The sequence below is a fragment of the Diadema setosum genome, chromosome 1, assembly GCF_964275005.1.
Source record: "Diadema setosum chromosome 1, eeDiaSeto1, whole genome shotgun sequence".
Lineage (NCBI taxonomy): Eukaryota > Metazoa > Echinodermata > Echinoidea > Diadematoida > Diadematidae > Diadema > Diadema setosum.
Genome location: NC_092685.1, coordinates 27,762,646 through 27,834,734, shown reverse-complemented (window position 1 = coordinate 27,834,734; position 72,089 = coordinate 27,762,646). Strand labels below are relative to the sequence as shown.

The 72,089-nt window shown below is 38.0% G+C and overlaps 1 protein-coding gene across 1 annotated transcript; it reads right to left on the bottom strand.

The window, feature by feature from the left end:
• Positions 1 to 35,670: 35,670 nt before the first annotated feature.
• On the bottom strand, positions 35,671 to 62,742 carry LOC140229247 (high affinity choline transporter 1-like). Its single transcript, XM_072309527.1, has 8 exons — positions 62,577 to 62,742; positions 49,987 to 50,100; positions 48,332 to 48,487; positions 47,126 to 47,274; positions 46,107 to 46,232; positions 44,907 to 45,060; positions 37,524 to 37,741; positions 35,671 to 36,356 (listed from the first exon to the last, which is right to left on the bottom strand). The coding sequence occupies exons 1-8, from the start codon at positions 62,740 to 62,742 to the stop codon at positions 35,820 to 35,822; spliced, it is 1,620 nt and encodes a 539-aa protein (XP_072165628.1). The 3' UTR covers positions 35,671 to 35,819.
• Positions 62,743 to 72,089: the final 9,347 nt, after the last annotated feature.

Genomic DNA, 72,089 nt, shown 5'->3' with positions numbered 1-72,089 from the left:
ACAGATAATAATGTCAAAGTGAACAATTAAAAGGGGATTTGGGTGTTTGGATACACATAATTGATATTGATTGATTAATTTATTTTATTTCATCTTTACCAGTGTTTGCTGTTTTCAGTTATGGTAGGATGACATGTGTATCATTTGTGTGTAATCTATCTTTGAATATATATTTTACTATATTTATCTATAATTATGGCGTGCAGAGGGTTAAAGTTCCTCCACGTGTATAGATCTTTCACACGTAAACTTCGTGTTGTTCTCTTTCCAACCACTATATCCTGCTCATCTTTGGTCATCGTTGCACGGGGGTGTTGTGAGAGAACATATATATATATATATATATATATGTATAATATATTTATATATATATATATATATATATATATATAATAATAAATTTATATATATATATATATATATATGTATAATATATATATATATATATGACTGTATGAGTAAACGTGGGTATAAGTTCTGCCGTTCATGTGCACAACCACTTTACATGGTGAAAAAAGGGAAAAATAGCAAGAAAATACAAGTGTTCCAGCATGAGGGATCCCCCTAGACTTAATGTATCCATATGATATAAATCACCTTTGCAAATTTCAGAATTGAAAGGTTCATTGTTAAAAAACAAAACAAAAACAAAAACAACAACGTTGATAAGCAAATTAAGAATAAAAACAGCGTATTTCTGTTCTTAACCATTATTAAGGGATCATTCTACAGGGGAAATGTTTACAGGTGTGAGACCACAATCAAATCTAAGATCTGATGTTCGGGAACGTTTAACCTGGGAGGTGGAAACCACCTCCATGGTTTAACCACTACTTTCCTAATGTCTGATATTATCATCAAGTCTGGCTTTATCAAAGACACGGACAAATAAAGCACCACGCACTTCCGGTAGAGCTTCTTGTTGTTCTAGCTGTCCCTCGCATTCCATTGCTTCTCCTAATATGAGTAGAAAGTTCTTGCTTTACTAAACTCTTTTTTCTCCTTTAAAGGGGAAGGCTAGTAACTGATCAGTGGGAATCAGTGGAAATGCTGGGAGATGATTGTTCCAATCCTTATGGGATTCATTCAAGAGTTCATTGTATATCTATTGTTGTGTGAAAATGATTTGCTTCAGAATGGTCTCATATTCAAGTAATGTGCAGTTTAATGCTTCCAGGTTAGCGTCCCTGGTCAGTGACGGAGCATTAATCTGCATATTACTTGAATATGAGACCGTTCTGAAGCAAATCATTTTCACACAACAATAGATATACAATGAACTCTTGAATGAATCCCATAAGGATTGGAACAATCATCTCCCAGCATTTCCACTGATTCCCACTGATCAGTTACTAGCCTTCCCCTTTAAGATCTCTCTTTCCTAAACTTCTCATTGTTCTTATCCCAAACTTGTTCTTGGACTCTATGAATTTCGATGAAGTGGCTCATTTTGGAATTTCATGTTTGGAATTTCAGTCAGCTTTAAAGGAGACCTCCGGATGATTTTCAGACTTTTACATTTGAACAACTATAGATTAGTTATACTGAAAACAGATTTTCAGAATTTATATTGTTGGGATGAGGAATACGAATGTTTTCAAATTTACAACAAATTGCACTGAACAATTAAAGGATGATGACATGGCAGCCTCACAATAAGAATGCATGAGTTGGGGCGCAAGGAAGCAGAACAAAAGAAAAAGGCATGACCAGATTCTATACAGGTGAACTTGTTAAGCAAGCGGTACTGTAATGGAATAACGCTGCTGCATTTCTGAAATATGTGAGGCTCCTATGTCATCAACACTGTTCAGTGTAATTTGTTTAAGTTTTTTTTTTATTTATTTTTTTTTAAAGAGTATTGGTTTCTCTGCTCGAAGACTACAATAAATTCCACAAATCCATACATGGAGCTGTTGATTTATGTTCTACATGATGTGAAATTATGAAAATCGTCTGAAATGTCCCTTTAACGAAACACGCACCCCATTTAACGAAACACGCAATTCGCGATTTTTTATTTCGTTTGATGTGTTCATTGATGTCTCTCAATGCTATCTCCAACAACTTTGCACTGGTTAGAAATGGTTCACATACATTCTTATTATCTCCATGATAAACGATAAGTATGCACGTGTCATGTCATAGAATGACAGTCCCCTTCCCATCTCTTCATCTCTACTTCCGTAGACCACTGCGGTATGAACTAGGAGTTCCATGACATTTGCTCCAGTGACAATTGCTCCCATGAAATATCTGCACGCTAAGCCTATATAACATAAATTCTATCCACAAACATAACCCAAATCCTAATCCTAATCATAAAATCACACTAAGCCTAAAACACTATCACCACCCTAACCCTAATCCTAAGTCCTTGGAGGAAATAAGACCGGAGCAATAATATTGTCGCAGGAGCAAATGTCGTGTCACCGAATTGGGAACACTCAGAGAGCGGAAACCTTTGTCAACGTCGTAAGGTCACTAAAATCCAGAGAACTTATCGCGGGCTAGACGAGTCGAAATTAGTACAACTATGCAACTATACAGCCATGGAAGGATGTCAGGTTTTAACCAATCAGAACGCAAGAAACCGTACAACTATGCAACTGTGCAGCCCTAGAATGCCTGTATGGTTGTCACTCGTACGGGCCGAAGTGCCATTAATCGAACAACTGTACATCCCTGCATGCATTACGGAGCGCCTGTCGGGGTTTTAGCCAATCGTGACGCGAAAAACTTGACAGGCATTCATAAATACATGAGACACGATTAACCAGACAATTATGTATTCATCCCGGCAGTATGTATGAATGGTTCATGGTGTGCTATACAAGACAACCATTCATCCGGGCAGCAAATGGACGAATGGTTATATGGTATTAACCACAGAGACCTAGAATTTTACGAAACGAAAGCATTTTGCAGAATTTGATTAACCAGACTATCATGCCTCTGCGAAGTTTCTGAACGAATGGTTAGGTTTTAACCAATCAGGATGCAATTTTATAGACATCCATTCATCCCTGCCGCATGAATAAAATAAGTAATTGTTGGATTGTAACCACGTTCCGTGTTTTTTTTTTTAACCCCATCATGATGTGATATACTAGACAACCAACTTGTCCCCATAGGATAGCAACCGCACATATTTGACTGGCATCTGTTGGACCAAGGAGGTTGTGCCTATACATTTTTTTTAAGTTTGTTATTCGGTAATTGTTTTTCCTAACATGGGGTAACTTATCATGCTCTGTTTCTCGCTTTGATTTCAAGGAAGAGTTTTGTTTGGATTCAATATACCGGATCAATTATGAAATAAGATTTTATTTGAGATATAATGAGGATATGTCACAAGTTACACAAACAGGTAACTTTTTGGGAGCCCTGATACCATATAACAGTTTGAATACTTTTTATGCAAAAAAAAAAATGTACATGCACACCACAAAAATACACACAAGAAATAAAAAGAGAAAAAAATCAGGCACATATTACTTTTATAGTGGATTTATAACAGGTATTTCTGAAATCTCATTTTCAAAACGTTTATAGACGAGGCAATATATTAATGTGACTGGGTACCGTAGTCAGTTCCATTTCCAGTTATAGTCGAAAACGAATGTTACACTGGAATTATATATTCTATGTCCTACGTCTTGCAAGGGTATAGACAAGCCTATGATCGCGTGCTGTATGTAAGTATGCCAACTCTTATGGGGGGGGGGGGGGGGAGCGCAAAAACAGCTTGTGGAGAAAGTAGTGTGTCATGGATCGTCATAAGCCTCATTTCATGATAATATTGTTTAGCATTACTTCTTCGAGATGCGCCAACTATTAATCGAACAATTTCATATTAATGGACAAAAATTGTTTGTTAATTCATTTGTTTGTTTATTTCTCTCCTTTTTTTTTTCTTTTTTTTTTTTGAGGTGCGACTGGCACGTGTTAGCCCATACCAAGTTGCAGTAAAAGAAATAGGGGAGGATGAGTGTGGAATCCGACATTCTCCAGGCATTTCAAGTTACACAAAATGTGCCGGAGTCTACAAATAACACAATTGCTGATACCTTTTGTAAACTTCCCTCATGTCAAACTTCAAACTTAACTTTTAGTCTACATAAACGCCAAGACTCTTGGTATATTAACCATATGTATTCTTAAACCATTCAAACTAATTTCAAGTGCATTTAAATCATTCATACTACTGCGATCATAAAATTACTTTAGCTTCTTGAAACCATACACTCACATTCTGCAAATGATCATTATTTTGTCTGTCTTTGGAAGATAATTCAAACATAAATGATATTAGAATCGTTTGCGCAGAGAAGAAAAGAGAGCATGGGGTGAATTCTCAATGTCGTTAATGTATACACTGAAGCGTAAAGATCCTTCAAAGGATTGCTGAGGAACACTACAAAGAGGAAGAAATTTGTTTAGACTTCAAACACATGATTTATACTAAGTACCATGAAAGTTATTTGAAGGATAACTATTCAACCAATTGTAAATTATTCCATGAAGCAGCCATATAGTTTCAATTTTCATAACATTATACTGGGATTATTCGTATCAAAAACATTTGATAAATCTACGAAAATGCCATTCATAATTAAATGAGTTCTATTTCATTGTATCCAAAATTGTATTACACATGTCCTTCAGTGCCATCGATGTTGAGTACTCACGAAATCCAAACTGATTCCTACTCAAAATATCATATCACTCGTTGATAAATAGGTCTTTAGTATCTTGGAAAAACATGAAAGAACAGAGTGGGGCAGAAATCATTGACTTCGCTTTTTTCATCCTTTACATTTATCTGGAAAAACACTTTTAATCATTGACAAATTATGAATATAATAAAGTGCTTCACTGATTACATAAATAACAAATTTAATGACATTGGGGCTAAAATCATGTTAATTTTTGATTTATTACTCATGAATAATTTATTTCTATCATTACATATTTCAGTTTCATTTGTTGGACATATTATGCGCCACTCTTGAAGTTGGACAAGTGCCCTTTAAATTGGGTTTTAGGATCCTGTATCATAGTAGCTAATTATAGTCAAATTTCAGTAAATAATTCTAAACATTTGCAACGTCTTGTGGATTTTCTGTCAATATTTCCATCACATTTAATCAAGGTTTCTATACTGTCAACTTTCTTTTTACCAGTTAGTGAATTAATCACTTTCCATAATTTTAGGGGTAATAATTCTGATCTTGATTATATTCTCGTTTACATTTCTTTATTTGAACATTTAATTTGTTTCTAAACAGCCTATGTTGCCTGTTAGTTGGGGGCCTAAGGGCTCAAAATGGGTTGTTTGGTTCAAATTCTTCCAAAAGCACCAAATTTGGCTCATAGGTCCCTTGTACCATACTCTTTCGATTTTTGATGGGCGCCAAGACTAAAAACCCTTGGGGCCGCCATATTGGTGGAATCCAATATGGCCGCCATCCGGGTTAAAGGTCAACTGCAGTTACAAATTGAAAAGGTTGATTAATGTTATGAATCCCATGTGGAAGATTTTACGGGGTTAGAGAATGTGATTCTAAATATCATTTCTGCAATTCAAGGTCACTATCACCTCTCAAGGTCACTTTCAAGGTCAAATAAGGGTCAAATCAGGCATTTTGTGCATTTTTCGAAATGGCGTCTGTGAGCATTCAACTGCAATTCACTGGTACCCCTATTTTGTCCCATTTGTCATCTCTTCCATACTCCTTCAGTGGTCAATTAGGGCCAAGAGCGGTTCCATTCTCCTACATATCAATAATGATTTTGACAAATAAATGAAAAAAATTATATTCAAGATATATATATATATATATATAGAGAGAGAGAGAGAGAGAGAGAGAGAGAGCACAGAAAATGGGCTTCCATCGGTTTCGTTTTCTTTTCTCATTTTCTTTGCTCAAAGTTTTCAATATTCATCGATTGTTTCTGGTCAGTTTTTCCTTTCTTTGTTTATATATATATATACATATATATATATATATATATATATATATATATATATATATATACATGCTTAAATACGGTCGCCATCCTATTCCAAGGTGCCGAATCAGGGTGCAATGGCAAAGAGGGTGATAAATACGCCTAATGCCGATTCGGGATCTTTTCATGTGTCTGGGTTTGTGATTCTTTCACAAAAGGGACTTCCACTTTTTATATCCAAGTGATGAGGTGCAAAGTGTTGTGCCTCTACTAGAGGGGACGGTATGACAACACACACCATTGCTCAGCTAGACTTGAGATAAGTGGGATTCGAACCCGCGCCGGAACATAAGTCTTTAGACCGTAAGCCATACGCTACCGACTGAGCCACCTCGTCACCTTTCATGGTCAATTATATAACTTTCCAGCTGGCAAGCGATATGATTCTCCTCCTGTTGAAATTGGTGTATGCCTGCTCTCCCTTGCTTCCGGGGAATCAAGCTCCTCAATCCAGGTCAGACCAGTATTCTAGGGGCAGTTAACTAAATTCGATCATTAAAGTCCTTTAATGGCAGTATCGTATCAGAGTAGGTGAAGACAATTCAGCTGAAGGTTTTTTCTTATCTTTTTTTATTCTCTTTTTATCAAACGAAACCGTTTCTTTACTGAAAGCGCAAATAGTGACTAGGGAAACTGAACACCTATTGATGTTGTATGGGATACTGATCCTGAAGAAAATAATCTTAACATTTTTGCGCAGCAACACTGTACAGTCCTCTGACAAGAGATGGTGATGGCACCACTCAAATCTCAAATTATGATTGGAAGAGCGTAGCGGCTTCCTGAAAATTAAGATTGAACAATGAAGAACTGCCCTCATTTATCAGCGCACAGATATCCAAGAATAAATGGGACGGACAACTCATTCTGAGCACCTGATTCGAGACGGAAATATCCAAAAGGAATTGTGATCTCACAACCTTTCAGCTTTCCAACAACTTAGATGCGATCTACGCAAAGATATCCTTGCAAAGGATGACATAATGTTTTCTGAAAGCATTTTCTAAAAACATTATACAATCGCACGGATGAGCATAACATCACATTTTCGTTAGTGTGCTTTTTTAATCCCTTTGATCTGGGGGAGTTACGGTTGGGTCGTGGTATTGAAAAGATAAAGGCCTTTTCAGCTCTTTCCTGTACATCATACCTCTCTTCCAGAGCCCAACATCAGGCACTGACAGGGTACGACATTACTTCAGACTTGCTTTGATGTGGCATGCAAAATTGGGTCAGCAAACCAGAGCTCACTGGCACATTAACTACTTTAATAATTGTGCTCATGTCCAGCAAGGACTGATGAGCAATAAAGTTTATGGGGCAGCCTGCATCAACGAGGGTAGGCATCATCTCGTCATAACGTGGGAGCAGATCATCAGAAACCACCCTATCTGATGTGATCCCTGATTTCAGGGAGTGGAGTTGGAGGAAGATGGCACAGGTACATGGCAATTACTTGTACTATCAGCCACTCTGCGCAATGCTTCAGTACCAAATTTCATTCTTCTGCACCACAGCTGTTTTAAGGCATGCATTGGGAGGTGGAAAACATGGACATGGAAAAAAAAATGATGAAATGAATGAATGAATGAATGAATGAATGAATGAATGAATGAAGGTGAAAATGCACAATGTAGAGCAGGTGTCAGACGAGCCATGGTCAGTAGTTTGATATTGCTGCAAACTTAAAGTGTGTGTGGGGGGGGGGATTGAGGGCCTATCTGACGGGAGGAGACTTTGTCGCAATGCCAGCGTCTCGAAGAAATTATTGTCGCTGCCACAACTAGCGCGATTTCCAGGGCGACGTCCAAGACGTCTTCAAACAAAGGGACAACTTATTTGCTTGAAAGTCACGGGGATGTTGGCACGGCTTTTGCAGTCGCAGGGACTTATCAGAGACGTCTTTTCTCAGCGACTTCTCCCTTTCATCGCCATTATGTCATTACGGTCTCCACAAGATGCGGGGACATCTCGAAGATGTTGCAGACAAATTTAGTCCCCACGACATGGCCACAGTGATGGAGACTTCGCAGAGAGACAAGCTGGAAGACGGAAATAGTCTCTCCAAAAATCGGAAATGTTCGATTCTCCTGCAAATCCTGCAGATTGGGCTCGTCTCCAGGAGACGTGCGTCGTAGAAATGTTGCGGAGAGTAGAGTTGCAACCTATAGTCTTCAGACCAACGAGATACCAACATAATTATAAAGTCTTGTGATATCATACCAATTTGTGTCCAAGCACTTTGGTAGAATCTTAATATACCCTAGAAGGTGTCATGAAAGTTGTACTATAGCATATCTAATCTGTACCCTGTTAATGGTGTCACTGTGGCACCTGTGAAATATGCTTGTTCCCTACATGGCGTTCTCTGAACGGCATATTTAGCTGTGGAGGCACATACATTTCCTGTAAAGACTTTAGAATCGAACTTTCTTACACAAGTTCAAAAATAGCAAATTGATGCCAACCTGATGTACTAAAAACTCTCTTAAACACAACAGATTTTTTTTTCTTTTTTGTATCCAGATTAGGAGTGATCTTTATAATTATCATTCCATTGAATTTAAATCTGAATTATGAATACATATCTATTGTGATTGATGATCCCTGAACTGCAACAGACAAGTAAAAACACTTCTCTTTTTAGTGGCAACGTCAAGGACGCTGGTAATATAGAGAGTAGCCCCCCCCCCCCCCCCCTTATTGCTAAATGATTGATATATCAGGTAGCGATAGGATTCTATTTCTCATAAATTATATGTATGTTTTTATTGCATTCGTTGCAGATGAAGATGAAAATGATAATCCAATAATCAAATCTTGAAAACTCTTTTAAAGGGCATTACCCATAATTCTAACTAGCTCTTTTGGCTGTCATTAAAGCAAATGCAAATATATTGAATTCCGCAAATATGACCACTCGGTGAGGACATTTCCTCTTAGTGCCTGTAGTGTAAAAATAATTAATGGAATGATTGTGACATGAACTATCATATTCCATAGCTTTGGACAGAACATCACTTAAAAGCTTGTGTAGCCATATTATAACAGGCCATAATTGAAATGACGCAGAAAAAAATGACCGTAAGTAATCATTAAAAATGAAATTGAAGGGTTACCAAGTCTTCAAATTTGATTGTGAAATAAGGATCTGAGTAAGATCCCTTAGACCTAATTACTCTCAGAAAGGGGTTCTAATTATAATTCATGCGTGTATACCTAGTGTTTGAAATCTCAACACGAAAGCAGATATATTGATGTTACTCATGAAAAAGCCCACCTCTCCCTCTCCCACAGCAGGGCTGGCATTCCTCCTATATTGACTATAGGCAAGCCATTTTCTAAATTACCTATTGTGAATATAATGGTTTCACCCCAAATGACCTCTAGGGAGACCTTATCAGGAAAAGTTGACATCAGACCATTAAAACAACTTCAGAATCGAATTCCTTGACCCATAAAACCTCTAAAGCTGACTTTTCAAATTATTGTTATGGATTGGCCTTTAAACGTAGGTGGCAGCCATATTGGATTTTGCAAATATGCCGCCCCGGAGGGCGCCCTTTACAAGAAATACGCCTTTTTTCAGCCGTCGACAACTGCAATTCTATTACTAAGGCTGGCATTCCTGGAATATTGACCATGGGCAAGCCATTTTTTCAATAAACTGTTATGAATACAATGGCTTAACCCCTAAATGACCTTAAGGTGACCTTATAAGGAAAAATTGACTTCAGACCATAAAAACAACTTCAGATTCGAATTCCTTGACCCAGAAAACCTCTTAACCTGACTTTTTAAATGATTGTAACCCTTTTATGTTTTCAAATGCAAGTGACCTTTAAACCTATATGGCGGCCATATTGGATTTTGCCAATATGGCCGCCCCAGAGGGCGCCCTTCTTGGCGCCCATCAAAAATCGAAATAGTATGGTTTGGGCTACATGTGCGCCAAATTTGGGTGCTTTTGGAAAAATTTGAACCAAAAATCCCTTGCGCCCCCCACTATGTCATTACGCCTGGTTTATGCAGTCATTTTTGCCCAACTTGTTCTCACGCCTTAATACTGAACTAAACTAGTCAGAATAGTCTCAGTCATCCAAGCTTTTATTAATTTTTCTTTTTGTGTTTGTTAATTTTAGTTGATTGCAAAGGAAAGAACCAGTTTCGTACAAATCTCGCAATATAATCCCGAACATAGGCAGAAATCACATCTTCACAGTGTAATACTCCAGCCATAATCTTTAGGTGTATTTCAGAAGGCATCAATGTTTTGCCTGGAAAATATTCTGTCCTCCGAGTAAGTTATTTGCTACATCAATGCACTTATAATACAAAGATGTTATTCGATGAAAAAAAAACCAAACAAACGGGCATATGATCTGAAATGTCAGTACGCAATAAACCGCTTGAAGTAGGCATCTCTAGTTGATCTGTGAAAACATTAGCTCTTTAATATTTCATGAGGGGCTTCTCCATTATCTGACAAAAAGTTGGAAGCCCTGAAACCCCATCTCAACCAAAACTACACCACCCCTTACCATCTCCATCCTTGGCCCGGCTCGAATAGTGGAGTATTGCCTGAACGCATAATTAGCCTTGGGACTCTTCTGACCCCAAATACCCCTAACAGATCTATTACATTCTTGGTGCAATGAGCTACATTCTTGTCCATGACTCTTAGTGGGATCACGGGTTCCTGACCTACCTAGAGCAGGTGTAGAAGTTATACCAGTTTCCCCTTAGTGAAATGACTATTTGGTGCAACAACTTTCCGAAGAGAAATACATGGTATTAAATCATTAAATGCTTTCCGCTGACTTTTTATCAGCATCCATTTCATTTCTGCCATTATCATAATCATATTCAAATCAAAGAGAGAGAGAGAGGAGAGAACATAATTATGATAAGTCACCCCATTTTAAGCAAAGCAATGACCAAATAACTTTAAAACATGCGATGAAAATACTTTTCCTCTTTGTTCCAACAGAGGACAGTCATAATATATGGACAGTTTTGACTAATTTCGACTAATTCAAAATTTGTACGGATGATGAGTGTCACGCATTTTGGTTAAGATGTTTGATGTAACATTATGTGTACAGCATTACATGTTATTCATTGCTTTCATGATTATTGTACAAATCTATGTAAAGGATGTCTCGCTGACTCTATTGCAAATTACGAGTTTAGCCATATAGTCCAATCTCAATTGCTTTGCACTCAGCGGAGTTCTCTCTTTGTTCATCTTCCTTTGTCCTTCTGACCTTCACAAGTCTATTCTATACTCTCACCACTTTGACCTTGTGCTCACTTGTTCTTCTGACCTTCACATGTCCATTCTGTGCCTCCCTCGCTTTGACCTTGATCTTACTTCAGTACTTTCGCTCTGTCCCTTCTTACTTTGACTTTGCTTTGTCTTTCAGAACTCTTGCCTTGCTTTCTTAAGTTCAACTTTGTCCTGACTTTCAGGATCCTTGCCCAATACCCTTCGCCCTTGCCTCTTACTGCCCTTCAGCCTTTTCAGCCTGCTCCCTACGTCCTTGCCTTTCACTGTCCTTCAGCCTTTTCAGCTTGCTCCCTTTGCCCTTAACTCTCACTGTCCTTCAGCCCCTTTGTGCTTGCTTCTTATCTTGACCTTCTTCTGTCCTTGTATCCTCTCTTTCCCTATGACTTTGAGCTCCTTATCTATGTGCTCAAAGACATCCTTCTCCTATATACTTCGCAGCGCGATAAACGTCTTTCTCGTGACCTTCATGACTGGTCCTCTCTATCTCTCGAGAACAAGATCCGATGAGCTTGTTTGAAAGGGGCATACAAGACAGACTTTATGTTTATTTAAAAACCCCACTTGCTTGGGAGATGGAGTGAAGAGTTTGTCAGCTAAGAGTGAAACCCGTGTTTGAACAGCGAGAGAGTCCTCAACGAATAAGAGATAAAGAGTCAACCAGTCCAGAAACGGTCTCCAGTCATGCTTATTGCATTAGTTAGTCATAAGTCCTTCACCGCATCGCACCTCTCATACCTGGCGAGACATCCTCAAAATCCATCCCTGTAAATGTGTTCGAGTGATTCTTCATAATAAACTTCTTTAACCGTGATTTCTGCATGATGACTGTAATTTCTCCCCGACCCTCGGCATCCTTCGGCAATACTCTTCAACTTATAGCGGGACTTTATTTTTGGGACTTTTACAAAATCGGAATTATATTCTGCCCATCTTCGACAAGTCGCCGTTACAATATAAGTTGATTCAGTTTCAATGCACGACAGTATCATTCTCATTCAACAGCTTGTTAGAAGAATTTGCATTCGATTGTACAAAAAAAAAAATAAAATAAACGAAAGGACTTTAATGTGGTTTGTCTCAGTGGCATTGTTCAATTTCCTGGCATGGAATATTCACGGCTGTACTGCTCTCTCCCTCTCTCTCTCTCTCGCTCTCTCTCTCTCGTATGGAATAGCTATATGTGACCGTGCATCACAAAACCAACAAAAAGTCGCACCTCTTGATTTAACGTGGGGCCTAAAAAAGGGTGAAACGGGTCAGCTATATTTTCTGAAAGAGCTATTCTCTTTCTACATTATTCTTGAGTTTTGGATCATGAAATGAGTGGGAAAGTATGTTTTCAGCAGGTTTTCTACGATTTTTTTTTTTTTTTTGTGTAGAGTAGCATAATCAGGTATGTCTTAAAGAGGCAAGCATTTATTTAAAAACCATTTGCACATTCTTCCCTTTCAACTCTGATAACCTTTGAAAGGGTAAAGCGATACTGCTTTGAAAGTTGGTATTAGTCACGGAAAACATGTGCTTATAGAGCGTGAGGAAGCTCAGCTTAATTTGATAATCCCTTCATTGTTGTTGCTGCGGAAATTCACAACACATTCTTTGTCCCTTTCATTGCACAGCCACGCTTGGAAAGCAAACCGGAAAAGTAACTGTAAATAACACTGTAAAATGTAGTTTTGACTATTAGATACGCAACCCACTTGAGTCTGGGGCGCTGCAATTTTATATCCATATATATATATATTGTTGTTGTTGTGTTTTAAAGAAAGAAGAGAGAAAAAATATATATTTAATGGATCATGCAATACAATGTCTTATGTTTACTACCTGTAGGCATACTCACGTTCGAGAATAGATGAAAACAACAAAACATCAAAACAACAACAACTACAACAACAAAGAAGACAAAGTAATTGAGTGAATTATCGCCATATTTCATCGATGTCAATGTCTTCTATGTTTTAAATGCAATAAGCACCCATTTTTTATCTCATTACAGTGATCTATATATATATATATATATATATATATATATATATATATATATATAATATATATATAATTTATTATATACATAACATAGGAACCTATATGAAAATATACGAAGCGTGTCCATAACTTCATCCATTTTACTTATATTCCCAAACAAAATAGGAAACAACATAACACACTATACCTTACAAGGCTAAAGACCACTATCCGCCGTATATAGGACATGGCAATTCCAATGTATTTATTCATCTATTCACTTATTTATTGAGGGGAGACTGGGGTGAACTTGGGTGCAGGAAGAGTGGGACAGCTCTCATATCTCAAGAAAATTTTAAAGGTCCTGTTTACCTTTGGGAACAGTGATTTAAAAATGTTCAAAATATCACTTTTGATGCATATGTGTAGGTCAGTTGTATCACAAAACATCCTACCATATATATATATATATATATATATATATATATATATATATACTTGCAATAAAGCCTGAAATATAAGGAGATATCACTATTTTTCTCAATAATCGCCCCGTCACTGTACAGGCTGCTAACCTGGAAACATTACTTGAATATGAGACCATGCTGAAGCAAATAATTTTCACACAACAATAGATACATAATGTACTATTAAATGAATCCCACAAGGATTGGAACAATCATCCCCCAGCATTCCTACTGATTCCCAATAAGCCATCCCCTTTAAAATTAACTCGAAGTTTTAAACTTGTGATGATTAGCTTGCTAGTTTTAAACTACTGCGCTTGTCCACACGACACTTTATCCCAAGGATTAAACTTATCATAATTTAATGATACAGTAGTGTACAACACGCACCTGGAGGTTGACCCGGAAGCTAGGGGAAACGATATGGCTCCTGTGGCTACGTCACAGGGACAATTTTTCTAGATCTGAAAAAAAAGCCTTCGATATTATATCTCATTCTTTTTTATTACAGAAATTGCCTTTTTATGGTATTCATGATATGGAGCTAGAATGGTTTACATCATACCTGACCGACAGAACTCAATGTGTATTTTATGATGGAGCACTGAGCAGTTTTCTCAAAGTTAAATCAGGCGTACCACAAGGGTCAATACGTGGACCGCTTCTGTTTTGTTTGAATATAAATGACTTGTTGCAACATTGATTATAATCGATCAAAAGTATCTTTATACGCAGATGATACGGCCATTTTTGTGAAAGGGAAAAATGTAAATGCTGTTCAAATTACATTACAGAATAATTTTGATTTGATGTGTAATTGGTTTAATATAAACAAAATACAAGTTAATGTTAATAAGACTAAATTGATGCTGTTCGGATCAAAGAAACGCATTAATAAATGTCAACTTAGTATTTGTTACCAAGGTCAATATTTAGAGCGCGTGTCTGGTCTAAAATACTTAGGTGTATATTTTGACGAAAGCCTTAACTGGTCACGACATATTTCCCAAATCATAAGCAAAATCTTTCGAGCTATATCATGTATAAGGAGGATTCGAAAATTCTTACCGAAATATATGTTGATACAGTTATATTATTCCCTGATCTTATCTCACATAGATTACTGTGCAGTGGTATGGGGGAATTGCACGAAAGGTAATATATTAAAGGACAAGTTCACCTTCATTAACATAAGGATCGAGAGAATGTAGCAATATTAGTAGAACACATCAGTGAAAGTTTGAGGAAAATCGGACAATCCGTTCAAAAGTTATAAATTTTTGAAGTTTCTGTGCAGTCATCGCTGGATGAGAAGACTACTGCAGTAGATGATGTCACATGCGTACAACAATATTCAATTCAATTCAATTCAAAGTTTATTTCATTTTTCAACAAAAACATATGTTTCATTTCATTTAGTAACAGAAAATAAGGTAAATAGAACATAGTGAAATAAAAAGACTACAACAATTGAGGACCTATAGTAATCATACATTGTATTGCAAGAAAGAAACAGAAGTGATCAAAGTGAAATATATGTATACCGTTGATTTAAATGCGAAAAATGGAGGGACCCACTAAAAAGACAGAGCTTGTATATAGTATGTGGGTCCCTCTGGAGAAGAACATCAACGAAAAGATAAATTGAACCGTCGTATATACAAAAAAAAAATAACAAAGTGAAGGAAGTCTGGAAGCCCACTAGAAATTAGATTAACAAATAAATACATTTACATAGACGCGAACTAACATAAAACAGGACTAGACAGCAAGACAACTACTAAAGGAAAGGTTGTACAGGACAAAACGGGATGGACAAGACTGACGAACTGAAGATAAAGTAGCAGACAAGAACGCAAAACAGAGACAGAAATAGTAACAGAACAACAGAAGCAACATAAACATAAACAGCGATCTTCGGGAGAAGCATGCCTAGAGAAACAGAAGATAGTTGCTGGGGAAAGTGAAATTTTGACGCCTTAAAGAAAGACAAGAAAATATAGAAAATGGAGGGATATATGAACCGAAGTAGCACACGGAAAGTCAACTACTAGACGCTAAAGCCCCTTTTACACTTTCACGGATTGCTTCACGGATGACCACGGATGGTCATCCGTCGTGTTCCGGCATGCAAAATATTGATTTTCCAATCAATGCCGGTGTGAATACGAGCCCAACTGGGTGTCTACACGGACAAGCACGGAGTATACACGGCCAAGTACGGTACCTACACGGACAGACAAGGAATGAACGCGGACCACAGCGGAAACAATACGGAGCTAACATGGATTGAGCACGGACGCAACTAGGTGTCTTCGCGGTCTTTACACGGATATCCTGAAAATGTTGACAGATTACATTTGCATTTGCTTTTGATACTTTATCATTCTTGGATGACATGATTCCAGAGCTAAGTACAGTATAAATGGCACACAAGAAAATCTATAGCAACCTATACGCCTCTCGTTGTCGACATCATAAAGGCAAAATAATCTCTTTGTCACGTTTGTTGCAAACTCTCATTTTACAGGAACATCATGACATAAACAAAATGAAACAAAACAAAACAAATCGAACACACACACACACACACACACAAACAAACACAAACACAGCGAGGAGATGTGTTTGGGTCACTGGCGCTTCTCAGGCGACCATTATACGAACAGTATATGAGGGGATGATGGCTGTACTGATTGGGAAAGATCTGAGCAAATTTCATGAACTTTATGAGCTTGTATGGCAAAATACACGAATTTTTCATCCCGGATGGAGCCGATGCTAATACGGACGTCCCGATGTCTTCACGGATTGTCCCGGAATGAGTACGGAGGCAACACGTAATACCCGATGCCTACAGGAAAGGAATACGGAAGCTACACGGAGTAGACTGTGCCAACAAGGAAGGATTTGTATTAATTTTCATCCGTGATGTCCGGGATGAAAAATTAAGCAAGCTTCATTTTTTCGGCGGACATGCCGGATGATCAAGGATAATGCCGGATGACTTCACGGAGTCAACACGACCATGCCGGAAACAATACGAATGATCCCGGATCGACGATCCGTGGTCATCCGTGATGCGATCCGTGAAAGTGTAAAAGGGGCTTTAGGGTAAAAATGGCAAAGATGACAACAGTGCAAACATCCAGGGGGGGGGGGGATACCATTAATTCTTCGAATAGGAGACAAAGTAAACAGGTTAAATATAAAAATGGCCAAAAGGTTAATTCAGTATTGTAGAGTCATACGATTGTAATAAAAAAAACTTCAGTCTCCCCTTGAGTATATGGATGGAGCATTTTTTTAAGTCATGATTCAAAGAATTCCAATAATTTGAACCTACATAAATGAGTGTGTTTCTAGCAAAAATCGTTCTTAAAAGAGGTAAATTGAAATTCACTAGATCGCCTAGTGGGATATTTATGAAATGATTGATTTTTGAGGAACATAGAATCAAAAATAGATGGAAGCAAGTTATTTCTCGCGAAAACCAAACTGATAATTCGTAAAAACCTCATGTGCCTTCAAAAAATTGATAATTCTCTTGTAAATGAGTTTTTCTAAGACCTTAGACAATGACGATAATAATGAAATTGGGCGATAATTGCTGATTTCAAACTTATCACCTGTCTTAGATATTGGGATTACTTTAGCTAATTTCATTTTATCGGGAAACACACCGTTAAAAATTGACAAATTAAATATATGAGCAAGTGGATCAGCAACCGAGGAAATAACACCCTTAAGTACAAAATTATCTATCTCATCATAACCAGAGCTCCGTTTATTTTCAAAAGAGGAAACTATATCAATAATTTCAAATCTGTTAGTTGGTGTGAAAAATATGGAATCAGAGTTACGCTGACCTAAAAATTCAGTAAAATGAGTCTCTGTTGCAGGAATGTTATGAGCATAATTTTCGCCTATTTTTGAAAAATAAGTATTAAAAATATTTGCAATATAAAGGGGATCATTAATCAATTCATCATTCAATTTCATTCTATCGATGTCAGAGTTTTTACTCGGAACATTCATAGCCTGTTTTAAAACTTTCCAGGTACTTTTCATATCAAACTTATATCTCGATAATTGCTTAGAGTAATATCTTTTCTTTTCAGAACGTAAAATCATTGTCAAAGTATTTTTGTATGATGTATATCTATATCGATTCTTCGATCGCTCAGTTTTTTCCATTTTGTACTTATAATACAAACGATTTTTCCTATTAATTGAACGAAGAATTGATCTTGAAATCCAAGGTAACCTGGGTGTTTTTTTATACTCTGTTCTATTTCTTTGTTTTGGAATTACATCATCTAAATGATGATTGAAAAATTCCATAAAATTATGAAAAGATATATTAACGTCATCGCTGCCGAATACTCCTGACCAGTCAACATTCTCGAGAGCCGCATCAAAACTAGCTAACTTTTCAGGTGAAACTCTGCGTCTGAACAAAAAAGATGAAACAGGTTTAGCATTAGCTGGTAAAACAAGTCATTACTGGAAAATGATCGGTCATATCTGAAAGAATTAGAAAAGAATAGGGGAGGGGTAAAATATTACAAAACAAGTTATTAATGAGGGTGGCAGAGCGATCTGTAACACGTGTGGGTTTAGAAATAAGCGGAAGAAAGGACGAGGACAGAAGTGTGTGGAGAAAATCACTAGAGATATTATCATGCTCAGACTTCAGCAAATCAATATTAAAATCGCCGAGTAAGAAGCAATCCTTATTTTGAAAAACGTGTGAATTAGTCAGATCTGAAAAATAGTTAAAAAAATCATTAGAGTTTGAATTATGGGGTCTGTATATAACGCCTACCATAAGATTTCTACATCCTGGGATAAGAATTTCTATAAACAGAGATATTGTCCATTCTAGAGATATCTTCATGAATAGTAGTATCATAGGAACGTGCTACATACAATGCAACTCCCCCTCCATTCTTATCAGACCTATTGTTAACAAATAAATTATAACCCTCGATTGCGAAATAATTTTCTGCATTGGAAGCTAACCATGTCTCACTTAATCCGATAACGGATAGCGACTGACTTGCATCAGATTCTAATAAAAATTTTAAATCATCAAAATGTTTATTCAAACTCCTTATATTTAAATGCAAAAAAAAAAGAAAATATATCCTCAGAAAAATTATGAATTATATTTTTGTATTGATTCACTGTAATATCATTGCACAACTTATTTTGAGTGATATTATCATTACTAAAATCAAAAGGCAATTCATTTTCAGCTGTGTTCAGGCTATCGGTAACAAAATTATCGTAAGGGGTGGTTCGTTTACTGGTTGACCCACTCACTGGGTCAGAGTCTGAGCCTGTGTCCCTAAACAATTCAAAAAAAAAAAAATCATCGTTCGATAAGGAATAAAATGGCGCATTCAGAAAATTGGCCATAATTACGAATACAAGACGAATTTTTTAAAGTCTGCGTCATCAACGAAACTAGGATGTAGTGAACGAGTGGACAATACAAGAAAATACCCAGTCGCCGTAATGTGGCAAGACGCTGGAGTAAGTTACGAACATGGGTGACGTCAAAATCATGATAAGCAGAAGATCGCTGAGGAGACGTAGAACGTGAAACGAGAAGGGGTAGAATAAGGTAAGTAAGAGCAGTGAGAAGAATCGACAGAAAAAGACATAGAGCACACACAACACAATAACAAGAATAAATCCAGTGTATCAGTGGGCTTCCGAGAAGACATACATGCATTGGAAAGGATAAAGAGGATTGCGAGAGGCAAGCCGATATGCTAGAGCGAAGAAAGTGGGATAACAAAACCATGTTGTAGCGTGTTTGGGGGAGGGCTCCCGCCAGATACGGAAAATACGATGGGGAAAAGAATTACATTAGATGAAATAAAATTGTAATGAATAATAATCCTTCAATGATAACACGACAATTTAACAGCATGAGAGAATGTGTAAGGAGGTTTAAATACATCTTTCTTAAGTTTCGGATAAAACATTTCGGAACGATTAATGAAAGAAAGAAAAAAAATAATAATAATTACATTCATACATAACATCCAAGAAACAAATGAGTTTAAGATTCAGGATTTAAATATTGTACATGGTAATCCAGAATTGTACAATATAACAATGTAATCAATGAGGCGAAAACGTTTTATAATAATGGCCATCAGACAGAAAGGTAACAGGGATATGTACTGGACGGTATGCTGAGGATGCAAAGAGTATGCAGTACTAGTATACCATGTGTATAGAAATCAGAGGGAACGCCAGTGCAAGCGAGAGAGGGCGGCATAGAGCCGCAAGCTAGCGTCCCTATCCTGTGACATCAACACTGTTGAGACTCGTAAGCCAACATATAAGTAAAAGGGGAGAAGAACTATACAGTGTACATAAAATGCATTTTGAAATAGACAGCATGTATACTATGAACATGGGAAGTAATATCCGCACAAAAACAAAATACAGGTATCAAAAAGGGTAGTGCAAAATTTTACCTCATGACTTCAGGTTATAGGAACAAAAAGATAACTAGACCCGGAATTTGTCAAGACTGACAAATTAGGTGATCCGATTTTTTTTTTAATCAATGATTCGAGTCCTGATCACAATAGGCATGACCATAAGGTTTCATCCTTGTTTAGAGACATTGGCCGTGTGATATTTGGATTCTCATTTAGAAAAGGGAGTGAGACCTGCCATCTTTGGTACCGAATTCCGTATACACTAACGGAAATACAGAATGAAGTATATTTGACCTTTGACCTCACTTTGCACACCCAAAATGGCGTCTAAGCAAAAAGTGATTATTTTTTGAAATGATTCTTGTAACATGGTCTTTGCGTGTGCAAAATATGGGAAAGATAGGACATGTATTCACCAAGATACTGGATGAAACATTTATGACCTTTGACCCTAATTTACATACCCAAGATGGTGTCCGATCAAGTAGTTGTTATTTTATGAAATAATGTACGTGACATGTATTAAACATGTGCAAAATATGGGATTGATAGCCATTGTTGTTGTTCATCTATTGCACAGAAAGTAGAAAGAAAGAAAAATAAAGAAAAATTGTTATTTTATAGAAATTTGAAGGAGAAGCATAAAAAAATCAGAAAAAGATAAAGTAAGGGAAGGGAGATTAAGATTAACTAAAGAAAAAGAAGAAAAAAGTGTTTAAAAAAATTTAAAAAAATATTGGCAGGGGTGAGCCTCGAACCAGGGACCTTAGGATTACGAGTCGGATGCGCTACGCAATGACCTATTTCATTCTCCATAGGCCCTGTGTATTAAGCAAAATGACGCTGCATCGAAGCCTCGTGCCATTTTCAACCAAGTTTTTCGACGTGATGCCGACATCGTATGAAAAAATGGAGGGCACACTTACGATAGCCCAAAGTCTCAGCTACAACATACTAAAATCTGGGAGAAATTCACCGAAGCATAAGTGAGCTAGTGCTCGAAAAAGAGAGTCATGTCAATTTTCACTGCCAGAAAAACTGCTCTCCCATAGAGATAACACGTAAACTGGTCAAATTTGACAATATTACTTTCAATCCATTTTTACGAGGTGATGCCGTCATCCAATCAAAATGTTGTAATTATATTAATGAAAGATCATATAATAAGCTACAACATACTGAAATCTGGGTGTAAATTGGCAAAGGATAAGTGAGATACGCTTGATTGAACTTGAAATTTGATGACGTCATTTTGAAAATTTACTTTTTTTACTTTATTAAGATATTTGATATCTTTTAGTCATTTTTCCAGCATAGCCAGCCCATGAAATGACATGTACAACTCATCAGCTTTCAGAATATGTAAAGAAAATGGGGGGTCACCGTCCATCCTGACGAGTAAAATCGGATTTAAAATTGGCGTTTTTTTGGCATCGTTGCACTGTATATCGCCATTGACGCGCGCGCGGAATTTCAACTTTGACGGGCCCGTATGACGTCATATTGAGTCAGATTGACTTGAAACTTGGTAGAAATATTTCTTGACAATTCAGGCATCCGATAAATGTAAAAAAACGGGAAATTTCCATTGCATATGAGCTGTGTGTGCGAATATGTGCGCGCGCGTACGCGTCCGTCCAATTTTTTCAATTTTTCAAAAAATGCTCCAAATGGTCTGAAACGTGTGCAAAAAAAATTTGAGCTCGATTTGAGCATACATATATTTCAACGCGCGCGTACGCGCACGTTTTAAGAGAAAATATGAATTTTGAGAACATGAGTAGAATGCGCATAACTTGAATTATATGTGACGTAAATTTCATTGCAAAATTCCATTCCATTAATGAGATATGAATGAAAATGTGTTTTCATATAATGACGTCATAGTGACGTCACGGTCGACTGATCACTATGATTTTACTTGCGCTGTCGTCTTTAGGACATGATACATACATGGTATAATTTTGATATTGATAGGAAAAGGACTTTCTGAGCTAATCGATGCACAACTTTTGGGGAGAAATAAGAAAAAGAAGAAGAAGAAGAAGAAAGAATCCGTACAGAAACAGAAGGTGATCCGAGAGGATACTCGGATCACCTAATAAGGCTGTAGACAAAGGAAATGATAATTCCCGCGGGACCCCCGGAAACCTCACACTGTCCCAGCGAAACACCCGAAATCTGCCACCTGGTGGCTATGAGTATAATCATACAATATGAATAAAGGCTTTTGAATATACACGTGGGACAATCGTACACTTGTCTGCAAGACGGATCTGTGGTAGCAGGAAGAGAGAGAAGAAGAAAAGAAGAGGAGGAGAAGGATGAAAAAAGGAAAAGAAAACTAACAAAGTACCACGGTTAGACCATACACAATAGACATTCGCGTGATATTAGTACAAGGCACGTCACCTGTGTGTTGAATACATAAAAAATCGGGAGTAGTTTTAAGGTCCAGAGCGTATTATAATATTTCAAAGACATTTTAAAACTTCCATTACTACAAAATAATGTACATTTATAGTGCTCAGTTTTTTCGGAAAACATTGAAACCTTGTGCATTGCACTGTATGACAAACAGTATGCAACTTCTAAGGTATAGCCAAGGCAGGATAGAACGGGAAGGACAGATTGGGTATTGGTGATAAAGCATGTCTGTATGTTTGCAGACTCTTTTGGTACTCTACAAACCAGAGCAGACCAGTGTGGGATAATTATATACTTAAATTTCTTTAGTTCAAGGGATCCAGGGAATGTTTTCATGATAAATGAACAGAAGGGATTGACACATAATAACAAATACACGCGTCATGGCAAAGGGTAATGGCATAAGATAAGTGGTTTTTTTTTTTCACTTCACTTTAAATACAAAAAAGAAGGGTAATGACATAAGATAAAAGCGTACTTTCAACTCATTTGTAAATGCAAGGAGGAGAGGGTAATGACATAAGATAAATGCGCATTAGCACTTCACTTATAAGTGCGAGAATTTGCTATACATTGTTAGAGAATTCTTTAGAGACCAAATATCACAGGGTGCGTGCGGAACAATGCTGCAGTTTTACAAAGAATGGGGTTACGCTTAGTATGAAAACCTGGCACATTTGGCCTCATTATCGGATAGGGGCTAATGAATCCCAAATCACACGGGAGGGGGGGGGGTGGTTAGGGTTAGGGCGTGTCTCAACTCCAGTGTTAAGACACACAATAGCCATGATTTAGGTTGGATGTACCATAGAGTGCATCCACTGCAAGGAGTGCATTTTTTTGAACAAAAGAATGGGGTTATGTAAACTGCAAACTTCTAACATCTGGGCTCATCCTCTGAAGGGGTATGGAGTTGCTTTAATTGAAAACACAATTCTAAGACATTCCAAATCGCTCATCTAGAGATAAGAGGAAGTTAGGATGTGTGCGTCTCAACAATACTATGAGCCATCAAATTTACAACAACCTTTCAATCCATTAATTTGACTGGGAAAGCCATCATTATTTTTGTCTCAATTTTGGCGGGAAAAGCAATGCAAGCTGTTAAATTGCATCAAGCGGACACCCGTGGTCGAAAGGGAGACGGTATGCCGCACACACACATACACACAAACAATTATTGGGTGCATTTTCAAGAAAAGTAACAATCACGGATGAATTTACAAGGTGGCAGCTAAAAGTGGCTATGGTGTAACAGGCAACGCGGACGTTGCTAGAAACTCCCATAGTGATTCTTACATTACACTGATTTCTATTTACATATTAATGAGGATTATACTGGGGAGTGCATCTCCAGTCTATTCTATCATCACACAATAGGCAAGCCAAAGAGTGTCGCTGTACATTAGTACACACATTCACACAACAACAAAGAAATCTCGGGCTTTGACCTTTTAAAGGATTGAAATAATCATTTATCCAGCAGGCGGTAACAACCTGGTGTACCTAGTGTACCTAGCTGCTGTTCTGGAGTACCTGACCGCTGAGATTCTGGAGCTGGCCGGCAACGCCGCACGCGATAACAACAACAAATTACCTCCTCTTACGGGGGGGGGGGGGGGGTAGACTGCCACACATACAAAAAGGGATTTTTTTTTTTATATTTAAAAAAATGAGACATTGCCGAAAAAAAAGTCAGTATTCAATTCCAATGAATTCATCAAAATATCATTTCGACCTTCCTTAGACTAACATAACTAACATAACTCATTGATGAGTACGATAATTTATCAGATTGACAAGATACAGAAGGTGAACCCGAGAGAGTCGCCGAATACTTGAACAAATGAGAATATATATGCGAATTACCTTTCAAAGAATTATAACATACATTTTGCCTCACGGACATTAGTGCCCTGTATATATATAAAAGATATATATATATATATATATATATATTATTTTTAAAAGGGTATGTAGTAACTTTCATATTATGCATCCTATTGATTACTCTATAGAAATTCGGGGAGAAATTATCATTAATTTGTACTACGCAAAACCACTTTTTCGCCATAAAAAACTAACCAATTATAAACCAAATAAAATACTCAAACTTTTAAACTTGAAACGTTCGTTCATCATGTAAGAAGCGTCACACTGGGCTTATCAGAAGCGTTTCTCTTTTCTTTTGTAAACTAAATACCAGTATTTGAAATTGAGTTAATGTACCACTGAATTCATTCCGAGACATTGAGAACAAAAACATTGAGAACAAAAACACACACATTCACACACAATAGGTATCTTCTTGGACTTGTCCAAGGCCTTTGACACGATTAACCACGGAATACTTCTCGCCAAACTGTCTCATTATGGAATACGTGGAAAGGCCTTGGAGTGGTTCACGAGTTACCTATCAGAAAGATCCCAATTTGTATATGTTAACGGCTTTGACTCTCAAAGTAAAACAATTGCATCTGGTGTTCCACAAGGGAGTTTATTAGGCCCATTGTTATTCATTATTTATATTAATGATTTTCATAGATCCTCGGAGAAACTATCATTCATATTATTCGCGGATGACTCTAACCTTTTTTTTTTTCTCACCCTGACCCAAACATTTTAATAAGAACAGTCAATGAAGAACTGAAAAAGGTTATACAATGGATATACGCAAATAAATTGTCATTAAATATTCAAAAAACAAAAGTTATGCTTTTTAGTAATTCTTTAGATAGCCTCCCAGGCAAAATAACATTTGATACTACTCCCTTAGAAGAAGTTTCTTCCTTTAAATTTCTTGGTGTTTGCGTCGATAACAAGCTTTCATGGAGGAATCATATTGATAACATATGTATAATTATATCACGTAACATTGGCGTAATGAATAGATTAAAATATTATCTTCCTTCATCTGCATTATTAACTCTTTATTCTAGTTTGATACTACCTTATTTAAACTACGGGATTCTTGCTTGGGGTAATACATATCAGATGTTACTTGATAAACTTCTTTTACTGCAAAAGAAAGCGCTTAGAATTGTTTTTAATTTACATACCCGAGAACATACAGATGCTTTGTTTTCTGACCATAAAATATTAAAAGTAAATGATTTGTATGTGTTTCACCTTGGCCAGTTTATGTTTAATTACAACAGTAACTTTTTACCTAAAATATTCCATGATTCATTTCATCGAAATAGTCATGTTCATAACTATCCCACGCGACGATCCGACGAATTTCATCTTCCACTAATGAGAACCGCACATGCCCAAAATACATTTCTTTATACCGGACCCAGACTTTGGAATAACTTAGATAATAGTTTAAAAGATTCCCCCAAATTTGTTACATTTGAATACAAACTCAGAAAATATTTACTTTCTACTTATAATCTTAATTTAAATTGTTTTGATTCATGCTTGAGCCTTCACCTGTCCTGATGTCGCAGCACTTGGCGTGTTCTGTGTGCAGACTTCTCTTCTTTCTTCTCTCCTCTTCCTTTCCTGTCTTTTGTTCCTCGTAGACTTGTATTGTTACCGTCTTCTCTCCTCTCGGTACTGTCTCGCGTCTTACAGTGTATACGTGTGGGTAATCGAATGTGTGTACGAACGTGTTGTCCTTGTCATATTTTCCCGGTACACGTGGTTCAGTGAGCAGTGTCCGGGCACTAGCATTGGTATTCTATATTTTTTTCCCAACCGGTGTATCTCAAAATAATTACATGTATATTGTTACAGAATAGTATATAATTTACTCATTATTTGTCTAGCGATCCACGTCCGACAAGCTATGCTTTTTAGTGGATCACTATTTTCCATAATCGAATTCATTTTCCGCTCTCCCACGAAGTATGTATACAGTGTTTTCCTAAATATTGTACATGTTATATGTTGTTCTATAACTTGTCTCGTATATATATTACATGAATCTTTTGCAAACGTTTGAACAATATTTCATCACATGTATACTTTGTACTATTTTTTTTTTTTTTTGGATTTTCGTTGATTGGAAATAAACTATGATTGAATTGAATTGAATTGAATTGAAAAACATTGACAACAAAAACATTGAGAAGAAAAACAAAAATTGAGAACAAAAACAAAACAAAACAATATAAGGAAAATATAAAGAGAATTTCACAAAATTTCATCTTTTGTACACATTGACTTGACTCGTTACTGACATATGTTATGAGTAATATTATTCCCATTGCCTATAGAAAGAGGCAAGTCAAGTGCTCTTTTATTCTGCAAAAAAAAGTGAAAATATGTTGAATTTTCTTTCCATTTTCTATATACTGTTGTACAACGGCGTAAATCCGTACTGAGGAGTGGGGGGGGGGGGATGGTCACCATCACCACGATTACAAGCCCATAACCGGACCGGCGCAGCCTTGGGTGGGGGGGGGGGGGAGGGAAGCTTAGTGACCCCCCCTCCCCCCCCCCACACACACTTTACAGGGATCGGATGTCCCACTCTTTTGCATGGAATAAGTTATAGAGTGAGGAAAGTGGTAGCAAAAATATGAAGACGTTTTGTTCTTGTTGCTTTTTTTTTTTTTGCTTGTCAGATGACTTTCGGCGGAAAATGAGACCTTAAAAGTATGAAAACATTTTTCTTTTTGTTTTTGAAATATCTGTGAGAGGGAGCGGAACGACCGAATGGGGGAAGGGTGTGTATCCCTCTCCCACACGAGGAAGATTTTGCATTTTCAGACCTGAAATTCAGCGATCTGATGCACACTTTTGGTGAAATTTTGTTTTCTTTACAAAACAATAAGAAAATGAAATATTCACAATATATTATTGAATGACTAAATCGTGGTATTTCAGCTCTTGCTCTGCCTGTGCGACATCACTGCGAAGGCCTACTAAATAATGGGGCCTATCACCGGCGTAGACAGGATTTGATCTTAGGAGGAGCGGTTATGTGCCACGGAGGGAGCGAAGCAAGCGAGGGGGGGGGGGGGGGAGGGTATGGTAGGGAGGTTTCCCCCTCCCACGATGAAATCTTTTTGCATTAATAATTTAGACATTTTACAGTCCCCAAACTGCCGTTTGTAGCTATATTTTTCGCTTTGGAAACTAAGGAGGGCCGCACCGGGCGCAACTGCTGTCAATCACTGGCAGCAACATCAGGAGAATGACATAGTGGTTAAATGCGAGCGAGCGGAGCGAGCGAGCTTGAAAATTTCTGACATTTTACAGTCCAAAGACTGCCGTTTGTGGCTGTATTTTTTCGCTTTGGAAATTAAGGGGTGGGGGGCACACCGGGCGCAACTCCTGGCAATTACTGGCAGCAACATCAGGAAAATGGCATAACGATTAAATGCGAGCGAGCGAAGCGAGTGAGCTTGAAAATTTTGATATTTTACAGTCTAAAAACTGTCCTTTGTGGCTGTATTTTTTTGTTTTGGAAATTAAGGGGGGCGCACCGGGCGTAAACTGCTGGCAATTACTGGCAGCAACATCATGAGAATGGCATAATGATTAAATGCGAGGGAGCGAAGCGAGTAAGCTTGAAAATTTTGACATTGTACAGTCTAAAAAACTGTCGTTTGTGGCTGTATTTTTTCGCTTTGGAAATTAAGGGGGCGCACCGGGCGAAAACTACTGGCAATTACTGGCAGCAGCATCAGGAGGATGGCATAATGGTTAAATGCGAGCGAGCGAAGCGATCGAGCTTCAAAATTTTGACATTTTGCAGTCCCAAAACAGCCGCTTGTAGTTATATTTTTCGCTTTGGAAATTAAGGGGGTGGGGGCGCACCGGGAGAAAACTGCTGGCAATTACTGGCAGCAACACAAGGAGAATGGAATAATGATTAGTAATGCGAGCGAGCGAAGCGAGAGAGCTTCAAAATTTTGACATTTTACAGTCCCCAAACTGCCGTTTGTAGCTATATTTTTCGCTTGGCAATTAAGGGGGGCGCACCGGGCGCAACTGCTGTCAGTCATCAGGAGAAAACTGCTGGCAATTACTGGCAGCAACATCAGGAGAATGGCATAGTGGTTAAATGCGAGCGAGCGGAGCGAGCGAGCTTTAAAATTTTGACATTTTACACACAAAAAAACTGCCGTTTGTAGCTATATTTTTCGCTTTTGTTTGTCCCACTTTTATGGGGAAACCACCCCCCCCCCATCGACGCCTCTTCATAATAATATTATGAGGGTGCTTTTGTTAAGTGAAAGATCTGCTCCACACTCTTTGATAAATTAGGGAAATATACGTCAATATCAAAAGTGTACAAAGTTTATCGAAAGGGATCCTGTCTCGCAGAGCATTTGCATGTTTATGATTGCAATACAACGATCTGGTGCATAATTCTGGCGATATTTGGACAATATTTTTCATTAAGAAAGTTCGAGATTTGTCCTCATCTCGGGAATTGCTTGGGTGATAAATGATTTGTCTGCCTAAACACATCCGTATAGGGGCGGGGCAAATGCCCCTTTGCCCCCCCCCCCCCCCATAGAATCGACGCCCCTGATCTTCCCTGGGTATGCCCATAGATGTATCCTGACTGAGTCATCAGTCACTGTCGTTTCTCAATAATGATTCAGGAAATGGAGGGGGTTCAATTATGGCGATATATTTTTTGTTATTGTTTGTTTGTTTGTTTTCGTACATATTTTGCAGATGGTCCCCAGTTACTCGCGTCCTAGGATGTTTACATGTAGGCCTATACTATTTGACGTTGTCAACGTCTGAGCCATACCTCGCAGTGTATGTCGATGTTACTTTCTTCGCGAGCGAGCGAAGCGAGCGAGCGCCTGAGAAAATTGTGTATACATTTTCCTACAAGATAGCATATTGTTCAGCTCTGTTACCTGTCTGAAGGCCGGCGTACAAACGTCATGCAATATGCCAAAATTGATACATATCACATTTCTGCTTCCTCCATATTTTTCCTAAAAATTCAGGGGGGGGGGGATGATTGTACAGGCCACCCCCCCTCCTCCATTTCAGGGGGGGGGGGGATATATCCCCCCCATCCCCCCCCCCCCCCCCGGGATTTACGCCCATGCTGTTGTACTCATATGACATCACGAGCCTTAGTAGTCTCCTCACCCAGCGGTTCCAACACAAAAATTTTAAAAATTCATAACTTTTGCATCGATTGTCCAATTTTCCTCAAACTTTCACTGATGTGTTCTACTAATATTGCTGCATTCTCTGAATCCTTATGTTTATGAAGGTGAACTTATCCTTTTAAGTTACAAAGGCTTCAAAACAAATACGCAAGACTAATTCTGAAGACCGATTATACTACTCCAAAAGCTGTTTGACTAAACTCATTGAAATGGCAGTTTGTAGATGGGAGATTAAAATACCAGTATTGTGTTACAGTTTTTAAAATCTTGAACGATTTAGCCCCTCCGTACTTAAACCCTTTAGTTGAAAGACGCCCTGTATTGTATTATACCAGACACGCCCTCAATAGTCCACTATTCATACCGCACCATCGTACCGATCAACTATAAGAAACGCTCCTTTTCGTACATAGCATGCTCTTTATACAACAATCTACCAACTGTACAAACGTGTCCATCACTGTCAACATTCAAAAGGCAGATTAGATTAATGTTTTAGTAAGTTTATTTGGCAGTAGTATATATTGTAACATGTTAATGAAACGCATTTTTTTGGTGATCCGAGTATCCTCTCGGATCACCTTCTCTTTCTGTACGGACCCCCCATTTTTTTTTTGACATATTCTGAAAGCTGATGAGTTGTACATGTCATTTCATGGGTTGGCGATACTCAAAAAATTATTAAAAGATATCAAATTTCTTAATAAAGTAAAAAAAAAACTAAATTTTCAAAATGACGTCATCAAATTTCAAATTCACTCGAACGTATCTCACTTAAATTTCGCCAATTTTCACCCAGATTTCAGTATAATGTAGCTTATGAAATGTTCTTTCATTAATGTAAAAACAACATTTTGATTGGATAACGTCATCTCCTCGTAAAAATGGATTGAATGTATCCTTGTAAAATTTGACCAGTTTAAGTGTTATCTCTATGGGAGAGCAGTTTTTCTGGCAGTGAAAATTGACATGACTATCTTTTTCGAGCACTAGCTCACTTACGCTTCGGTGAATTTTCCCAGATTTTAGTATGTTGTAGCTGAGACTTTGGGCTATCGTGAATGTGCCCTCCATTTTTTCATACGACGTCGGCATCACGTCGAAAAACTTGGTTGAAAAATGGCACGTGGCTTCGATGCAGCGTCATTTTGCTTAATACACAGGGCCTAAGGAGCATGAAATAGGTCATTGCATAGCGCATCCGACTCGTAATCCTAAGGTCCCTGGTTCGAGGCTCACCCCTGCCAATATTTTTTTTATTTTTTTAAACACTTTTTTCTTCTTTTTCTTTAGTTAGTCTTAATCTCCTTTCCTAACTTTATCTTTTTCTGATTTTTTCATGCTTCTCCTTCAAATTTCTTTAAAAATAACATAATTTTTTCTTTATTTTTCTTTCTTTCTACTACTTTTTGTGCAATAGATGAACAACAACAATGGCTATTGTCCCATATTTTGCACATATATAGTTCATGTCACGTACACCATTTCATAAAATAACAACTTCTTGATCAGACACCATCTTGGATATGTAAATTAGGGTCATAAATGTTTTATCCTGTACCTTAGTGAATACATGTCCTATCTCTTCCACATTTTGCACACGCAAAGACCATGTTACAAGAATCATTTTACGAAATAACCACTTTTTGCTTAGATGCCATCCTGGCTGTGCAAAGTGGGGTCAATGGTCAAACATACTTCATTCAGTATCTTCGTTACAGTGTAGGCCTATACGGAATTTGGTACCAAAGATGGCAGGTCTGACTCCCTTTTCTAAATGAGATTCCAAACATCACACGGCGAATGTCCCTAAACACAGATGAAACCTGTATGGTCTTGCCTAAATTATGTATTTGTTGCTGTATCTTCGTTATCTAGTGTATACAGAATTTGGTACCAAAGATGACAGATATGACTCCCTTTTTTAATGAGAATCCAAACATCACACGGCCAATGTCTCTAAACACAGATGAAACCTGTATGGTCATGCCTATTGCGATCAGACCTCGAATCATTGATAAAAAAAAAAAAAAAATCGGATCACCTTAATTTGTAATGACAAATTACAATCTCTAGTTCTTCTTATTTCTCCCCAAAAGTTGTGCATCGATTAGCTCAGAAAGTCCTCTTCCTATCAATTTCAAACTTATACCATATATGTATCGTCTCCCAAAGACGGCAATCGAACTAAAACCAAAGTGATCAGTCGACCGTGACGTCACTATGACGTCATTATATGAAAACACATTCTCTATCATATCTCATTAATGAAATGGAATTTTTCAATGAAATTTACGTCACATATATTTCAAGTCAAGCGCATTCTACTCATATTCTCAAAATTCATCTATACCTTAAAACGTGCGCGTACGAGCGCGTTGAAATATTTGTATGTTCAAATCGAGCTCAATTTTTTTTTGCACACGTTTCAGACCATTTAGAGCATTTTTTGAAAAATTGAAAAAATTGGACGGACGCGTACGCGCGCGCGCATATACGCACGCGCAGCTCATATGCAATAGAAATTTCCCGTTTTTTGACACTTATCGGCTGCCTGAAATGTCAAGGAATATTTCTACCAAGTTTCAAGTCAATCCGACTCAATATGACGTCATACGGGCCCGTCAAAGTTGAAATTACGCGCGCGCGTCAATGGCGATATACAGTGCAACTATGCCAAAAAACCGCCAATTTTAAATTCGATTTTACTCGTCAGGATGGACGGTGACCCCCCCCCCCCTCCCCCATTATCTTTACATATTTTGAAAGCTGATGAGTTGTACATGTTATTTCATAGGTTGGCGATGCTGAAAAAATGATTAGAAGATATCAAATTTCTTAATAAAGTAAAAAAAGTAAATTTTCAAAATGACGTCATCAAATTTCAAGTTCACTCAAGCGTATCTCACTTATTCTTTTGTTGATTTTCATCTAAATTTCAATATGTTGTAGCTTATTAAATGTTCTTTCAGTCATATAATAACAACATTTTGATCGGATGACGGCATCACCTCGTAAAAAGGGATTGAAAGTAACATTGTCAAATTTGACCAGTTTACGTGTTATCTCTATGGGAGTGCAGTTTTTCTGGAAATGAAAACTGACATGACTATCTTTATCGAGCACTAGCTCACTTATGCTTGGGTGAATGTCTCCCAGATTTTAGTATGTTGTAGCTGAGACTTTGGGCTATCGTGAATGTGCCCTCCGTTTTTTCATACGGAGTCGGCATCACGTCCAAAAACTTGGTTGAAATTAAAGCTTATCTTCGATGTATTGAAATATTTCTTTCTTTCTGCAACTTTCTTTGCAATAACTCAAGAAAAACATACCCTATCACCACCATATTTTGCACATGTTTAGTTAATGTCACTTACATTATTTCATAAAATAACAACTACTTCATCAGACGCCATCTTGGGTATGTAAATTAGGGTCAAAGGTCATAAATGTTTCATCCTGTATCTTGGTGAATACATGTTTTATCTTTTCCATATTTTGCACACGCAAAGACCATGTTACAAGAATCATTTCACAAAATAACTACTTTTTGCTCAGATGCCATCTTGGGGGTGCAAAGTGGGGTCAAAGGTCAAATATACTTCATTCTGTATCTCCGATAGTGTATACGGAATTCGGTACCCAAGATGGCAGGTCTGACTCCCTTTTCTAAATGAGAATCCAAATATCACACGGCCAGTGTCTCTAAACACAGATGAAACCTATATGGTCATGCCTATTGCGATCAGGACTCGAATCATTGATTAAAAAAAAAATCTGATCACCTAATTTGTCAGTCTTGACAAATTCCGAGTCTAGTTTATTATTAAAGACAGATGTGTCCGTATGCATGTGTGTGTGTGTGTGTGTGTGTGCGTGCGTCTGCGTGTCTGTGTGTCTGCGTGTGTGTATGATGTGCATGCGCGCATGAGTATATGCCCTTGTGTGTATCTATTTCTTTAATCTTTTGTATTTTGAATTGTCATTTGTTGTATTATCTTCTATTTCATTGTATAATTTTATCGTGATATGCAAAATGTATCTGTACAATTACAAGGCTCTCTTGAAAAGCAGGCCTCTGGCTTGAGCGAGACTTACCCTGTATTTTTAAAGAAAACGTGAATAAAAATAAAAGGGTCACAATAACTTTCGAGTTCGTTGATTATATATCCATATTCATCCAGTTCAACGACCTATCTTTAAAATGCTAACTTTCGATTGCAACTACATGCAGGGCTAAACTACGAGCTAAAAACTTTAAGGTTGTGAACGTCGCGTGAACCTTATTTTGCTGAATTTCATTCATAGGCCTACAGTAGAAACAAGAGTAACAGGTGGCCTGTTTATAGGCGCAGTATATTTTACTTTGTTTGTCTGTTTATTTGCTTTTTTGTTTTTTGTTTTGTTTTTGTTTTTGTTTTTCATCTGACAAGATGGATGGATGTCCAGGACCACTTCACCGGGTTATGCACCTGCTGTATATGCGATGAATAAATGAAGCGGGCTCCCTTACTCTCGTGTGTCGCGACTCTCTCACATGCTGGACCTCCATTAATCAATGTTCTTTCCGAATGACAGAGTGTTTTGCCTCTGCTTGAGGGGAAGGCATGATAACACACAACATTGCTTAGTAAAAGTCCTGTGCGTTCGAACCACTGATCTCTATGTATGGTCGTTACATAGAGATCTAATTTGATTTGATTTATCGGTTTCTGCATTATCATTGTATATGCACACACATGGACATGTAGGCCTACATTGTTGGTGCCATGCATATATACATAAATATAAGTTGGTAACAAAGTTATTTTTCTTCATTGCCTTTACAATGTACAGCAAAACGTATCAGCGATACAATGAATACGCTTTCAGCCGAGCTTGATTTGCATGCAGCTAGCCCTGGTACGTAATACATAATATCGGAAAAATACTTGTAGGAGGAAGGGATGACTTGCGCAGAGATAGGATAGAAGTAAGGAGAAAGGAAAGGAGAGGTCTGTCTGCTTTCACTAAAGGTTTACTCAAAGCTAGATCATTTTAGGTTTTGGATCACTGATCAGCAAGGCATGACAAAATATTTTTGTACAATCGAATGCAAATTCTTCTAACACAGTGTTAACAAGCTGTTGAATGAGAATGATACTGTCGTGCATTGAAACTGAATCAACTTATTATTATCATCTACAAATTTTGAATTTGGGCCCCTAGTCGAAACTGTCCATATATGACTGTCCTCTATTGGAACAAAGAGGAAAAGTATTTTCACCACATGTTTTCAAGTTATTTGGTCATTGCTTTGCTTGAAATGGGGTGACTTATTATAATTATCTTCTCTCCTCCCCCCCCCCAAAAAAAAAGGAAAAAGAAATAAAAATGAAAAAAAAAAAAGCAAATGTTGGAGACCTATGAAACTTTGAAATGCAAACAAGCAAAGCCTGCTAACGATAAAACGCATGCGCAAAGCGTATGGAGCGGATCTGGAATACGATAAATCGTGAAGGACGATTTTTGATAATACGATGTTATGGAACCTATGTTTATTACTTTTAGTTGCAAATGACATGAATCAATTTGATCTAAAAATTAATGTAAAATTGGACAAATTTTGATGTTCCTAATATTCCTATACTATACAATACAACATCTATTGTGTTCAGGTGGCTTCTTCCGCGTTTACGTATATTTCATGTCGATGGATTAACACCGACATCATAATTATCGGATGTCTGTGTAGCGTAAATTTCGTCTAGTACAAAATTCTTAAAAAGCAGTATACATTGCACTCGTCTAATATAGATTCCAGGACTACACGAGATCCTAGCACTAAAAGAATAAAAGAAAAGATGTTCTTTCACATGAAACTCACACAGAAACTTCGACAACGTTGCCATCAACGCCATTAAAGAAAGTATTTTTATTTTCAACGAAGAAGACCGGCGTTTTCCTTTCTTTGGGTCTTGTTTTTATGAGGGACTTTAACACGCCGATCAACGTAACGATGCAACTTAAACCTACAGGCTTAACTTCCGCCAAATATATTCGTAGCATTGTACTATTTCATTAGGATCCTTCTGAGAACAGAGCAGAATCACAGGGTCGTTTCCATGTACGTGATAATCTCCGTCTTGAATCCATTGAGTGGTTCAAAGTGAGCAGTATGGCTCTTCACATCCAATCCCCGCCGTCGCTTGCCGTCGACGAAGCATTTGAAGACGTCCCACTTTTTGTCGAGGTAACCCCTGGTGAAGACGGCGTCTGTGAAGTACGAGACGGCGACGAGAACCAAGAACGTCAAGACGGACGCTAATGTGCGGAACGGAAAGAGCTGTCCGTCGACAGGGTGGTAGTACGGATAGAAGACACAGGGAGGGATATGTAGCGCTGGCTCTCCGCCCGTGAGTCGCAGCAGGAGACCGGTCACGAAGGCAACCGCTGAGCCGTACGTGTTGGCCTTGTCCACATGAATGACGGCGACGAATTGCGGGAAGAGGATGACGAAGACGAAATCCGAACAGAGCACGAAGAGGATGTAGATAGACTCGACGGTGAGGGCCATGACGGTTGCTATGGTAGCAACGACCACGATGGACGCGCGCAGCACCCATCCCATCTCCCTCTCGGAGGCCTATTGTGTGTTGGGGGGGGGGGGGGAGGGAGAAATAAGGGTCAGGCACAGTAATAAAAATAATAGCTATAATAATAATAATAATAATAAAAATAAAAATAAAAATAATGATAATGATAATTAATAAAATGATAATAATAACAATAATGATAATAATAACAATAACAATAGTATGGTCTTATTTATCCATTATAGGCTGTTCAGTGTTGACACAGTTCTACCAGAGGGCTTTGCTTTTATTATTACACAAGCGTTGCCGGGCACCCATTTACAGGCCCGGGTCGGGACATGGTGGGTAGAAACATCTTGTTCAAGAACGTAAGCACTGGACTAGATTCGAACTCGGGTCCTCCGCTTAGGAGTCAGGAGTCTTATCCACTGTGCATGCCACCATGCCGTCAGTGGGAGGCGGTGAAGAATACTCCACTGCAGATGCGTTTACATCAACCAGGGAGGTGGAAGAGAAACCTCCTTGCATCAACATATACATTTACAACCACTAATACGTTTCATACTTTTTGTATTTTGTCAATACAGAGCAGGCCAAAGTTCGAAATGTGGGGGAAGGAAAAAAAGGCTACTGAACTGGAAGATATTCAGGCCGATTTCAGTCAGTGTACTTCAATTTGTTGCAGTTCAAGTGGCTGTAGTATTCCCAATAGATTGGCTTGTCTTCTGCAAAAGACGGCAATCTGGCATGCGGTAGAATCCTGGATTAGAAAGTAGCTTGTTTATTGCAATTAGCTTGACAATTTCTCAGTTTCCCTGCAGTGCCTGAAATACATAAATTTTAAATCACAAGCGGTGCATCACGCTAATGCAGGTGCTAAAACAGGTGTTCGTTATTCCGAAGGTTCGTTATTCCTGAATATACAAATTCCCTATACTTAGAGGTTTGTTAATCCCACAATGAAAAAGGGTTCGTTGACCCGATCATTTGCAGCGTTATTCCGAAGGTTTCTTAATCCGAAAATGAAAAAGGTTTGTTGTTCCGAAGGTTCTTAATTCGAAAATGAAATAAGGTTTGTTAATCCGAAAGTGAAATAAGATTCGTACAAACCTTATTCCATTTTCGGATTAATGAACCTTCGGAATAACAAACCTTCGGAATAACGAACTGTAACCGAAACATGAGTTTGTCGTCTGCTCAGACAAGAGGTCGATCACCTGTGGGCGGAAGATGTTCTTGTAGATGTTTCGAACGAACATGGAGCTTGAGGCCAGCACCGAGGAGTCCGTGGACGACATGACGGCCGCTGAGATGGCGCCAAGTCCAAGGAAAGCGATGAAGGGCGGGGTAAGGTACTGGACCACGGCCGGAAGGATGATTCCTGGTGTCTTGTACGGATCCGTCTTGTTCAGGTTCATTGACGTCATATTCCAATCTGGCAACCAGGCAACCGATTCACTTCTATTTCAATTCAATATTATGCTTTATTTCCATCCAAGAACAGTTAATAAAGATACAAAGTACATATATCATATTGTTAGTTAAAGGGATGGTATAGTTTTGGTCGAGATGGGACTTCGGGTTTTTATCGTTTTCATGATTACTTTTTTTTTCGATGAGAAACCTCTTATGAAATATGAAAGAACATATATTTCTTAAAAGAATTCAGAATTTATTTCATCAAAGTAGTTTTGAAATGGCTATCATATCCAAAACAAAGCGAATAAAAAGTGGGACTCACCTTTTACAGTAAGATCACTTTGTTTTACTTTATTTTGGATATTTCAGCCATTTCAAAACCAATTTTCATTAAATAAACTTTGAATTCCTCTTAGAATTGTAAGCTCTTTAACATTTCATAGTGGTTTTAAAGTGTCTCGCAAAAAGTGAAAAGCTGAATTCCCATCTTAACCACAACTATATCATCCCTTTCACAATATGTAAGAAATACAAATTGGAAAAGATTTTTTTTTTTTAATTCTGTTCCTATATGTTCCTGAAGCATGCTAAGATGCACGGACTTGAACAGCCTTCAGCTGAACCAGGTGCCCGTGTGGAAATGATATAGATAAAAATGAAATTAAATGAAATGAAACTTTTAAACCAAATATAGTATGAATGCATGAATAGGAACGATGCAAACTTTGCAATGGTGACAAGAAGTAATTACAGCGATGGAAAATAGTGATACAGAAAAGCAGATCACTCGAAAAACAATATGGTAATATCATATACGTCTAAATTGTCTATTTGCAATTTGAGCATTTTATCATTGGTAAACATGTTGCAGGTAATATTAAAAAGAAACATAATACATAACACTTTTTTTTTTCAAGGAAAGAGGACATACAAAGCTAAGATAAGATAAATGTTACGGCACAGACACTATTCGTTGAGCAGTGTATACCATAACAGTGTGTTACGAAAAAAGTAACCAGAGTTCAAAGGTCAACCATATCCAGAATACATAGTCTATTTTTGTGAAATTTTTACTACAATACGAAGTAACCCATCAGCTTTAATTCGACACCTTCGAAGGTGAAGGGTACAAAACCTACCTTTTCAAAGTTTTGGTTTGTAAAGTACGAAGCCAACTTTTCTGTAAGCTTTTTGATTTCATCGTTTGCTTTTCACACCAAGTTTTAATGAAATGCTACCCCCTCTGTTAACTTTTTTTTTTTTTTGCAAGTGAATGTAATGTTACGTAACCAGTGGTGTAGTTGTTACGTTCAGACGACGATCCTTAATCGAGGTGAGGAAACTCGAGGTTAAAGGCATAATTTACCATTTTCAGATGAAACAAAAACCCAGCATTTGTGCTTCAAAATAGTTATAAAATGTGAGTTTGGGATAGAAAGAACCAATGTAAAATTTGAATCAGTATAATCGATGTTAAGTACTGTTAGATATACAAAATGTGAAAAAAAATAGTTGCAATATTTTGTTTTTCCAGAATAAACAGTCTACAGTTATGGTTTAATGAGAAAAATAGTGATATCTCCTTACATTTTAGGCTTTATTGCAAAAATTTTATATGGTAGGATGTTTTGTGATACAACTGACCTACACATATGCATCAGAAGTGATATCTTGAAAATTTCTAAAATCACTGCTCCCAAAGGTAAACGGGGCCTTTAAGCTTTTGTCCCCGAACTTCAGCGTCCACACGATCGGTTTGGCCCATACTGCGATTATTACGCTTCAATTTCTTCTTGGGTCTAACCCTATCGGACCCGCTTACATTTCTTTTTACCACCGGTGGCACCTTCCTCTGTCATGTTCTAGTTGTGTAGGCAAAGCACTGGCGGAGAATTCGACTTTATAAAAGATATTACACTGTCAAAAATAAAATAGTAGTTAGCGTCGGCGAAGAAAGTCTAGTTCGATGTATCGTAGGGAATCGATGTAAACTTACAGCTCTAGAGAGATCAAACAAACCATGGCACGCACGTGTAGTATATTTACGTTTGGGAGGTTGACCTGGAAGCAGAGGGAAATTGTGAGGCTGGAGTTCACGGAGAGGTTACGCTTAACTTCGAGTTCGTTGATTTTTGTGTCCACATGGTGCTCTACTACGAGTGGGAACCCCCGTGGCTCGTGGTTAAATGGAAACTTATGAATACGGCGTTGGGTAAAACAAATGTACAACCTAGTATTTTTTTTTCTAGATAATAGAAAAAGTGACAATGGTAAAGAAATCGCTCAAATTGTTAATGATCATTTGTTAGTGTAGGTTTGCATATGAAAAATTCAGTTCAAGTTTGTAACAATGATAACTATACTCAGTTTGTAAATAAAAATAGAAATACAGCTTTTGTTTAGCCCAATTACCCCCAAAAGAAATTGTAAGTATTGTATGTAATTGTGATAATGGTCAAGTTCTGGTTATGATGAAATGGATATATAAAAGTAATTCATGTGATGTGTTATCATTTATGTGATATTTTTAATTGTGCAAGGCATACTGGTATCTTTCAAAATAAACTTAAAATTGCTGAAGTTATACCACTTTTTAAAGGTGGATCAATTAATGATGTTAGTAATTTAGACCTATATCAGTGTTACCCGTTTTTTCTATAATTCTTGAAAAATACATATTAATAAATTATGATAGATTATTGACATTTTAGACAAGTATAACATGGATAATATTGATTTCGTTCTGGGCACTCTACTTCCCATGCTTTGATTAACCTTATTTCCAAAGTATCCAGTGTACTAAATTCTTATCAATCAGTTATTGGTGTTTGTTTCTAGATTTAAGTAAGGGTTGTGAGTCATTAGATCATTCTATTTTATAAGATAAGTTATATAGATTCAAAAAATTTATGATTGGCTTCTTATGAATCAATTAGATTTGAATTTGAAGAAAACTCAATGTATAATTTTTACCAATAAAAAAAAATCAATAAGAATTCAGCAGTTTATATGAATAGTGATATTTTTTCCTTATTATACATCTGTTGTATTTTTCTTAATGTGTGCTTTTGGTTAGTTTGGTATTTCTTGTTATGTCTTCGTTCGACTTAAATTTGACTATAAATTATTATATATGTTTTTGTTTTGGTGGCAGCTGATTATAAAACTTACTTTTTCTTGCTGTCTCCACATTGTATGACATCTGTGTTGTCAATTTGAATTTACATTATCTGTATCTTTCTCTGAATGTTTTTTTTTATCTGTTTGAATGAAATAAATACGAATTGAATTGAATTGAATTGAATTGAATTGAATTGAATTGAATTGAATTGAATTGAATTGAATTGAGTTCCGGCACCTTTGGTGGGTAGAGGATGGTGCTCAAGCTCGAGCTGTCTGTGAGAGGCTGGTAGAGCTATTTGGCCAACGCATAATAGCCCTCAATCATGAGGTGGAATGGCCTCAAAGATCTCCTGACTTAACACCCTGTGACCTTTTCCTCTGGGGATACCTGAAGAGGAGGGTATCACATCCCCATCACGTGATCTGGATGACTTGCAGGCGCGTGTTCGGCATGAGATGGATGTTCTTTGTCATGACTCATGATCCCGCAATAGTTAGAAGAGCAGTTGCAAGACATGCAGCGTCGTTCACAGCTTTGTGTTGACAGGGGAGGTGGACACATTGGAGGTGTTGGTGCATAAAACGTATGGGCTGAATGATGTGCCAACCAGAGACTGTAAATTAAATACACTTGCAAAATGTTAACACAGGGGATAGCATTTCATTAAAACTTGGTGTGAAAAACAAACAATCAATGAAAAAATACCAAAAACTTACGGAAAAGTTGGTTTCACACTTAATAAATCAAAACTTGGGAAAAGTAGGTTTTGTACCCTTCACCTTCGAAGAACCCTAACTCTGTGATCCGCGACAATGGTGACGCAAGCAAGTGTCAAATTAAAGCTGATGAGCCACTTTGTTTTTCATCAAGCATTTCACAGGAATGAATCACGTGTTCTTGACATAGCTGACCGTTGAACTTCGGTTACTTTTTTTTTTCAGGAACACTCTGCATAATACTGTTACAAAAACAACAATACATACAAACACAGAATCAGCAAAGCATCAAAGTTATCTTTTGTTTTTGTTTTGTGTTCAGGTGAGCTGTTTTTTTTTTCTATTTGCGATGATACCAGTTTACTCTTAGTGACACTGTTATATGAAAAATGTTAAAAAAAAGAGGAGTATGGATTAAAGAATAGCTGACAGCTGGAGAATGTAACAATTTAAAAGAACATGGGAAAACGTGTATTCCGTTCAAGAGGCGTAACGCAAAGAAATGTTGAATGATTGGTGAATGATCACAGTTGTATATAGGCAAATAGTGCATTTCATATAATGTGTGGCTTTACAACACTTATAATCGCGACAATGACTGTAAACGAATCACATTTTTGTTGTGTTTGGAGGTACTCCAGTAGGCAACTTCTGTCGGTGTTGTTTAACCCTAATCCCACCGGGTATTTTGAGGGACTTGAAACCACGGGGTGGGGGGGGGGGGCTTTTTGCCCCCTCTTCAGATCTCGGTCGTGGATCGCGCGATCCTCGCGAAAATTTGCACTAAGGTAGAGGCCAATGTAATCTACAAGACCGTATAGTTAGATTTTTCAAATTTTTTAATTTATGTGTTTTATATTAATTAATTTATGCTAATTTATGCAATTTTCTTTCTTTTTTTGCCTATAAATAAAGAAATGAAGCTCCAAGACTTTGGTGAACATATTCTTTTCAATATCCTCAACAATAATATTGAAGCAAAAATTCGGCTTCATAATTATTTCTTATGTATTTTATTGTTTGTTGAATTTCTTATGTATTTCTTTGTTTTTTTTTACTTTTTGTTTTTGTTGTTTTTTGTCAAAATTTGTCGCATAAACTTTTTAAAGCATAATCAGGCTAAAATAATTCATTGTCAGCCATTGAAAGTAAAAATATTTATTTTATATGAATTAATTGCAAAAACACAATTTACATTGGATTTGTACACAAAATCACGTTTTTGAGCAATTTTTGCGTCGACGAAATTTTTTCAAAGGGGCGTGGCTTCAAAACGGTATGCCCGGTACTTGAAAGAAAAAAGTCGTAAAATGTCGCGGCGAGAGCATCACGCGTTGCGGAATAATCACGCGAAACGTCGAGAGAATGCCTCCCCCCCCCCCCTTACTCCTCTTTCGTGATAATATTTGCATTCCGTTATTAAATGCATGGAGCGAAATAGTGAAAATATTGAAAGTAGTAAATTCGCAATCAAATATTTTGTCACAATCGAATCCCCACCAAGACACTAGTCAATAAAGAGGAGAATACATAGAGAATGAAAACGGTTCTTTCGTATTGAAATTTATCATAAATGCCAATATTATTGGCATTTATCTTAACACTATAAATAGTCAATAAAGAGGTGAATACAGGGAGAATGAAAACGGGGCATGATGTGACAAGCTACAGTACACTTTACTTTTGTGGAACACAAACATGTGATGGCTAGTAATTATTGCAACATTTCCTCGTTTTACGTGTCACATAGTAATATAATGTTCATCATAATGCACTTAACTACCAATACAGTCAAGTTAAGTTCATCCTTTTTCCTGTGTGGGTCTTCTTGGCCTTAGAACGTACCCCTTACCCTTTCCTAAAAGCCGATAGCTTTGCTCATTTCACCCCCTCTGATCTTCCCTGTTTTATCAATTAGAAACACTAAAGATAAATGAAATTCATACCTTTCAAGCTACATTCTTATGCAGAAATACACATCGTCTTCGGAAAATTTTTCATGGGTTTTTCACTGCAAATTCTGTCGTTCATTCATACCCAACGTGTCAATCGTCCAATTATCATCTTGAAAACCCTGAATCATCATACATCCCCCAAATCGTACTTCTGACATGTCTGACACGTTACACTTATGAAGAAAAGAAACCAAAATTCCTTTACAGTTATAAACAGGACAAACAGAATACCACTACTTGACTGAAACAGAAATGAGATGACTCATGCACGATAGTTTTTCGAATTTATTGCAGATTTCGCTTCGATATGCAAATGTCCTATTGTACTTTATAATTCTGTTGGAAATGAAATAAAATGAACTAAAATGAAATCGAATATTCACTTTGGAAAAAATGCTACAGAACGGCTCCGAGAGCATGTTCTCGTAAAAACACACGCAAGCATGACATCATGACGCTTCGTAAGAAAGAGGAAAATGAAAATATTGGTGATCTGAATTCATTGAGTATAACAATGAAGAGCCATAGGAGAAATTGAGACAAAAAAAGGAACGAAACTTGATGAATTTTGCTATAAATGACACTATTAAAGGTCAACAGATTTTATCACTGAAGCATTAGGGATTCCGAAAAGAAGAGAATAGACACCACAAGGCTGAACATAAATATGCCCTGCCTGATCATTTCAGATAGCGTTGAGTCTTGTATAACAAGTATGAGTATGGAAACAGAGTGGAACAAATTGAAGCATATACGTTCACCAGCTAATCATTTTTATAGGAGGCTTGATAGTAGTAGAGGCAGGTAATTCAGACCTTTCCTCAGAATGATAATACTTGAAACCTCTTTATGATAGAGGGGAATGAATACTAGTATTGTGTAGATTTCCAGTGAAATTATTGGGTAGACCCAATGGGAATGGCTCATGACAAGGAAAAAAAAAAGTCTTCACATTTTGCGGGCACTTCTCTCCCGAAATCTGTTTCTATCGCTGATCCTCCCCCCCCCCCCCAAAAAAAAAAATAATAATAAAATAAATAAATAGCAGGGGGCCCGGGGTGTCTAAACCCTCGAAACCCCAAAACAAAACAAAAATAAAAATAAAAATCAATAAGCAAAGGAGCCCAAGAGGAATTTTAAGCCATTAACCCCCATCCTCCTTCCTCCCCCCCCCCCCAAAAAAAAAATAAATAAATAAATAAAATAAATAAAAAACAGGGGGCCCGGGGTGTCTAAACCCTCGAAACCCCAAAACTAAGCAAAAACAAAAATAAATTAACAAAGGAGCCCAAGAGAATTTTAAGCCATTAACCTCTCCTCCTTCCTCCCCCCCCCCCCCTCCCCCACCCGTAGATCCGCCACTGCTGAGGATGTTTGCCAACTTACCAGTGCTAGCGCCTACGGCCCCCATCACATAGGCAGGAATGCTCATTAAGAAGCAGCCGAAAGCGGCAACCAGGGAGAGGTTGCGGGCATGGTCGGGCGTTTTGGCCGAAAGGGCTCGCTGGTAGTAGGCCTGCCACGGTACTCCTCCGAAGATCTTGTGGAATCGAGCATAGACAGCAATTTTTTAAAACCTGCAACGTTGATTGTATACATAAATGACAAGACAAATCCCGAGGCAAGATTGTGCATTGCTATTTCTATTATTGTTTTCTTCTTCTTTTTCATCATAATGGATTTATCATTATAATGTTTATTTGTATGATCCCCTTCTAAAGTGTAATGTACCCTCTTTTTATTGACTACTTATGTTGAAATTCTTTACTTCCACCAAAACTGTGCATATATATTCATTATGTTATTGATTATGTTGCGATGGAGAAAATAAAAGAAGGAATTGAACTGAATTGAAATGGCAGAGGGGTATAAGAATGAAGGCTTGATAAAAGATTCTTTCGAGGAAAACCTGGATTCGTGTTATCGAGACTTATCAAAACCGAATCTGCGCATAACATATCTACAATATGTGAATTGCTATTAAACTACATACCTCGAATTAGGATGGGATCATGACGATGACTTTTAATATCATTCTTATTACTTTGCCTAAAATTCTGGTTAGTAGCACTTTGATCTAGATCCCAGGTTTGGACATCTGTTTATCCATTGCTCTTTGTATACAAAATGTCACCACCGTAGGTGGTCAAGCTTTGCCTGCAATGACAGTATTCTGCATTTTTTGTTTTAACTTTTGCTCGGTCTGTGTTTGTGATATGCAAAGATGTTGTCGTGATTTCTTAAAATAGAATGAAGAAGTCGTCCGATGCAGGTTATTCGTTTGTTATGTCTTTTTAAGTTCTCCCCTCCCCAAAAAAAAAAAAAAAAAAAACAATACAGGAATGAAAACAAACGAGAAATCAAATTGTTGATATTTAAAAAGCTGGCCAATTTCACAGTCTCTATTTCTAAATTCATATTCTGTATCTACTGATGTGATGAGGATACCCCTGATGTTGTCGTTATTTTATAGTTGTTATGTCATTGAGCTGAATATTGTTATTCTTTATAATACGTCCGTTTTCTTTTCGCTATTTCTGATGTTTTGCAAATCCAAGTGTGCGAGTGCGACCATCTTTGGCTTACCATGAGAAAAGCATTATCGATCCACTGACCAACCAGTCGGGTTTCCCACGTTCCGAGCCATTGACTAGCAGTCGTCGACAGCGGCGCCACCGCGTCATTGGTCAGCGAGAAAGGGACACAAATCCACTGCGTGTCAAGAAGAATGTTATACGAGTTCATTCTGAGGAGACTTACTGGCTTAAATAATCATTATAACAAAACAAAAGTGCACTTCATGCAGAGCACGCATTGTCATGCGTCATCAGTATAGCATAATTATAGAGCGAAATGTTTTGTGTTGATGTTGTGACTGGTGAATAGGAATTAGCATGAAGAAAAACAAGTGGGCGCGAGGGAGGGGGTCGGTGCAAAAGACTACGTAAACCTCAAGTCTCCCTGTACGTGTATGTGGTGACTTGAGTAGCCCTTACTATACAGTATGCTTCCCCCCCCCCCCCCCCAAAAAAAAAAAAAAAATGCAATCAAATATTCGCATTGATAACTTCCAATATGATTAAACTGCCTGAATGCTATTTCAGGGTCTTAAAAAGTAACGTCTTAGCTATATTTTGCAGAAAACCCCATTCAAATTGGTGAAGTACAGTCACACAGAAATGCGGATCATTGTAAAGCATGCCATGGGTCTGATACTTCCAAGTTTAGCACTTGGATGCTCTTTGAAATGCATATCAATGTGTACCTGACATGCTCTACAACAATCCTTATTTCTCTCTGACAAATGGGGCAATTCGGATGGGGTTTCTGTAAGATGTGGGTAATAAGTTATAGTTTCATACCTTGAAATTGTAATAGGATTGATGTAATATTTTCAAAGTTATTGTCGCGGAAGTTCCCGTTGCATCTTTTTTTTTTTTGACATACGGTACAGTCGTAGAATGTTATGATGTTTCAGCAACTCAAATAAAGTCATGCGATGAATTACGAATGGACGTGGCTACACGTACAAAACGTGCGGATCAGTGTCTGCTGATGAGTACTTTATTTAATGCTATCAGTGATTACTGAATACGTTAACTCACCAGACCAACAAATATACACACAAGTTGTACTATATCCGTGTATGCCACTGAGTATAGGCCTCCAAAGAAAGTGTAGAATGCAGCGATACAGGCTGATAAGATCACAGACATATTTTGATTCAGATCCAAGATCACGCTGATTGTCGATCCTGCGGGGAGAGAAAGGGCACCCTTTTCAGAAAACGTCCTAATCCAATTTTAATATCTTTCATCTTGAGTAGTTTTCTTGCGTCTCCTGTTTCAATATTTGAGTGTTGGCTCCATATTCGGTCATTATTTTCATTATGATGAGTACGCTTGTTCATGACATTTCCAGATATTCCATCTCAGAATAGATAGTACAATGTACCCTGGAATGCTTGCAAGCAGAATTGCCTTGAAGGATCTTTTCACTTGAAATGCAATGAGTGGTTAAACGTATCTTATAGAGACCTGGGCTGATGAATGATCAATTACTCCTGTTCGAAGACTGTTGAGATCCAAAGTACCTTTCATGAATGTCGATTTGAATAATTACAGGTATATCTAGGCCTACATTAGATCTAGAACTAATGATCTCTCATCTGGTTTAATACGTCGTCAGTTACAGATTTTGAAACGCAATGAAGTTATTAAGACACATGTTTCGAGGAAACATGTATGATCTCGTCCTGCCTTAGATATCTTTATTTTCATTTAATTAAATTGAGAACAAATTTAGTTCTCAATTCAGTATAAAACTGTGATGCTACACAGTGTTCATTGTTTAACTCATTTCAGTATAGCTCAGGGTAGTACGATGTAGATTACAACGTCAAATCCTCGATAACAGAAGAAGATCCAAATACGCGAATACACTGATATCAGTGAAAAGTCAGACATCCTCTAAAGTATTTTCTGTCAAATGATAAATATTATTGACACTTAAAAGTAAAGAATAAAATAAAATAAAAGACCAAAAAGAACCGCCGGACAACGACTTTCATAAGTTTCGTCCTTGCCATGATGTAAAACAGTTTAATGAAACCAGCAGTTCTTGGACAAAGAGTTCTACAGGTGGCAAGTTCACCTTCACACACGTTTGTTGAGAGAATGAAGCAATATTTGAACAGATTGCCCGATTTTCCTCAAACTTTCACCGATGTGTTCTATTAACATTGCTATGTTCTCTCAATCCACATGTGCATAATGGTGAAATTGCCAGTGAACTTGTCCTTTAAAACTTACCAAGGGCTGCTAAGATAGCGGCACACCAGAGAAGCTCCCCCATAAGGGCCGAGAGGAAGAGCACTCCCCCCATTCGATCCCCGAATTTAAACTGGAATGGGTCTAGCATTGTTACGTAATTCTTTTCTCGCATCTGCTTGGCAAAGAATAGTCCATCTGTAGGCGGAAAGATGCTACATTGTTTAATGACAGGAATGCATAATTGTTTGAGTATGTGTGTGTGTGTGTGTGTGTGTGTGTGTACAAAGTATATGTGTGTGCTTTAATGCATACTAGCATGTATTATCATAAGTACATTATGCACACACACAGACATACAATGGGTCTATTAACGTGAATGTTAGACGTATTATGCACATTGAATATTATGCTATGTATGTCAGAAATATGACAAGGTGTGAGTGAATGATCTCGTAAAAAAAGTATTTTTTGATAAAGAAGTTGCACTGAGTTTGAATGAAAAAACTGGATAGGAAAAGATAGGATATGATTTTGTACATTGTACAATACAATACAATTATGTTTTCTTCATTTTGTTAGTCATTATCACATGTATTTTGTTAATTTACGTTTTTGCAATTATTACAAATATGTTCTGCTTATACATTGTATACAATTTTCTCACTTTATCATTGATGGAAATGGAAATAAATTTTAACTTTAATTTGAATTGTGCTCTTGCAAAAGTTGCAAATATGAATACAAAAATATACAAAACGGGTTAAAAGACATTTTTAAACATCTTTAAGTAAGTCCATCATCAGATAGAGCAAAATAGAACCTTTCCGACAATACTTCACTTTGCAAAAGATTGACAAATTGCCCTACATCGACGTAAATAAGCATTGAATTGATCAGTGATTTTAGTAGTAGCCATGATAAATAAATCATGGGCGTACGTACCCGAGCAGGATTCGAACCTATGACCACCTGATCTCCGGACAGGTGTCATCTCCACCAGACCACCGAGCTTCCGCCCAATAGCAAGTGATGGTTCTAATCCTTATAGCATGCAGTGGGTACTGCGTTGTTATTCAATTTTTACCATGGCTACTACTAAAACACTGATCAATTCAGTGCTTTGAAATGGCTGCGATATCCAAAAACAAGGTGAAACAAAGAGATCCTAATAAAAGGCGTGGCCTGTCGCCTCATATCATTATCACTTTTTTTTTTTTTTTTGCCATTTGAAAACCAATTTTCATCTAATGAACGTTGAATCCTTCTTAAAATTACATGATCTTTCATATTTCATAAGAGGTTTCGCATTATCTCACTTAGGAATGTTCAAAATATGAATCCCCACCTCAACCAGTACTGTACAGTCCCTTTAATTTCAAATTTGAATCTGAATCACGAATCGTTAACTCCATTTTTTTTTGCGATAAAACACCTTTGAATTGAAATTGAAATTGAAACTGGCTTCACGTTGAATCCTTCTTAAAATTACATGCTCTTTCATATTTCTTAAGAGGTTTCTCATTATCTCATTTAGGAATGTTCAAAATATGAATCCCCCCCTCAACCAGTACTGTACAGTCCCTTTAACTTTAAATTTGAATCTGAATCACGAATCGTTAACTCCTTTTTTGCGATAAAACACCTTTAAAGTGAAATGGAAATTGAAATTGGCTTCATGCAGATCTCGAACTTACTGATCATGAAGCTCATGCTGTAACCCCATGGCGCCTGGGCCCAGACGAGGCCCCATCCCGGGGTGAACACTACTTCTGCAGTACCGTTGATATAACCTCCACCAACCCATGTGGCTATTTGGGGGAGAAGAGGAAATACGGGAATGGTGAACACCACCATCTTGGGAATGCATCTCATTATTTTCTCCTATTTTTGTTCTTTGCCGTCTCCCCCCCCCCCCCCTCCATTCATTGTCATGCATGCATGCACCCACATGCAATTGTCATGCATGCATGCACCCACATGCATGGGAGAATATAACGTCTCCAATTTTAATTGCGGAGGGGGGGGGGGTCCTAGAAGATCGCTATGTGGACTCATTCTCCTCAAGGATGATATCATTGAATGACATTAGTTACGATTCATGAGCTGCGTTCAGACGGAGGCAGTTTAGGTCGGAGTAACTTCGGAGGAAGGGGCGGAGGAAGCTTGCTCGGAGGAATGTCGGAGGAAAGGTCGGAGTACTGGAGTAGTGCCCGTCTGAACAAGGTCGTGGTAACTTCCTCTGGTCGGTGGAACTTATCACGACCTCTTCCTCCGACCAAGATACTCCTGAGTTTTCCTAGGAGTATCTCGCTACCATGATTAGCCGGTCGGAGTAAATTGCCCGTGCGGACAAACCCTCGGAGTATCTACGACCTTACATACCTTACGACCTAGGTAAAACTTCCGGGGTCAAATCGCAATGTTGACATTTTGCGAGGACACGTGCGCGTACAGTACAATTCTAACATAGCCGATCACGACGAAGAAGCTAGCGCTCAGATTTTTTTTTTTTTTCACGAGGTCGTGGTAAGATAAGTATAAATTGGAATTTTAATTGCTGTGCAAAAAAAAAAAAAAAAAAAATATTCTGACTAGAGATAGTCGGAACAAGGTCTGAACATGGCTTATGGGAATTTAAATGAGCATGTGTACTATATCCGATGCTAATCCAATGCTAAACTCGGAAAAAAAGTTCGGTGAAGGAGTCAAATGTTAAAAAACAAAAAGATTAAAGAGAGCTGATAAAAGGTATGATTTCTGGAAATGAATGAACTACATCATTGGAAATATACATATATAAATATATTCTCCATGATTTTTTTTTTTTTTTTGTCTGCGTTGTTCCACGTTCCCATCCACGAGTACAAACGTAATCTACTTGTAGATAACATTAGCAGATGGACACTTTTTCAAAAATCAAAATCATGCAATCTAGCACATTGCATTAGCTAATGTGAGTACATATTTTAATTCTTTATATTTTTTCTCTTTTTATATAGAAAAAGCAAAGTGGTCTTCAAATAATAACAATATCACGATAAAGGATAATGGACCGTTTAAGTCAGGTTGGTAAAGAATTTCGACATGCTTGGCACGTTTGCTTCTCCCACGTCAACCTCATTTTCAATTCTCTCGCTTTCTGGTTTCCTTCAGCCCGTTTTCATTGAAAAAAACAAAGACAAAAAAATAAAGGCAAACAACAAACAAACACACATGCAAGATTTATATTGGAGGTAAAATATATACCTGAAATAATTTTGTTTATAAGAATTACAATATAGTGACAATCAAAACCATTTTGGAGACACGTGTAAACTATATTTCACGTAGTTATGTACTTTCCGTGAGTGTGTGCATTTGCCTACGCGACGTCTGTACAACAAATAAACTATTTCCCGTGATTTTCTTTTTATAAACCCACTGAAGGCGACTATGAATAATTACGAAAGTTTTATGCTTTAGATCAAACTTAACAATTTGTCATCCACTCTTTCCTAGTCATTTGTCATGACATTTGTCTATTTATAGGCGGTGCTATACCAACTGAGCTAAAGAAAACCCTAGTCGTGTTCGACCCAGAAACCCTTACTTCTAAATGTTCGTGTGATCAGAAGCTATAGCAGTATGTGTGTGTGTGTGTGTGTGTGTGTGTGTGTGTGTGTGTATGATACGCACACACACGCACACACACACACACACACTGAATCTTGACATAAGTCCGAAGGATATTTCAAATTTGAGATACTCTATGTGAGGAATCACCGAAGTGATGCAGCGTTTTTGAATAATGAAATAAAAACAAACAAAGGAAAACTGAACAGAAATGAATATGATTTATTAATGGAATCAAACAAGATTGAAAACAACGCTGAATGGGCTTATTTGGTTCCACGTGGTTGGGTGTCATGACAATAACAGATGATCAACATTTGAATCCCTATGTCAAGTTCTATGATAATTTTATAAATTATGGAAAGCTGATGAATGAAAAGAAAATACATGCTCTTCCGCTGGGTTAGACCCATTAGACGAGTCAAGGTGAACTAAATCAAACTCAACACTAAAAGTCCTATCGAGCACTCACAATGATGTGCCGTATCGGTCCTACCAGAGAGTGAATGAGTTCTAGACATAACACCACAAAGCAGTCAAAGTAAGTTGTAGAAATCCACTTAGACCATGTGACCACTTCCCTACATCAATTCATTTTTTCTCATTCTCATTTTTCTTCCAACAAAACATAACACAAGGTAAATCAGAAAATCCACCATAAGCATATATACAGTACAAAGTGCGAAGGATAAACGACAGACAACAAATTAATAGAAATGAATTATGTATACATACGGGAAAATGCAAATTTATATTTTGAGGAGAAAAAAAAAAAAGAGAACTGAGAGACCCACTAAAAAGCAGTGCTTGCAGATCATGGACCACTCAAGAATTTCTTCCAAAAATACTTACTACAATTACAAACACATTACACAAAAATGATTTCGACAAAATGGAAAAAACAGAGACACAACAACATGAAATGGCTAAACTGAGTGACTAAATCTCTGCAAAATGACTAAATCTTTGCAGAGAACTGTAAACACGAGTCACCTGATTAAGAGTTCGGTCCAAACATAGAGGAAAATAAAAAAGCAATAGTATACATAGCTAAAAAGAAGGGGTGAGAGAACACGATGAATTGTGTTGTAAGGTTCAGTGTATTGTTTAGAATTTGTTCGTCTCGAATTTGTCGTTAGTTATATCCGGTTGGTTTTGAACCAGAAAATGATTATAAAAACATTATTTACCATCTGCAGATGGAAAAAAAAAAAACCCAACAATTATGAAATGTGACTTAGGAATATGTTTTGTTTTGTTTTGTTTATTTTCCATCTGACAAGATGGCTGGATAGCCCATATTCAGCTACGTTAAGCTGGTCTTCCATGGGGTCCAGTTGGATGTGAGGTGGGACCGCTTCACCGGGTTAAACACCCTGCTCTTTGCGATGAATGAATGAAGCGGGATCTTTTACGTGCATGAGTTGTTGCTCTCTCATACACGGGACCTCCATTTTATGTCCTATCCGAGGGACAGAGTGTTTTGCCTCTTGCTAGAGGGGACGGTATGTTTACACACAACATTGCTCAGTCCAGACTCGGGTTCGAATAGAAACAGCCAATGTAAAATGTTAATCAGTATAATCAATATTCAGTATTGTAAAATTCCTAAAATGTGAAGAATATGGTTATAATAACACTGTTTCTAAGATATACCGTCTACAGTTATGGTTTACTGAGAAAAATAGTAATATGGTTTACTGAGAAAAAATAGTGATATCTCCTTATAATTTACGCTTTATTACGAATTTTCGTATGGCAGGATGTTTTGTGATACAACTGATTTACGCATATGCGATGTTATCTGATAACTCGAACACTTTTACAATCACTGTTCCCAATGGTAAACAAGACCTTTAATGGCAATAATGATTATTGTGATGAAAAAAAAAAATCACTTTTCGTCTTTCGTCACAATCATACATTTTTTTTTCTCAATTGGTTTGTCTATTTCTGACAGACAACTAGGACTTACATCTAAGCAGTCCTAGCTGGAAACAGTGTCAAAATTACCAGTTTATGATTCTGCACTGCCTGTGCAATTTTTCTTAGGTGATTTTTCGCTTGGCATTGTTATCGCGTGATCAAGTTGTTCTACGACGTGTAAACCTGATCTCTGTACCTCAACAAATTCACGACATTGTACTTCGGATTCGACCAAGCTGACTTGAAAGCATTCCAGAACTTTGACTTTCAGATCCCGCGAGAGCACTTGCCAAGGAGATATCAAAATCAACTACTGACAGGCTTTCACTATTATAGTCCCCTATTCTGGTGTTTTATGCGCCTCATCGTTCTTTCGAAGTTCAGTTGTCTCTTGATCATATTCGCGATAACGAGGTACCGCACCGGTCATTCACAGACCGTACTACCATTACTTATCCACTGTAATCTTTATTGAACAGCTAAAAACGCTGAATGGGGTACATGTCACGACTTTTTCCCTCTTCGTTTTTTTTTTTTTTTTTTAAAGCATACGCATGTCTCTTGTACGTTATTCCGAGTTGAGACCAAAGAGAGCTATAAACGAATGTAAGAGAGGGAAATAAGCTATGTATATTTATTTTGAACATTATGGATGGCATTTCAGTATTATTGTCTTAAGCATTAAATTTTATTGTTGATGGGAACTGGAAAGGGCAAAGATTCACCAAGATCATGCAATCATAATGCACATAACGACTTACTTCTAAACAGACAGGTAGTCCTTAAACTAGAGTTTTAATTCTCACATTTGAGCAAGAATTTATAATCGTAATGACCTCAGTGTGCTTGTGCAACATCTAAGAGGCGAAGGCATTTCTAAATATCAAGTAAGAGGTGTTAAATACAGTCGACTGTTCTTCAGTCATTGGGCAACATGACGTCTTCTGTACATTAAAATGAAATAAACGTGGCAGCACTTGTGAATAACATTACATATGAAGAGTTTGTTCGCAAAAACCGATAAGTCCATATTTGTCAAATGGAGATATTTGCGATTAAAGGTCAAGAAAAATAAAGAGAATAATAAGAACATTTTTGCTTCTTTTGATCATAACTTAAAAAATGTGTCTTTATGTAGTGACCAATATATCATTTAAAAGGTATTATTTTGTACTTTATGACAGAAACCGTACTTAAAAATCTTCAAAAATGGACTTATCGGTTTTTGCAAACAAACTCTTGATTTTATCCGCACATGTTCTAGACAAAAAACAAACAAACAAACAACAACAAAAAAAAAAAAAAAAACTTCTTAACAGGCCACAAAACGCAGGGTACCTTCGGGGTAGCCTCCGACGAAGATTGTTCTCCGGAGAAGATTGTGTCTGTTGAGAAGCAACAGAGTGGAGAGCCTCCGGAGAGCATCCGGAGAAATCTTACCCTGTGATCGACCAGGGTAGACGTGGGGGAACCTCCGGCGGTTTACCGGAGGCTGCCACCTAAATGTTTGTTAAGACGCCTGTTAGGTGTTAAGGGGTCTGTTAAGCGCCCGCGGGAGCGGGGTGAATCTTCCCCGTAGGAGCCACGTGACCAGCGCTATCCAGTCAGGTGACCAACGCTGCGCCACACAAATCCCATGAACTCTCCCTGTGTATTAAGCCCCAGTCACATGTAAACAGGGCTCCTCAAGGATCTACACGATGATCCGGGGAGTTCCGAGATAGTTTCGCCCCGGATGGAGCGTCGACGAGTATTGATGACTGTACACACGGTATCAACACGCAGCTACACGGATAAGGCCGGAACAGCGCACCATTTACACGGCATCTACACGGCGCTTACACGGACCAACACGGCAGCTACAAGGCGACCACACGGACCATCCTGGATTGCTCTGCCAACACGGCAGTCCCCGGATGACGCCGGATGTTTTTGAACTCCAAAAGCTGCCGTGTTGGCCTCCCGGATGTACAAGGATGACCAAGGCGTCAACACGGATCTCTCCCGGATCCGACATGTCTATGTGACCGGGGATTTACACGGACCTCCATGGACCATGCCGGACCTACCCGGCAACTACACGGTTCATGCCGGCTGAGCACGTCGTCTACACGGACCAACAAGGCAGCTACCCGGACCAATAAGGCAGCAACACGTACCACACTGCAGACGAAAATCTATCATAAAAAGCAAGCTGATTTTTGATTTTCATTAATCTTATTCTCGTTCTCGTCACTTACGGACTGTGTAAATCCATGTCCGTCCTGCAACACAATGTTTGTACGTAATTGTCCGTGTGGTTGCCGTGTGGCTGCTGTGTAGGTCCGTGTAGCTGCCTTGATGATCCCTGACGCTCCTTGATGTGAAAAAAGAATGCGTCACTAATGGCCAAGGATATTCACGGCGCCTACACGATCGTTCCAGGTAGCCACACGGACCTTCATGGAATGCTCTGCCAACACGGCAGTCCCCGGATCACGCCGGATGTTTTTGACCTCCAAAAGCTGCCGTGTTGGCCTCCCGGACGACCCCGGACCTACACGGACCGACACGGACCTCCAAGGATGCCCAAGGCGTCAACACGGATCTCTCCCCGGATCACCCCTGATCAGATCCGGGGTGATGCGGCATGTAAATGTGGCTGGTGCTTTAGCCCGACCAGACGCCCTGCTTCGTACGCCGACTTCTGCACAGCGTGTACAAGGCTGTGTACAGTTACATAATAAAGAGTCGTCACACTCATCGAGGTCTTTGGAATGAACGGTATCGTAATAGGTGTGCTCTGATTGTAAAACATGTGACTGATTTCATTACTAATACGTTCTTTATTTCTTTTTTAACGATCCTCAAGAAAAGAGAAATAAAAGGCGTTTGCACGGTAAACATTTTAAGGAAAAACAACAGCCCTAACTTAAACGCCTGTAACGATACTTGGGCCCACATGCCTATATCAGTACACACATGCACATTCAACGCAATCGCATGCTACTGCTGTGACAATGATGTAGATGCTTCCATTTTCAGCGTATCTGTAAAGTGATTGGCCAAGGAGGGGAATGTAAGCACGGGCGAAACTTCGCCGAAGAACGCCCTGATAAGGGGCTCATGCGTTTATTTGCGTCTCAGGGCAATTACCCTACCCCCCCCCCCCGGACAATTACCTCCCCCCCCCCCCCCCCCGCAGCCTGAATATGAATATTGGCCCATAGGTTAGAGTAAAGATTAGGGTTTAGGGTTAGGTTTAGGGTCAGAGTTTGGGTTAGGGTTAGGATTAGGTTCGGAATTAGGATTAGGGTTAGGGTCTGGGGAAGTAAGTATGGGGTATTACCTAGGGGGTAATCGCCCTATACCCATTGAAGTCGTTCGAAGACACTAACTCTTGGTTTGTTTGTTTGTTTGTTGTTTGTTTGTTTGTTTTTCTGTGAGGAAGGGCAAAACGTCCAATTTATTAGGAGGCCTGGTTCGGGCTGCGGGTCCCTGTTGGATTTGTGGTTTCTATACGCTGTGTTCTTCTCACATGTCATGTTAATAAGTCCAAAAAATGTCCTACCGTCCTACGTTAAGTTATGTTATCCTGACAGGCTGAAGAAAAATAAAATAACACCCATTGCCACTTGAATTACCATACCCTGCATGCAATAATTGATGCAGGGACGGCGCTGCATTTTTCAGAGTGAGGGGACCGACTTTCTGGGAGCATGGACTTCGATGACGATGGCGGGGGGGGGGGGGGACATCTTGCTGCCAGATTTTCTGATGCCACTTCCGGGGATAATCGATTGAAAAGCACATTTTTTTTTGTTTTTGTTTTTTATTTTTATTTTGGGGTGACACTTCTTTAGTGACATGGCCAGACAAGCAGGACCCCCCCCCCTCAAAAAAAAAAAAAAAAAAAAAAGTGGGAGGGAGGGGCGGCACCAGCAGTTGCTTCGGCCCCTTCATATTTCCTTTGCTGACTTGCTGCTTACTCTATTATGTGGCTTCTCTAAGACTTATGATAATAATACAATAAAGATAATGTTTTATGCATTAACAATACCACTGTAAATTGACAATTCCCCGAGTCTGATCACCAAAGCTAATGTTTCATCCATTTACATTATGAAACTGTACACACCTTGCTGACGCGTTAATTGTTACAAAAGGACCGGAGCATAAAATTTCAATTTTCTTTTAACATCTTAGCGGCTCTGACTATCCGTTACTTCTTGTCTAACCATCGACCACGAATGTTATTTTCTTTTTCCACCATGTTATTTGTTACATTTGTTTCCCTTTTTATCTCTTTCTCTCTCTTCTGCATGACAGCAATCGGTGATTTGTCTGAGGTGTGTGCTTAGGGCTCGCTATGGGTTTCTATTCCTCATTAATAAGTGTACATGTAATTGAGTGATTCAGTTGAGCTTTTTGATCCCCCTTCATATGCATAATATTGCATTGATGGCATGTTTTGTATAATTCAGCACAGTTTGATTTTATTTCTGTATTCTTTTTTTTTCTAAGGATATCATACATGGAAATGACAACGAGTGTACATCTGACAACATAATAAGAAAAAAGTGAAAATTTGAAAATTTGTATCATTGTTGGTAATCAATATTAATGTAAATTCTGATCCATCCAGATAACGCTCAGTAAAAGTACAAAATTAGATCAATTCATCTGGACTTACTGTTTTAATTCCGAGAACGGTTTAACGTCCGATCCTGGACGATTAATCAGTTCGTCTGATTTGATGGTGGGAAGGCGTCGCATCGTTGCCAATCGGGGCAGATGCATTACTGTTCGGAGTCGTGGAAGAAATCTCCAGATGACAGAGATGTAGTCCCTACACCCGAGAGAGGTTGAAGTCACAACTTTAATGACAAAGAAGTGCGCATGTTAGAAAAGGAGCCTCGTTGGTTCTAGAGGGGGTCCGGGAAGTCGTCTACGTCAACTCCGAAAACTTCTTCCTTGATAAGGGCGGGGGACTGCGACACAACATCTCCCGGGTGTAAAGCTTTGTCATCTGGAGAATTCCTCTGACTCCGACTCCGACTGACTGTGAACAATAACGTCGGTAGTGCATCTGCGCCGATTGGCAACATCGCCTTCCCGCCATCAAATCAGACGAGCTGAGTGTCCAGGGTCAGACGTGAAGCCGTTCTCGGAATTAAAAGAGTAAGTCAAGATGAATTGATTTAATTTTATACCTTTATCATTGAAGGCATTTTTTGTTGGGGGGTGGGGGGTCGAATGCACCATACAGGCATTGCTTCACTCTTTTCCCCCCACCATTTTCGTGTACCAAAAATACTGTGGAAACTTGTAGATTTCGTTTATCGTACATTGTAGTGATAAAAATACACCTATTTTCTGTAAGAATTCGTGTTAATATGTTTGTGCTGGAGATGGAAAAATGAGTGAACGAAAGTAATTTTCCTGAGAAATAAGAAACCAAAGTAGTTTTGAAAATATGTGTCGCAATTCACGGAGGGAGCCGTATTGACCTTGAATGTTAGGGGTCATATTTACCGCTCTCTTGACAATGATTTAATCAAGGACAATCTGCATGGTAATTAGTCACCTACATGCAGTGTTCGGCCTCAAATGTTTGTTGTTGCTGTATAACAAATGACGCGGAATAGATCCCTACGAAATCACAAACGGCAACAAAGCAAGGGCTCCGAACTACACAGCAGCGCGGCAGCTCGGGGACGTTAACCACTGTGCCATCTTTTCCCTAAAATTTAAATGCATCAATTAATTCAACAGGACTGTTTTAAATCATGCCATCATCATGGAAAAGGTATATCTCGTTCCAAATTATGGACAGGAAACCAAATAGTTACAACTGGCTTCAAGCAGTCAAAGGGCTATTGCAGTGCAATGCACAAAAAAAAAAAACAACTTAAAGGATAATAATTATTATTCATCATGAGTTGTCAGAAAAAAAAAAACAACATTTGATAAGCCCAAAAGTGAAAATTAATTGATCAACATAGAATAAAAAGAAGAGAAATTGTGAGCTTTGTCATTGCCATATTTGGGTGATGTTTATTGTTCAAATCAATTATCCCCCAGTCTGTCATTCTAACACCTCTGCCTGATTATCATTTTAAAGTTATTCAGCCAGGTTCACACACGTTTAGGCCAGAAAGCGAATTCTTGTCACTTTTTTTTTATGTGTGCATGATCAATGGATAACTGGTGGAAAGCAGATGGAAACATAATCACAATGGATTGTCAAGAGTGTCCTCCATGGTCCGTAGGAGTACGATGATTAGCGGGACACTGTGCGCGGCAAACTGAACTGTACAAGTTCAAGTTCAAGGTCAAGGTCAATTTACTTTCATGCTTCTCATATGTCAATATATTATATTACATCAAAAGTAAAACTGTGTTTACACCATGTTCCCGGTGGCCATGGCAGTTAAGTTTTAGGCCGCCGTGTACACAACGGGATGGACGTGAGACGGGATAGGCAAACGTGACAGACCATGGCTGCCGTGTGGATGCCGTGTCAGATTTTTTAACTGTCAAAAATTTACCGTGGCATGCAGTCCCGATGCTAATGAAGAACCTTGCCTTAAAGGGATTGTATAGTTTTGGTTGAGACCTAATTGCAGGTTTCTAACATTTTTTGGTGAGATAATGAGAAACCTCATATGAAATAAGAAAGAGCATGTAATTCTATGAGGAATTCAATGTTTATTTGATGAAAATTGATTTTGAAATGGCTGAGATATCCAAAAAAGAGCGATTCTAATAAAGTGTGGGACCCACACTTTATTACGATCGCTTTGTTTTACTTTGTTTTTGGATGTTTCAGTCATTCCAAACCCTATTTTCATCAAATAAACTTTGAATTCCTCTTACAATGGAATGCTCTGTACTATATCATATGTGTTTTCTTGGTATCTCGCAAAAAGTTGAAAGCCCAATTCTCATCTCCACCAAAACTGTACCATCCCTTTAAAGTCCCTGTAATAACCCAACAAGCACAAATCGTGGACGTACTCCTTGCGAGCAGCTTACGAACTAAACGTCTCATGAAGGTTATATGTCGTTCGTACGAACGCCGTGCGAATTTCCGTTCGTAAGGCTTTCTTACGAACGTCGTAAAAGCCTTTTGCGAACAACTTGAGGCGTTCCTACGATCATCTCAAGAATTTGAGGCTTCTTAAATTGTCTCGCGACCCCACGAAGTCTACTAAAAATCTTGCGTGGTTCTTACGTTGTTTTTACGGCGTTCGTCAGGCCTCCTAACGATACGACGGTCTCGTACGATGTGGAAAGAAATCTTGGAGAAGGCCATCGACCAGGCTGCAAACTTACGAACGGTTTAAGAAAGGTCTTCGAACGCTGATTTTCGTACGGCCTTCTCAAGAAGATCTTACAAAATGGCCTGAAAACCGATCTTAACATGGCGTTCGGAGCAGTTCGTAAAGACATTTGTGACGGAACCTTAAGCGAGATATAGACGGATTTGGAGGTGCAGCTATGGAACCGGAGGTGGCATAATAGGCCTATCAAAAGCAAAAAGATGCCCTCGAATTAGTAGTATAGTAGGAGTAGTTATAATACTGCATTATGTATCGAGTACAATATATAGCAATGCACTCTCTATGGTATGAGAAGAATCGGTTTGATTCAGCGGGCGAACTAGATGACATCATCATAAGCTCGTCTGTTTAGTCTTCTTATTCTGTCTATCAAATCTTAAGACATGCAGATGACATGAGTTTGGAAAGAAATCAAATCTCAGTGCGTGAGCTGCATGTCTTTGAAACGTTGGGATATAATGGCAAGTTTGCGATTTAGGCTGATTGATCGATTATCATTATTTATTTATTTCATTTTTTTTGGGGGGGGGGGTTGGGGGCCAATATCTCTTTCCCCTAGTAAAGTATAATACATGTACCTACGTCACTTCAACCTCAAACCCTTTCCTTGTTCCATAGGCTTCACCTCATGAACACCTTCTATTCTCTTAACACCTGTCACTTTCGAAGGGTTAAGTTAGAAAGAGAAACAAAGAAGTGTGTATCGTCGCTTTCACGATAATAATCATTTACGCAATTAGACATGAGAATATGATTCATGTGAAATCGTGAATGGAATCTACATTGTCTGACAATAAATAACGGTAAACACAGAATTCTTGACAATAATGTCAACAAAGATGCTACAAGACGTTGGCGATACTGACATCGAAGAATCCTAATCGGCAATAGTGCATCGATTGTATTGGTCTGGCGATTAATCTTCGAGCTATTTTGTAATGTAACTTCTTTCATTTATACTATTTTATACAAACTACGAAATAAATGATGCAGCATGGGTTATACTCCGGGGTTGCTGTATTGCTAATGCTATCACTTTTCATATCAGTGCATAATTTCTTATGATCAAGTTAGAGGGGAACAATATCATAGAACTTAACATTAGCGAGATGATACCAAATGTCACACACACTTAGGCTTGTTTGGAAGTGTGCAAATTCCTGCCTCCCCCTCTCCCGCCCTGCTGCGTATGGCCGTGTTAGTTTATGAAGTTAACAACTAGCATGGACTTCAATGCCGAACTGATTGCTTGCTTACTAACATCCCACATCACATCTTCTCATTCGCTTAGTACGCTCCCACATCAACATCCATGCATCTTATTCTAGACGCACATGCTAACTCCTAAAATAATATTTCAGCGTAAAAGGGGTATTCTAAAAGCCGGTGTCATACACAGCTATCATAAAGAGAGAACCGACCTATGAGGGTAAAGAGACCCACGACCCAGCCGAAGTTACGATCCGCTACCATAGTCCGCTCTGAGTTACTGCTACCCCTGGTCTTCCGCGAGGCCCACAGACCAATGCCGAGGATGAGTAGATAGAACACCACCATACCGGCGATTCCGCCCCAATTAACAGCCATTCTGATCACTCTGTCAGTATTCAACGAATATGCGAGTTTTTGGGTGTCCTTTCCTGTGAGAAGACACACAGACAGACAGACAGACAGAAGGGGGGGTGGAGAAGGGGGAGGATACAGTATGGTCGAGAACAAAATAGAGTTTTTGTCAAGAGACCGGAAAAAACAGAAAGAGATAGAGAGGGGAAGAGATCAGAAGATAAATTAATATGTTGGTTGTAAAACTGTACCTTATAAGATAAAGACATTCTAAAACTAATCCTTATCCTGAACCTAATCATAATCCAAACCCTAACCCAAACGCCTAACACTAAACCTAGACCCAACCTTAATCTTTACTCTAACCTTACCACTCACCGGTGTCTAGCCAGGGGGTAATTGCCCTGATACGCTCTGAACAGGTGGTACTCATGTTCATTGTTCAGCGTCATTATAAGCACACAATCACATACACATAATTGGATCCTGTGTAAAGTTCAAGTTTTGTACAAGGGGTTACAATTTGACCAAAGTCTGTAATCAAACTTTAAGATTAATCATGGATTTACTGAAACCGATTTATGCTTTCATATTCAAATCATCTCTAAATAAATTGTACATTATTCAGCTATTAATCGCACTATATAAATGACAGTGTTACCTGATTTATCATAGTTGTTGAACTATTCAGGATCAAAAGTCAGATTTTTCTTTTTGTAACACCTGGTAGCAAATGTCCTGCTGTGCTCATACTTCGTTGGAAATGAAATGAATGAAAGGAAATGAAATGAAATTAGAGAGGGGGAGAGTGAGGGGAGGGAGGGGTGAAGGAAGGAGGACAAGACCCAAAGATTATAATATAGAATTTGAAGGACAAACGAGAAAAATGAAGTTCAGTGATACCTATCCACACCAGAAAAAACGGAGTAGTATAATGTTCAGACATAATGAGAGGCTGCAAAAAGTACAGTGAGAATGTCAGGGTTATGAAGGAGCAGGTGCTTATAATAACTATTTCTATAACCATTCAATATCAATCTAATGCCATATTTTCACATAACGTACGTAATAACAGCACACAGCACACAATACAATAATAATGAATAACAACGAAAATTTCAACTAATCAATCAGTTAATCGGTGATCACAATGAATGAACCATACGTTTGTTCAGCATCATTAAAATGTGATAAACATCTAAAGTAGTAGACAGTGCATGCATGCAGCAGAATAGAAAGCTTTGTTGGAGCTTCTGTGATTCAAAATTCCTGTCAAAATCATATTATGTACTCATGTAAGCCTTATGTATATTACTTTGCATTACTTTCTACGAAGATAAGATTATTGCATTTGAATTTGAATTTGAATCTACTTGCATGTACATTAATCAAACTTTTATGATTATTCCAAAGCATAATAGATAGCAAGCATTGATCTCGTGAATTCTTTCTTTTGTTCTTTACTTCGACGACTATAATAATATACTAAACAAAGTGAAAATATGGAGAATTCTAAAAAAACAGAAGTGAACTTGTATTGTTTATAGGTCCCTAATAAAAATTGGGAAAATTGTCTAACAAATTTTAGGACTGGATAAATATGAACAGTATCTATAGTATAATGTAAAGTATAAACTTATATAATAACTATGAAGTATAGTATGAATAAATATTACAGGCAAATTCAGATGGATAGTAAATCAAGGGATCATGTAGTTTTCCAGAAGCAAACCGCCAGACGACCCGATGGGATAAGCATATGAAGGGTCAGCTAAATGCAACCAAATCATAAAAGTCACATTATTCATCTTAGTGTCCTTCAAAAGAATAATTACAGTTACCGAAAGCCCAGAGTTGCAAACACAAATACTAGCTGATGCAAATATGCTACGTAGTACATGTAACTTGAGAAAAAAAAAAAAACAAGAGGAGACCGTCTAAAGGCGAAAGAAAAATTGAAAATAAATCAGGGTCGAGAAAGAGACCTTAATGGTATAATACATTATGAATACACATAATAATGTATCACATGAAATCGTAACCTGTTGAGATCTCCGGGCAATAATGTTCTTGAAAATGTGAAGTGAGGAAAACCAATCTGCGTGAAGTAAAGTACCTTCCCTGTCAAGCTTACCTTTTTTTTTCATCTAAATTATCATTGTCACATGGAATTTCAGTTATTTCTGGACCCTTTTGTGTTCTGTGTCCATTTCAGTCGGTGAAACTCGGTCCATTTCGGATTGTTTCAAGTCCATTTTGCTTACCCACATTTAAATTTGAGAATAGACTTTTCCTGTCAAGTTGTTGTGACTGATGTTAGATTGATGTCACAATTCCCAAATAATCTTTCCACTTTTTGTTGAAATTTTAATAAGGAGTAGAGTAACATGCTATTGGTACCGAACTATTCTCCAATTTTCCCTTTAAAAAACTTTTGGCGAAATTTCCCGTGTATCGCCGAGGTTATCAAACATGGAAGTACTATTTTTCAGGAAGTATGCTCGGGAACGGCTATTAAAAAAGAAAGTATTTTACTCTTGCACCCAAAAGCCGAATTGAAAGCTACTCTTAGTGATAATCGTTGCCTCAAATGCCATGAATGACAACTACAATCATGTACAATCAATTGAATTCCACGTTGAACTTACCTGGACTGATTCCGTTGTAAGGATTGTGAGGATAAACGTATAGAGACTTTGAACTGCGATACAACTACTGATATTATAATGACAGGGCAATGGTTAAAGACTTGCTCACATGCAGACGACCAATCGGAGTCATTTCCCCAAGGACCAAGCAATTACTTCAGGGGACTGCCGAATTTTGAGGACCATCATGCAGCCTACAGGCGCGACATAAACCTGTTTACAGAAATGTTGTAATCTTTTTATGCCAGTAAAGAGTATGGTTATTATTTACTATAGTGAATTCCACACGAGGTGAAAAAGGCAGTTTGTCCATTCGAAGAACTTAAAGATATCAGGCAGGCCTGTTTGTCCCAATAGAAGAAATGCATTTTATTATTCAAAACATTGTATGTAATCATGCGAGAATTCCACTTGTGTTCCTTGCCTGTCGCCTTACAAAAGATCTTATATTTTCTTAAAATTATGTTTACCAATGAAAAACGGAAAAAGACTGATTTTTATTCTAAAATAATTTACGCGAAGTGTATTTTGAAGATTGAATATTTCTCATCAACAATAATTCATTAGGGTATTTTTCCAAAGGAGAGGACAAACTTAAGTTACACAAAGGTTGTGACTTTCTTAGAACGAATCAAATAGATTTCTATACAGTAACACAATGTGGTTTAGATCATACCATGACTACTTGGATTTGATGAGCAGCTCTTTCAGGGGGGGGGGGGAGAGGATATGTAGCTTGGTTAGTAGAAACGAATTATGAAAGTAGCTGAGAAGAGGTGGCAGGTGAAAAGACGGATAAATGAACAGAAACTTGAGGGGAAAACAAGTGTTCTGCTTTTAATTAGTTGCAAGAACTAACATGTTGAAAGAGCAAGGCGGAGAGGGATGACAAGATTGTTGATCGAATGATAGTTATCTGCGTTGACTACACGCCACCTATAATCTCAACATTCTTATGTGCTCGTTTTCGTAACCTGTTTGCTTAATTCTGAGTTCCATACAAGATGATTGTAAGAGTTATCAGACATAAAAATTGATTCAATCAGTCTCGCGAAAGAATATAGTTGACTCTTGTTTGTGACTACAATATATTTCATTGTTTTAAAAGTTGGATTGCTTTACGTGTTGGAATGAAAAGAACATCTCGTGCATGCTTTCTTGTTAATCATTCGTTTCAATGGTCCCATAAAATGTAACACAGCGAACTTGTGTATATTTGACGAATGATCGTAAGATTATACGACTGTTTAAGGATGATAAGACTTGCACTGCAAACATGCAAAATCTACCTGTTCTGAGCGAAATTTGGAAGTGAATCTATATGTTCTAGATAGCAGGAATTCAAGCTGGACTTTGACTTTGAGAAAAGGTCAAAGATCTGGGGGTATAATGTGGTGTTTGATCGTCTTGTATTTGTACGGTTGAAATCTCTTGAAAACCAACCTTTAGTAATAAATTTCGTCTGGTTTACCTTTGATTTGAATTTTTGTCAACGATGAATATAAGAAAGCTCTATCCATTACGTAGTTTGAAGCAGAGTGACAATGAAATAATCAAAATACTCGAAACATTTGTGGAGATCGTATTATCTAACAGATTTACAAATATCCAACGACTAAATAGATAATCATAACTATGCACAATTGAATAGAAGTTAATGTACCCAATTATTATCATCATCATATTTATGATTTGACGGTATGATATGTTTCGATAAATGACAGCAAAAAATGCTTTGCATTAGACATAACGACGACGTTTATCTTTACAGGCCTTTACACAGGTTATCAGTAGACAACGGTATTGTAGTTTCACCGGAATATTGCTTTTGATTGCTGGGGCACTGGGTAAAGGATCTGCATGCCTCCTTAATGTATGATATCATGGCGTATCAAGGAATGTTGAACTGTACAATGAAATTTGGGTTTGATTATTCAAAAATATCTTATTGATAAAGATATGGAAAAAGTCGACACAGCAAAGAAAGCAATTATGACGTTGTTTGTAAAAACGTATCTTCAAAACTTATCATTAGTTCGTCTGCGAAGATCATTTGGAGGAAAGATGCTTAAAGGAAGATATACAGTACGTGCCAAGGTGATGAAAATCTTCAAACGACATCGTACTATTATCTCTTCTGTGGGGTCAGTATGATGGATGATACTGTAAATGATTGGTGTGCAGGAATTGAAGGGGACCTCCGGGTGATTTTTAGACTTTTACATTTGAACAACTTTAAATTAGTTATTCTGAGTACAGAGTTTCAGAATTTGCAGTGATTGGATGTGGAATAAGAAATTTATAACAATTTGCAATGAACAAGGATGATGACATGGCAGCCTCACTATAATAATGCATGAGTTGGGGCTCAAGGAAGCAGAACAAAAGAAGAAGGTATACATATAATACATTCTACATAGGTGAATTTATTAAGCAAGCGGTATTGTAATGGAATTACACTGCTACGTTTCCGAAATATGTGAGACTACTCCTATATGTCATCAACATTGTGCAGTGCAATTTGTTTAAGATTATCAGAGTATTGGTTTTTCTGCTCAAGGAGTGACCACAATAAATTCCACAAATCTACACAACTGTCGATTTGTGTAGGCCTTCTACATGATGTGAGATTATGAAAATCGTCTGGAATGCCCTTAAAAATGGAAGACACTCTTCCTCCATTTATATAATCATACATGTAGATGATGTAGCTCGAGGCGTTGGTTGCTACCAGTTATGGGAGCTTTAAAATGTCACCCAAGATGCACCCACGATGAACCCGTCATGCCGACCTCCAATAGGAAGATGATCATCAGTCTATTCTGTATACAATGTAGACATGACGAGAGCTAACATTCTTACTGATCATCTCTTCTACAGAATGTCAAAACGACAAGACCAGGGATCTTGAAATGTCATCTGGTCGTCTGCTGTCGTTTTCTACTGGATGCCGACATTACGGTGTTTTTCATATGGTCATCTGGTTGGCACTTTTATGCTCCTATTATACAAGCAGGACAGCTCCGTGTCGGGTCTCATTGACCGATCCACTGACACAGTATGCTTGCGCATTCGCACCCACGAGAATTTCCAAGCTTCATATTCACTTCGCTTGGGGGTTCGAACTTGCAGGGTCTAATACAAGGGTAAAAATTCATGTTAATTAGATGGTCCACATTGATCGATAAAGTAGTAGCACTTACATTTCATTTTTTGAGAAGTGTGAATATTGAAGACGCGAAAGCAATTAATAGATCTGGGGCCCGTTTCATAAAACTTGTCATCAGTGACAACTGCCACATTCCTATGACAATTTGCTCTCAGCCAATCAGATGCAAGGATTTCAGTAGCTTGCCACATTTATGACAAGTTGTCACTGATGACAAGTTTTATGAAACGGGCCCCTGCATTGCATGCACGCGAAGTCAAAATCACGTCATACGTACAGGTACACACAGCGCTAGCATCTAGCAGCGACAGCAGTACAGTATAGTATGAATGGGTACTTCCTCTATGTTGTCGGCATAAAAGTGTTAAGTATTACTTAATTTTTATTATAAAAGAAAAACAACAATACGGATTAGAACAACTTATGACAAGATTAAACTTTAAGTGTAACAGTATAACATGTTTTTGTTTTATATTCTAATTTACCTTATAATACAGTTGTGTGTATAAAAATCAAGTAGCAACCACCGCGTAGCCAGGATTTGATCGGGAGGGGGGGGGGGGGAGGGGGGCTACGAAGCGACCACGCCCGAACGAGCGAGAGGGGTGGGGGGGAGACAAATTTGGTCTCAAAAGTTGCGCGATACTTGAAAGAAAAAAAGTCATAAAATGTCGCGGCTAGAGCAAACTTTTGGTGCAATACTAATTTTTCTAGCCCCCCCCCCCCCCATCCACACAAAAAAATAATGGAAAGGGGAGTGTTAATGGCTAAATGGCTAAATCACGGAATTTAGCTCTTACTCCGCGTGTGCATCATCCGTGTATGTACAAAGTCTAATGAGGTAGAGGGGGAGGGTGGGATTCCCCTCCCACTCGACGGAACTTTTGCGTTTTTAGAATTGAAATAAAGCGATCTGAAGTACAATTTCTGTGGGAGATGCGGAAATTTTCGTTCCCGAAAGTGTACTAAGTCTATAGAGGGGACCAAGCAATGGGAGGGTGGCAAGATACCTCTCCTTTTTTCTTTTTTTTTTTAGAACTGAAATTAAACAATTTGTTCCTGTTCAATTTTCTGTTGAAATATGTGGAAATCTATCAATCAGAGAAGTGTAGCAAGTCTGTGAAAGGAGACAAAGCAGGAGGCTGTGGGAGGGGATAAGCCCTATTAAAGCTCCTACACGAGGGAGATTCTGTATTTTCTAATTGCAGTTAAACGTTTTCGTGCACACATTTTGTGGCATATTTGGAAAACTCTCTATGTTCAAAGTGTTGCCATAGTCCACTTGTATGCATGAGGAGGGGAGGGGGCGAGCGGGAAAAAGCGTGGGAAAGTGTTGAGGGAGCTTTGGCCTTTTTAAAGTTGAAATTGAGATATCTCGTATACGCATATTCATTGATGGAATATTTGGGAAATTATTTTTTTCTTAAATGATCTGGGGAATTAAGCGAGCAAAGGGTTGATTAAAAGGGGATATAGGGCCTACGCCTACATGAAGGAACTTTTGAGTTTTCGGAATATAAGTGATAAGTCTTGTGCACTCAGAGTTATCTATAATTTTTTGTAAATCTGAAAAGTGTACTAAGGCAGGGAAAAGGGCACAGAGGGGAAGGGTTTGGGAGGGGATATACCCCTCCCAAGCAAGAGAGACCGCCCCCACCGCCCCCCCCCCCCCCCACTTGGCTACGCACTATTTATTCACTCGTGTGCTGGTAATTACACAATTTTAAACGCCCGACTGACCAATTATATCTGTAGATTTGTATGCGATACCAGTACATGTATTTACGTGTGATCAAAGTAAAGAGAGACGCAAAAATTGACGCGCAATGCATCTCGGGATAAGTCCTATAAGCGGCGGATAGGAACAAGAACCGTCACCATATTTCTTCTGAAACTGAAGGTAAAGGATTCTGATTTTTTATTCATCGGGACAAAGGTAATGGCCCCCAAGATATTTACCTTTCAACAGAAAGTGTTGAAAAATTGTCAGAACTCCTCCCGTAAGTATTATCCTCCCTGCTGTATTTGGAGATTCTATTTCATACATAAATCATTTTTTTTTTCAGTAATATAACAGAAAACGTCAATTTACGGATTACAGTATACATGATTCAAAGAAATGAAATAATATAATACAAATTATAGTATAAATTGATTACATTAAAATAATCTACATTATTATGACCAAATTAGCAAATGGTTAACTTTAAAAAAAATATGCAGAAGAAAGGACTGTCACTTCTGGGGTTGCTTTAATTCATGGCAGCCTAGAAAACCTATTGAAGGGTATAGGGGGAGAAAAGGGTTGGAAAGAAGCATAATTATTATGAACATCTTATTCAGCAGAATGGCTGTAGAGAACTGACCGTGTATGATGAATTAGGTTTTACATTCTAGACCATAAATACTAGACACGATATGGCAAATTATGATTATGACGATGATAGGGTGATGATGAAAAAAAAAAGATTAATGAAGATGATAGCAATGGTGGTGATGATCATGAATGTGCTATGGTGTGCTGAGCGTGCTGCTGTCCCAATGTCATTGGTGTGTCAGGGAGCCAGGATAACTCACACGAGAGAGAGAGTTCTGGAAATGACATTAATTCCCTCAGTAGATATGCATTGCATGTGTTTGGGGGTATACAAGGGTATAACATACGCCAAACATGGCGTCTCTCTCCCCCTCCTCTATATTTTTAGAACAGAACGCATTAAAGGTCAGAACATCATTGTCTTCAAATTCTCAATCTCTCTCTCTCTCTCTCTCTCTCTCTCTTCCTCTCTAAGCGTTTCGATCAATGTTTCTCTCTTTGACACAGTGTTCACCTTCACCTAAGCAGAAAAACAAACAAACAAACACATCGGTACAATATTGAAGGGGGAAAAAGCAAAACATTTTGTACAACAAACGGAAGATAGAAAACGATTATGTTGATAACATCCCTACAATAAAAGAGGGTCAAAGGGGAATTCCGGACCAATTACCAGTTAGTCTGAAAAGAAAGAGTACAATTTTATAGGTGATAGAATTATAGTGAAAATGTATTCAAAATGTAATGATAATTTGTAGATTATTCCCCGCTCCTAAGTCCTAACATATCCGACGGATCATTATTTGGTAAGTCATTCAGCTAGGAATATAATTATCTTTTCCCCTTTTACAGCAGAAGAATTGAATTCTTATCTTTTTTTTCTCTTTTTTTTTTTTGGGGGGGGGGGGGAGGGGGCTAACATGATCATGGGAAAATTGTAATGTAATGACTTTATGAGCTCGCTCATTGGCAGATTCATTCTAACTGTTCCAGAATTGTTTTTGCGAAATTTACAAAATTTTTCATAATTGTATTATTTCCTCTCTTTTTATCCCCGGAATCCCCCTTCAAGATAGATTTCTTTTCATTTTTTCTCAAAATATTTTCATGATTTTCCGAAATGACATAAGAAATTAAAATTTGTGTTCGTAGCTGCTGAGCACAAGGATATCCTTTTTGACTTAGAACCAAGACAAAGAGACGGTGCCAGGGACGGCGGTTTCTCTTCAGCGGTAGG

Coding starts and splice junctions, on each gene's coding strand:
- LOC140229247 (XM_072309527.1), bottom strand. CDS start 62,742: ATGGCTGTTAATTGGGGCGGAATCGCCGGTATGGTGGTGTTCTATCTA. Junction 50,101..62,576: donor GGGTCTCTTTACCCTCATAG/GTCGGTTCTCTC, acceptor TCCCCCAAATAG/CCACATGGGTTGGTGGAGGT. Junction 37,742..44,906: donor GGCCGTAGGCGCTAGCACTG/GTAAGTTGGCAA, acceptor CCTGGTTGCCAG/ATTGGAATATGACGTCAATG.